General features: G+C 40.3%; 1 protein-coding gene across 2 annotated transcripts; it reads right to left on the bottom strand.

The window, feature by feature from the left end:
* Positions 1-13,178: 13,178 nt before the first annotated feature.
* Positions 13,179-68,296, bottom strand: PLPP4 (phospholipid phosphatase 4; the record flags this gene model as incomplete). 2 transcript variants are annotated; one of them, XM_084265275.1, is made up of 7 exons in its annotated part: positions 13,179-13,378; positions 17,565-17,735; positions 39,279-39,403; positions 40,885-40,948; positions 44,772-44,862; positions 48,652-48,760; positions 68,241-68,296. In XM_084265275.1, the coding sequence occupies 7 exons, from the start codon at positions 68,294-68,296 to the stop codon at positions 13,179-13,181; spliced, it is 816 nt and encodes a 271-aa protein (XP_084121401.1). The 2 variants fall into 2 exon arrangements, with proteins under 2 accessions (XP_084121401.1, XP_084121402.1); XM_084265276.1 differs by lacking the exons at positions 39,279-39,403; positions 40,885-40,948.
* Positions 68,297-72,089: the final 3,793 nt, after the last annotated feature.

Genomic DNA, 72,089 nt, shown 5'->3' with positions numbered 1-72,089 from the left:
GAAAGAGGGGAACAACTGCAGCCCCTGAATAAAAGAATCCACCAAACCAAGCAGGGAGCAACCCCACATCCAAATTCTAATCAGGATTTTCACTTAGCACAAAACCTAGAGGAAAAGCATAATAATGTGTATGATCAATAATTAATCTACCTGATTTTAAGTACCTGAAAGAAAGGTTTATTTGTTACCTGGCACTTAATAAGAGCCTGGATTGTTCTACCTAGGAGTACGCGTTAATACTTAATGAGTTGAAATATTCCAGGCTTACACCCTGTGTAAATACAGAGCTCACTCAAGCTTCCCAAAGCTGCAGCACAATTTTGACTATAGTGGTGGCTTTAGAATACCTTTAAGTATTCTTATTATTCTCATTTGCCCCATTTGAGCCATTATCAGCTTGGCTACCAACACAGACACACTGAGGACATCCTGGGGATGTTCTGGAAGAGGCACTTCAACCTTTCTCCAATACCAGAGGCAAAGCTTGACCACAGACAGCAGCCACCAGCTTGAGGAGTGGGGAAAGCCTTTTAAGGAGTTAATAGCTGTCAGCACCAGCAGGATCAAATTGATGCTGAAGCTTCAGGAAAGAGGTAGAGAAACCACATATTCTTAGAAAACCTGATCATATAGAAAGCATTGTGTTCAGTGTGTGGGAAGGGGTATGCAGGAGACAACACACCGACTTGGGCTGAGCAAGAGACACTGGACATCCAAGCAGTACCTCTTTAGAAGGGAGGCAAGTCTGAGTGGTGCTCCCTGGGGCTCTTCCTGTAGAATAACAGGGAGCTGCTAGGCTCAGTGCAAATATATTCAGTGCCACCTCTTCACATTGATGGTATGGCTGGAACTCTGTATCTTTTTGTTCAAAAGATAGCCACACATCCTGTATGACATGCACACTTCCCTTTGGAACACACCACGTGAAGGAGGACTCATTGGACCATAAAAAAAATAGAGATAAAAAACCTCATCCATTCACTTCCTTCTAGGACATCATTTCTGTGGGGATGAGCAGCCCTAAACATTAGAAATTATTTCTGTCAGGTTTAAACAGGGAACAAACTTTTGCTGATAGAAAGCATGGCCTCTAAAAAGAATTGTTATCTAAAAAGATGAACCCTCTCATACCAAATTGGGTTTACACTTCACTGAACAGAACCTGCAAGTCAATAATTTCAATATTAAGCTCCCCACGAGTGTTCTGACAGCTGTTTGCTGAGCCCCTGGAAAGGGCTGGCTGGTGGGATGCATTTGCTTTTACAATTACACTGCTGCAGACAAAGAGCTGAGGGTCAAGCATTACAGAGCCATGGGGGACCTCACGAGCACCAAGAGAGCAACTTGCTTCTGTAGCATCAAAGACTTCTGGGGTAACAAGCACTGAACAGATGATGAGGGGTGAACCAGCTGCTGCTAGTAGAGTTTACAGGCAGGAGAGCAAATGGATATTACCAGGAATAAAAAAAATCAACCAACCCACCTTTACAGGTGATAAGAAGGGATTCAACCCATGTGTATCCCAGACAGCTGCCCATCCCACTGTCTGCATTTACTGTGTAGCAGGAAAGAGCTAAAGACCCTTATCAGAGCTCAAGTATCAGGGTGAATAACTGATGTTAATATTTGTTGAAATGGAATGGTTTGACTGACCCACTTTTGGATTTCAGGAAGCACCTCTCATGTAAAGAGCTAATTTGAGCTTGTGCCAGCTCACCTTATGACAAACATATAGAAAAAGCAACGGAGTATAACATTAATATTGCCTGACTATATTTGGCCTCCACCCACTTCAGCAGTGGCCAGGGGAAGTTCTAGCATTTAAAGACCAGTAACAACACTAATTTTGGTATAAACTTTTCCCTATGAAGTGCATAGATGCCTGTATTCATCCCAAACAGAGTCAGGGTTTCACTTGCAGCCAGAGATGTAAAACCTTCTCAAGAGCCACCAAAGTACCAGAGTCTGGTGGCTGTGGAGAAAGCCCAGAGCCACTAATCCATGCTTAAGGACCCAGTATTAGGTGTAGCCTGGCTCAGACCCAACTTAAACTAGCCAGTTCCAGCTGCTCTGAATAAAATCTGAACTGCTTGGCTGTCTTTCCAGCACTACTGAAAGCAAAAAGAAACCATCATTTAACTGAAATACTAGGAGCCAGTGCAGGAGGACCTCAGTTATTTAAACAAACACCTTTAGGGATCACTGTTTGATGACAGTGAGCATCCACTGCACACAAAAGATACTGAGAGACCTTTACTTACCTGTAGGATTAGCTTCCCCTTTTGAACCCAACCTTCGTTCCTTTAGCACACTGGGAAGAGTGAATTATACCACTTGCCCTCCTTTGAAACGAAGTGAAAATTCTGTGTGATGGGGAAGTGACAGAAAAGCTTTTAGTCAAGTTCAGCTGACAAGAAGATGTATTTCTATCTGTGTCTCTCCTAGCAAACCCATTGAAATTCAGGTGATGGGAGTGTTTTGGATCACGTTGCACCTGTTAGTTCTGGTGTTTAAACAAGTTCTTCACTGAGGTACATCAAGATTGTGAAGATCAGCAATGCTAGCAGCAGATATTTAGCAGTGAAAATCTTACAGTCCTTAACATACAATCTGCTTCACTGGGTTCTGAGGATGGTGCACCTCACCTCCAGTTCTCAACATTGGTACTAATTACAGCAGTGACTAGTTATTTAGTGGATTATCACAACATAATGAGGCAGTCTTTCTATGATTTGACTTACAAGCACCTTACTTCATAGCTGTGATAACTACATTGTAAAGGCTTCTTACCATGTAGCCATTACCAGTGCGATTAGTCTCAATGAGCCATCCTGTCAGGACTGTAGTTTTACAGGAAGGGAGTAGTAAAAGCAGTGTAACTTTTCCTCTTATTCTTTAAGCTATGACAACATAATAGCAAAATATATACTGAGTTGCCTAAAAGTTCTCAGTACCTCCTTAGAAACTACTATAACCATTAAATAGATAGATGGTCAAAAGAACTAGTTGACTTCTTCAGAATAATCATTCCATAAAAGCAAAGATGGAAGAGATTAAGTGCCTTGATGGGTTATAAACCAACACACCACAAGCTGGACACTAGCCTTTATTTAAAGGCAGACAAGAACACAAACCCTGGTGCCTCTCCATTTATTAAGTCACAAAAAAAAAAAAGAATGAAGTTGAAAGAGTTCACTAGGTGATCAATTCCAATTCTCCCTGCTGCAGGAACCTTCCACAGACTAAGGGCTATCAATAAAACAAGGTCCTTTTTTCCTACCTTCTCCATACACAACACTGTTCTACATTTTCACTGCAGTAAACCATGCAGTGCTTCAACTTTGCAAACTCCTAGCCAAAATGCACTCAACCAATGTACTTCTGTTAACCTTAAGAATTCCCCACTAGAATAGAGGCTGTTTTCATCTACTCCATGGAAAATGGAAAACCACTTACCAGGCACAAGTTCCCATAGCCCCTCTTCTTGCACCACAAACCAACTCATTGCCCTTTCCTCAAATTTACCAGCCCTTACTTCAAATGTTTGATGCAAGAGGGTGTGTTTGTCTGCAATGGTGCTTGAACTGGATACTCAGATCAGCTGTGCTTCTCCCTGTGGGGGCTTAGTAACACAGGAGTTTTCTCTTAGAGTTAAAAAGGAGGGGATTCTAGCTGATGCTAAAAATAAACTGGTCAAAAATCAAGAAGTAAATATTTCCCATCAGAATGATTCACAGAAACAGAAGAGTTGCAAGGAGATTTTGGGGCAGGGGGTGGAGGTTGAGATCTCGGCCCAGGATAGAAGTAGGAAATGAGCAAATCAGGAAGAAATCTCCCACTCGAGAATAACCCTGTTACTGGGGGCATTTGCTTGATGTGAGTGGGTTGGAAGCCTTGAAAGAGCCAGAGTGGAAATCATTCTCTCCACATGCTGGCAGGAGGCTTTGTATACTGAGCTGTAGAGAGAGATCATAAGCTTTTTTTCCCATTAAAATATTCCCAAAATTCTGAGTTTTATTAACACTTGGAATTAAAACTATTTTCAAACCCATGGCAAGTTTGTGAAATGGAATTCCTGTTCCAGACAAGCCTCAGAAATGTGATTTCCAGCCCTTAGTTTCATGAAATGATTTGTTTGAAGAGGCCAGCTCCAGCCTTTTTCACACTCACTGGTACCAAGGATGTTTTAAGTCACTTTATCTTTCTTGGAAGATATGAACTCCAGAACATTCACTCCATAGACAAGCGTACACCTCTTAGATTAGAGTGACACTGTGACATTGCAGTAATGTTCCTTCCCCCCTCCTTTTTCCCTTTGTCATATTGGTTTCAATAAGAACTTGCAGCCGAGTCTTTTATTTTGACTTCAATCCATTGGGCTGGAAATGAAGATGGAATGCAGCTTTGTATACACAAATGCTCTGTAATGCTGATAAGCAATGATGTGCACAGCATACGGATGGAGACAATAGCATCACATACCCTGCCTGTCTGGTAAAGGAGATAGATAGTTATTCAACAGCCTGTTGGGTAACAATGAGTGAATTGTAAACATCGCCCTCAATAAAGTGGGGACTCTTCTCCCCTAATGACCCTGATAGAAGGAATTGAATACAAAGCTCAAGGAGATTTTTAACTCCTTGAGTCACAAAATAGGTAAAGATACATCATAGAGATATGACTCCCTGCAGCCTTCAGGGAGAGTCACCTACTCTGCGTGTCCAGCAAGGGGCAACAGGCAAGGCTGCTGGGACTAACAACTCAAGCATTCCATTGTTTAATCTCTTCCAGCGATTATGTAAAGGGCATATATCCTAATTAACATCTCTTCACTCTTAATCTTCTGACTGGTACCAGAAATTCACTTGAGAGAGAGATGCTAACTAGAAGAGTGACAAAACTGGCCTTAGCTATGGTGCTCGCATAGGGCCAGGAAGATGATTAGAGGGCTGCAGCACCTCCCCTACGAAGAGAGGTTAGGGGAGCTGGACTTGTTCAGCCTGGAGAAGAGAAAGTTGTGGGGGGACCTCATTGCAGCCTGCCAGTCCCTGAAAGGAGCAGAGAAACAGGAGGGGAAATCAACTTTTTAAAAAGGTAAACAATGGCAGGACAAGAGGGATGGATGGAAGCTAAAGGAGGGAAGGTTTAGACGAGATATTAGGAGGAAGTTCTTTACAGAGAGAGTGGTGAGGGGCTGGAACAGGCTGCCCAGGGAGGTGGTGGGTGCCCCATCCCTGGAGGTATTCAAGGCCAGGTTGGATGGGGCCCTGGGCAACCTTGTGTAGCTCCAGGCCTGGAGGTTGGTGGCCCTGCCTGTGGCAGGGGGGTTGGAGCTCTGTGACCCTTGGGTCCCTTCCAACCCATGCCATTCTATGATTCTATGACGGCAGATCAGTGTCCTCTTCATTTCACAGTTTCCATTCTGCTGCTGTGACTGCACATTAAAAATCTGAAGATGATAGAAACAGGCTTGTCACTGCAGTAATGTCACACTGCTGGGAGTGTGCAATGAGGGAAACCAGGAAGAGTTATTTTGCAAAGCTTTTGCACTTCACTGAATAATGCTGACAGTGCAGTTTCATTGGCCAGTGGTCTGAAGAAGAGCAGATGTATTTGGTATGCTCTGTCTCTTCTTGATGTAGCCACAACAGGATTCATGCTGTCTTTAATGGATGATAAACTGATACCTGTGCCAGGCTAAGGATGTTTGATGACAGGACAGACTTACTCTATCTCAGAAGGTACTTAAAAGGGAAGCATTAGCCTGCTGTGAGTGTAACTCTATTGGTAGGCTGCCTTCTGAAGGCATCAGGGAAGAAGTGAGAATTTTCCTGAATGGTCCCCAAACCACACTTGTTAACATGCACTCACCAGTTGCTTGCACTATCTTGCACATCAGAGGTACATTTGCTCAACATCAAAACGTGAAGAACAGAATCTGCTTCTGCTCCAGCTGCAAATTGAGTCCTGGTTGGGTCACCATCCCTGAAGGTGTTTAAAAGAAGAGTAGGTGGTGTACTTGGTGATACGGTCTAGTGTTGGCCATACTAGGACTGGACAGATGGTTGGACTCGATGATCCTGAAGGTCATGGTACCATTCTATGATTCTATGAATAAGGATAAGAATTCCTTTGAACCTGAGAGCAAAAGTGCATTTGGACACTTCTCTACTTATTGCCGTTTCTCACTGCAATGCTAAGTGTGCAAGCCACCTCTTAAAAGTTCCCTGTGGCTCAAGAGTGAGAACTTTTGTGTATCAGACAATGGCATCCTGGGTCCTCCTGTTGGAGCTCGTTTTGATGCAGTTGGGCAATTCTGTAATGACAGCTCGTCCCTTAAGAACTCTGTTCGTATCGTGGCTCAACATTGGTTACATTTTGTAAGTGCATTAACTGTACTTGGAAGCTCATAGCTATTGATGCTTCCCTTAAACTCAAATACAAAAACTCCCACATAAGCATCTGTGTAAGAGGTTAAGCTGTGACAGGTTGCTATACATGTGTATTTAATTCTTAGTATTCCCAGCTATTTTATTTCAGTGCTTTCCCATTATTAGTTTATGTTTAGCCCCAGTATGACTACCGCTACTCAGAGGTCCTGATTTCTCCATGTGCCATTCATAGGAAGTGCAGGTATTCCAGCTTTCTCCATCCCTGAGATTTTTCCAATGTGCAGGTTGAAGTGTGGTGTTTCCTCATGCAGGCTTGCTCAGGGCAGTGGCAACAGGACTGCTGAAGGAGAAAGACTTTGTTTTCCTACTCACAGAGCAGGTCTGGAACAGGTTTTGGGCAGCTGGGGCAGATATTTCCATTCTGCCCACTGAGTTCCTGGGGAACAGCTCAGCTTAACCCAGGAGGGACAGGGAAGCACAGGGCAGGCTCAAGGTGAAGCATTCATGATTCTGCAAGGTCTGTCACTGCCATCCACCTGCATATGTCAGCCTATTTGTCTCATTTACCCCCAAGGAGTGAAAGTTAGCCCAAACAGCTGATCCTGAAGTAACTGCTGGCTGCTCTCCCTGGGTGCAGAAAGGAGTCACAAATGTTAGGCCAGAGCATTCCAGTCTGTGAAGTGAATCAGTGCCCCCAAGGACGGGTGTCTGTGGTGCATCTCAAGCTCACTAAAGCTGTTACATCATCAGGAGGAAGCAGTTTGCAATCAGGAACAAGAGAAAATACAGCAAAACAACAGAGAAGACCGCTTTAACATCCTCTAATTAACGTAAAGAGGATGGAAGAGGGAGACAGACACCATCCAGGAGAAGGTAGGTGTCAGCTAACATTTCCCATTCCCTTTATCAGTACAGCGGCTGCTCTGGAGATTAAAAGAACAAGGGAGCTAAAGGAGCTCAGGGGCTAATTAAAAAGCACAATATATAAATAAAAGCAAACCATACATAAAAATTGGAATAAAAATACCTGAGCATCCTTCAGCACAGCCCCATCTAACCTTGGAAATAACCTTGCTTCAGATCACATGAGTTGAGCCTTCACATCAAGTGTTAAATTCTAGCAGGTCAACAGAGTAACACATGACACCTGTAAAGCTGGCAGTGAAATCAAGTGCTTTTTTTTTAATGAGCTAATAGAGCTTTGACAGGGCTGGTTGAATTGCATTTCATGCTGGACATTCTGCAACACTCATGAAGTGGTGGGAGGCATCACTGTGTTGTTTCTATCAAGTCAAAGACTGAGAGGATTCTCTATTTCATGAGCCATCCATACCCTGCTACCCAGACTGCATAATGTGAGTTATCCCCTAATGTCTCTCAGTTTTCCCTCTGGAAAGTTTTCTCAGAGGCTGGCAGTCAAATAATAACAGGCAGATCTCCTGCAACTTCAGCATAGATGAACTGCAGCTCAGATGTAGCGCAGTTATCTCGGTTCAAACAAGACCCACGTCTGGCCTCAATGCTGATTTCTTGGATATCTCTGCAAGTTAAGGGAAAAATCCTGTAACACTCAGCCAACGTGCCAGGCATCTGTAAAAGGAGGAGGACTTGAATTCAGTGTATTGGGAATAACCTGCCCAGTCTTGTTGTTTTAATTTTATACATGTTGAGCGAGTTTTACCTTAATGGCAAAGTGATGCCCCTTGCTGTCTGTTCAGAGCATGTTCCTGAGCAAGGAATGATTTGTGCACCAGTAGAACAGGAGTTCTCTGCACAATAAACTGCAGGAAACTGGGTGTATCCTACTGGAAACTTCTAATTTAGTTTTATCCTCTTCGGAGAGCAATGCAAAAATTCTGCTTACCAGATGAGTATGGAGTGTGCCCTAAGAGATTACATAGCTTGCAATGATGGAAGTGAGTAATATGGGTAATATGCCTACAGGTTACACTAGGTTAATCCTAACTGTGCAATGATATGGTCCTGCTTAGCAATTTTAAGATACACTTTAAAACGTGGGAATAAAAACCTAGTAGGCTTTTAAATTTTGTATTTAAACTAGAGTAAATTAACTGATTTGGAAGTGTTTTTAACTGCTCTTCACATTGTGTGTAATACACTAGCTATCATGATTTTGCTATATTGATTTGTTCTTTCTGGAGATAAAGCATATCACCATGGCCTTGGTTCTTTTTTAAGCATTACCTGAAGATTAGAAATCCTATTGAATGGATAGTTACAAATAACATTTGATCACTATGATTATTTTTCTGCTTTCTCTGCATAAAACTGAATTTTGCAAAGTTTGTTAATTTTGATTTATAATTTTTGTTACTTCATTTGTGCAGTTCTGATTTTTTTCAAAGCATTCTTAATAAAAGGAGCTGCCTATATACACAATTGCCTTCCTAAGAGAACTGAGAAAAAAAGGTAGAGAAAACCACTGGACCATCTGGAGAGGATGCTTAGACTCTGATCAATGAGAATTCTGGAGAAAAATAACAAGCTTTCAGCATTTTCTCTTGCTGGAAAAGAAATTATCTGAGTGTGTGTAGGATCAAGAAGAGATGTTCATGCACCTTTTAAACCACTCTCTTGTCCATTATACAGATGAACCCTGAAGCGGTGTTTTCAGCATGCTTCATTATTTTCCTGCCCAGTTGAAATGGTAACTGTGTGTCTCTGGATCATCCACCCCAAGACAAATTCTTAGACACACAAACCCCCAAACGTTACTTTGTGTAGAGCACACTCACAAGATGACTACTGCAACATAACACACCTGCCTGGAAAGGAACCACAGGTTCTCCTTTTCACATTTGGGTCGATGAGAGTTTACTGGAAGCAAGATCCAGCCTACAGTGACAGAAGACCAAAATCTCAAACTTTGCTTTGCTATGATGAGTAGCACTGTGAAGGAACTCCACGTGGGACTTCTCCCCTTCTCTTAGGTCAGAGCAGCCAAACAGTTTCATAACTCGGGAGAGATACATGCAGAGTTTGTTTCTTGTGATAGCTGAGTTGCAGTATCATGCAATGAGTTGCAGTATTTTGCTAATTATACTCCTAGCAATGTTCAGAGTGTGAGCAAAATCTGTGTGAAGGTTTTATTCTGCCAACTGGATGGGATGATCTTAGTGATCCAGAGCAATTTCATTGCAGTTAATGGAATTTTAGTACCATAAACCAAAAATTTAAGGTGGCTGATTCCTCCTTCCCCCCTCCCACTCCCCCCCCCCGCCCCCAGCTCCCAGCCATGGCACAGTAATTTCTCTGTCACAGACAAAGGAGGAAAATGAGGTTGTCTTTTCACATTACATAGAAATAAATTACAGCATGCAGGGGAAAGAATAGAGGGCCAAATCAAACTAAATTGTACACAACAAAATCTGAGAATAAATCAGCATAAACACTCCAGCTCTACTCCTAACATGTTGCCTGAGATACACATTCACTATGGGGACATCTTGCTGACTAGTTCCCAAGCTCTTGATTCTTTTGGTTTCAAGACATTTCTGCTGCATCCAATTAGGTTTTGTTACCCTTCTTTAGGCCACCCACTTTTGTTATTAAATACAGCACTCTGAGTATTATTTGAGATACAGAACTTGCAGGTGAAAGGGACGTGCTGCAGTTCAGCTGGGTGAATACTTCGAAATCTCAGCCTTGCAGATTTAGACCTGGATAAAAGTTGGATAACAAACTCCAGTTAAGAAGGAAGGCTGTTGCATTTTAGTGGCAGCAGTGATGACTTTTGGAACTCGTTGCTGTTTATGAAGAGCAGTCACATGAGGGCTTGCTTTTTCCCCCCAGTATTCCATGTAGTTAATTAATGAAATTAACTTGGTAACTTTTATTCTTCTCAGAAAAAAAAAATGATAACACACAGATGTACAAACCCACATTCATGTGTACTTTTATTGGTGAGTTACAACATTGCATTTCCTTCACACTGAGAAAGCATGAGATTAAAATACATCGATCCACAAAAATGCCTTCCCTACACTGCCTTTGCACTGGTAATTACAGAGCCTACAGATCCCTCCGCAAGTTTCACTTCATTAAGTCTTTCATCATTTTAATTACATTTTAATCAAAGCTTTTACATTGTCTATTTTATGACTTTCAATTTAATTATTCCCATTAAAATATGTTATTCTTTACTGCTTTGCAAAGTTCACCAATTACTCTTGCAATGTAAGTATTTATGCTGCATTACACTTCATATTCCAATCCTTTCACAGCCACTTCTCATTTGAGGGCTGTATAAACTTTCCCCATCCCAAAGACGACAGCTTGTCTGTATCAAAAGCCATTAAAATACTGGGAATGTGTACAGCACAGTTAGGAGGCCCCAACTCATTTTTAAGAATAAGCCAGATCTATATAAAAACATGCAAAATGCTCTATGCATCAGTATTAAACTTCTAATTTTGATTTAAGATTTGTTTTTTTTTTAACATTTGCATATAACCTGGAAGACTAGGGTTCCTGCTGAAAGAAAAAGCTAATGGCTAAGCCTTACACAATGTAAAGACATGATACCCTTGCTCCAGGGCTTTCGTTAATCCTCCCATATGAAGTAATAGAAAAATTATATCCCTGTTACAGAATTCTGTAGGATGGTTTAAAAACTTTATAGAAAGATTAAACCTCCACTGTCCTGTGTGGATTTCTAGAGTAAGACCTCAATAACACTAGAGGAGTGTTGCCAAATCCAGTGCAAAAGCAATGCCAGAGTAATTCTGCTTTGCTGACGCTAGTTTTGTGAACCAGCCTATCTACAGCAGCAAACCCCCAGTTATGTTTGGGTAACTGTCCCTGTTCTAGAGCCCAGAATACTGTAACTGTCAGTAAAGAAACAAAAATAAATCTACCCTTGACACACTTAAACCAGTATCAATTTTACAAGTAGATCAGGGCAAATTTCTACAGAACCCACCTGGGTTCATAACTTTTACATTCTATACCTTAATATCATTTCCTCCTTATAGCTATTTCCAAACATCATGTAAGTGCATACATAGTAAGGTGGGATCTTCTCAGACAGGATTATTACACCTGTTTTTAAAGGGATTCTAATTGACTTGCTTTCTATAAAAATTCAAGTGTTGCCAATCAGGAAGTAGCTCTTCTCAAATAAATCCACAAAGCTCACCTTTGAGAAAAATAAATGCCAAGCCTTATGCAAAGACGTTGAGCTGTTTGAATCACAAAATGCCTACAAGGCCAATACATATTCCAACAGGAACTCCTAAATTATAACTATGGCAGCAGTCTCCTCCAGTCTAAAGCACCGTAATAATGTTCGTTGATCAATGCCATCTTGATTGCTTTAACCAGCAGCTCCAGCTAAGAAATGCTCAACTGCCAAGATGTGGTCTGGAAGATTTGCCTGCGCTTTCCCAGGATATCTGAAGAAATAAAAGCTTCTGGAATCTGACATTCTGCCATCCAAAGATACATCATTTCACAGGAATGTGATGTATACTGCATAGTGCATACAGAACAAAACAGGATCCTACTGACAATAAATTAACTATAGTCATACACTTAGTAATCTTCTCCATACCAACAGTGCTTTGATTTGGGTGAGTTTCAATCCAGGTACCAAGCCAACCTTCGCAAGCACCATGCTCAGGAACATGATGAGCTGAAAATGTGGAATGGGTCTAGGGGAAAACTGTCTCCAGCATTCCTTTGGATATGTTACGGCGCTGGAGACCACCACAAGCAAGTCATGGTTGTGTGCCCAAAGTCACAAATGAAAACCTTTGCGTTTCTTTAGATCACCAATGCTGCAGTGAGTCACTACACAAGAATGAACATGGCACACCGAGTTGCACAGAAAATATTGTGTTTCTTTACCCTCACAGTTTTAGGATTCTTGTTTTAAAATTTCTTTTAAAGACTTTAGCTTGTTGGATGTCATAAGTGTTCTTTTCTTTTTTTTTTTTTTTTGTGATGGTAATTACTGCAAGAGCTCTCAAAAATTGCTAATGATATAATACCGAGTTTCTAATCCATCCTATGAACATAGACGCTATTGCAAGCTGATAATTTCAACAGTGTGGAATTTCTTGAATGTCAGCATCATCCCATGGAACTACTAATGCACGATGCTTGGCTCTTACAAACACGTCACCATTCATATCTTTTGATCGTTTGATCATTAGTAGCTCAGAATGACCTTGTCAAAACTTGACAATTAATATGAAGTTCTACCAGCATGTGGAGTTTTTTATGTTAGAAGGCAACAAGATAAACATAAGGATGATGCCCAACTCATCAAATTACATAAAGAAATGGCTGGCTGCAACAGATGCTGAACATCTGATGAAAAGTGCTGTGTGTACTCATCACCCATCAAAATCAATGAGTGCTGAAGACGACCAGAACTTTCTAGGAGACACTCAGTACTTCAGAAAATCTGTTTCCAGATCTACTATATCCTCATCCACATCTTCTTAAAATTACTATCTTTGCCATCCTCCACATCGAATTAATGTTATTACTGTTCTTTCCCCCTTCCATCAAGTAGTCTGTTTGCAGTAGACCTTTGAAAACAGATAATTCAGCAAGTCGATACGAAATGAAGCAAGTCGATACGAAATGAAGATTTAAAAGTATGATGGTATGGCATTAAAAATAAAACATTTCATTTTTATTTATCAAAAGGAAAGAAAGAAAAGGGAAAAAACATGTACAGTAAGAAACACCGTGTTAAGAGACCAGTTTGGAGGAAATGTGAGAAGGCTAAAAGTTCATTCTGCACATTTCTTAAAGTCATACAGGACCTTCGGTTATTCCCTCCAGAGGCAGGCCAGTAGCATTATCTGCTGTAGGTGTCTCTTCTGTCTTCACAGAGTTCTGATCTAGCAGGCTGACATAAGATTTATGACAAGCTGTATTACCCAAAGGAGGGTAGTGTTGTCTGTAGCAAATATAAGCAAAAATGAGGCCAATGACCCCTCCAACGAAAGCATCTAGGTAAGAAAAACAACAAAACAAGAAGTATGTTACCACAGAAAGGACAGCCAGTAGTAACAACTGTAAATATAAGACCTTTGGTTGACCTGGAAGTGTTTAATCCAGAAAATATGATTTCAGAAAGAATTTGGAGCAGAATACTACAAACACACAAAACATATAAAACAAGTATTTTGGGTGTATCTTCAACATTTGGAACACCCTTACGTAGATGGCTGGCTATGTTTCAGGAAAGGAACATGGGAAATGAGAATGGTTTCCATGGAGCATTAACATTAGTGATGTTCCAGTTCACTGTTGACTAGTCTGTAAGGATAGGCAACCCACGTCTTCTTTCAGTTTGCCATGATTTACAACGACACTAGGTTGGACAATACAGTTGGACTATGCTCTTTACAGCATCCACAGCTTTCCCACTGACAGGTACACCTCAGACTAATGCACTGACTACAGTCTGCCCCTTGTCTCTGCCTAAGTAACCCCAGGAAAGATGGCAGTTAAAATGCCAGATTTACTTCTGGCTGTTTCCTTTTCTAGAGGGTATGCTCCAATGCAGACAGGGAGCAGGTAGGATGAAAAATTATCCTCCTTCAGGAAGCCGCCCATCTTAGCTACAATTCATTTCAATTCCAGCTACTAAAAGGCTCCTGAGAAAGACAGCTGTCAAGAACAATTTGAATTCTTCCTAAAAGCACCTGAAGGGTCAAAGGCTAAGCACGCCTGTCAACGGATGTAATACCTTTTGAATATCTTTCTTTTATGACATTTACTATCCCGTGTGCCTACAAGAAAATAAAATAAGATAGAACAGAATAAAATAAGGCCATTGAATGAGATAATTGCAGCTCTCACACACTGGGAATTTTGAGTTTCCCATGGGAACCACATAGCACCTGAAAGTTAAGAGGATTTGTTGTGTTGTCAGGCTCCCCTTGCTTCTTGCTAATATACTCACCTTATCTTGGGTTTCATTTTCAAGCAACCAGCACAGAACTTGACTGAAAATACACACTGCCTCTGAAAGCCTCAGGTTTGACCACGAACAGTAATGAAAGTGAGGCAAAAGGCAGTGGCTAGAACATGACTTGACATCATGTTTTATTTTAACACTGCTTACTAAGTACCATATCTGAGTTTACCTGTGTTTCTGTATATACTTTCAGTTGCAAAGAAACCACAGCGTAATAAAAATAGGGAATCGTTGAGCTTAATGACAAAGAAGGTTTAGTCAATACATGTTTTTTGTGTCTAATATAGATAAATATGGATTAAATGCCCCGGCTTGTCAGTCTAGAATGTATTAGGACAAAGGGCAAATTGTTCAATTTTCAGTGAGTAATAAATGGCTTGTAATCATCAGAAGAGTGAGAATTCTCTGCAGAGCTTTTGACAGGAATAGCAAGGGCAAGAAAACCTGAAAAATTTAAGGTTGAGATGGCTAAATTTAAGAAATGTGATTATAAGTCACAGTTATCTGTGGAGGAAGAGGACTAGACTGAATGACCTGAGAGATAGCTTCTAATCCTATGTTCCCTTCCTGCATGCAAAAGGACAGAACAAATCTATCACAAACAAACATAACAGAGGCTCAAGTAAGATTTTAAAAGGTGATTGTACATACACAGTACTTGCAAACAGACAGAAGCTTATCCTACCCATCCTGGAAGCTGATTTTACGCCATTCAAACTGTCACGGCACCAAAGGTACCAAGGACAAGATACTTCAGTATAGCATACTATTACTTTACAAGAACTTTACAAGTATCAATCAACTTGTAAAATACTTAGTTATTGTGACAAGATTCATTTTCTCAGATTACCTTCCTTTACCTGTGTTTGACTGAATGCTGTTCCAGCTGCTTTTGATTTTGCTTAATGACAAGATCAAGCCTATGATTACTGCTTTTAATGACAGAGAAATACCAGACTTGTGGCAATCCAGTATTTCAAGACTTGTTCAAAACTTACCTAGGTGATTTCTTTCAAAACACTTACATACAAATTATGCAACTCTGGGCCTCAGTTTGGGTACCAGAGTAATAAAAATTCACTATGCGACTTATGCCAAAGATTTCTACCTTACTGACCTTGGGTAGGGGTAACTGAGCAAACACACAGGCAGCTATTTTGACTCCTGTTTTTTGAGACAACAATCCTGTATTTTGTTTGAGGTCATGGTAGCCATAGCTTCCTTTTTCTTTTTTTTTTTTTGTCCCCTCTTCCATTGCCCATAAAGGAAAAATAATATTCTTTCAGTTTCAGTATTTATCTTTTCTTTTCATATAAAATTTCCATTTATTAAATAAGTAAATTAACATTTTCAGAGTTACTAGCCTTTACAGAGACCTAGGGATTTAGTAGTAGTCAATTCATAAAAGAATCATAGTATAATATCATAATAGTCACCAATACCAACACTAAGATCTTGAATATCATATTTTCCAGCTAAAGTGAAAGGAGCTCATAATATTAACATTCTGAGCCCACTCAATGGCTTTTTAATGTAAGGATACTCCACTCTCTCTTTCACCTACAGTATGCTAAGTCTTGGACAGTAAGTTGATGGGCCTTGTTCATTCCCCACAGCATAGTTAAAACTCTATCACAAAGCCACCAGAAGTAATTTAGCACAATCGGTTGACTCTGCTGAGCATAAAAGATGAGGCCTGAGCCTCTGCGCGGTGCATTATAGAGTGAAGCACTCTGTCCCCTGAGAACGCAGCTCTTTCAGGTAAAAGCAGAGGTCGTCACCTGCAGCATAATGTCTGCCAGGAGCATTCTTAACTTGGGAAGAGCTGAGCTTTCAGCTCCATCTCCTTAAACTTCAAAGAGACAAATATGAGAGGCTCTAATGGACACAGTCACAACCCCTCAGGTGTAGTTTTCTTCTATCATATATATAAATACACCATAATAATCTGCCTCATAGCACTTGTTTCAGTACAAAAATAATTCTTCCTCTTGGCAAGAGATAATACAATCTGCAAACACGTGTTCAAAACTTGAGAGTAAACCTGTACACTCCCATTTCCACTCTCTCTCTTTAAAGGGAGTTCAAACCAGCCAAGTGTCACACATTCAGCATGAGACAGGTCTGTCCCACCTGCCAGCCTGGTGAGGCACGCACCTCACACTCAGCAGCTTTGTGCTGGAGGCTCTCTCCGACTCTGAGTGTTGGTGAGCAGAGCAATGAGCCCTGTAACAAGACAAGGTCTCTGCAGGAAACCAGGAGACTCCTTAAAGAACATATCAAGGGTAATGGCTAGTGATTAAGCAGCTATGGGAGAACAGGGTGCTGCACAAACACAAAAAACAGAGCAAGAAAAAGCATGGATGTCTTGCTCTGGTATGCTGACTGCACTGTAAGAAATGCTCAGAGGGACAGAAATGTTCTACTTAATTGAAAGGATGTAGAGGAACCAACAGAATTATACACTTTAGGAAACAGGTAAACAATATATAACTGGTATGAAGCTGGTAATTGAAAGGTGCGCTCATCACCTCGAGGGGAAGCACAGTTTGCAAGGCCAGCAGTACTATAACAGCAATACCACATAAGCCAAGATGACCTACATAAAAAAAATATAGAAATACCAAGTCTGGTATTTCTGACAGGAATATGGGGGTGAATATGGAAAAAGCAATTACAGATTGGTTTACTTAGGAGGAGACATGGAGTGAAGAAAGGAAGGTACAAAGGTGGCATCTTTGTAATGACCGATGCTTCAGTCTGGTCTAAAGCACACACACAAACATGTATTAGCAATCCCTCACGTACCCAATAGGTACCTGGCAGTACCTGGAAAAGCAGTGGGCAATAACTAGGCTACAGGACAGTGCTACTCTGATGGGCCAGATCCAGACTACAGCTGGATACATCCAAGACAGTTATGGCACTGATGTACTTGTGTAAAAGATGATGATGTAAAAAACTCAAGGATCTAGATTTCTCTAAAAGTATGATGATATACTTCATGTATATAAAAATAATAGGTGGGTGGCAATGGGCCTCTTCAGTATTGTCAGACACCAAAATCCTCAGCACCAATCCAGAAGCAAGGAAAATCTATAGCATACTATTGTGTTTTAACTCACCTGACCTAATGAAAAAAACCCCAAAAAACTCAAAGAAATAGAAAACTAATAAAAGAAAAGGAGAAAACAGGTATCTCCGTGGCTCACCTTGCCAGTGATGTTTGTAATCACACATACGTGACAGGGCAATCATCATGGCACAGTAGAGTGGGAGAATTGCCGCACAAAGCCGCCAGCTCTTCCCCCGTCCGTTTTCCGTGAAGCAGTGTAACTTTCCAGCTAAGTAGAAGGTGGTAAAGCCAAGGCCTGAAAATGCAACTGATAAAGAAGAACACATAACTACAGTATTTCATCATTAACACTGTACAGTACTACCCTGTAAGATCTGGCAGCACGATCCTTATACTGCAGAGAAGATTTGGATTGCCTTGGGTGACACTTGGAGCTCAGGTAAGTTAAGAAGCCCCATCTGCAAAAAATTGAGGGAGTTTCATAATTCCAATGGTGATTCCTATGTAATGACATAACTGATGCTGATTTAACTTAGCATTTTAAAGCAGTGTAGCAGATTGCCTAGGTTTTCTTGTTTTGTTTTAATGAAGCAATCACAATCTTACAAACTTTAAAAAAACACTGTAGTCTCCCACCAGACCCAGACCCATGAGGCACACATGTTCTCCACAGCAGTGGTGCGATCTAGGTGGCAATGCAAGCAACCAGGCAAGTAAAAAGTGCAAAGCTAATCAGCTTCTTTCTCACAGATATTTAACATAATCTGATATACCTGCAAATAATGTAGTACCATCAGCTTTCCTGATTTTAGACCTATTTTGAAAAGTTGAAGTTCAAAGCAGAAAAGGATTCTGTTTGTATTGCAATTGAATTACATGTAAATGAGATTTTTAGGTTCCATTAACCTGTTTCTTTACAAAATACCCAACTGGCAGTGATGACAGAATTCAGACACCAAGGTTTTTTTACGGAACTTCCTCCTCTTTCAGCTATTCACCTTCCAGAGAGATAGTAGATGGATTTTATTTTTTAATATATCATTTTTATTTTTAAGAAAATAAACTACTACTTTTCCTGTAGGAAAATCAGTGCTGTGCCTTAACAGGTAGCTTTCTGAAAAACCTCTTCTCTTTTCTCTACCAATATACTCAAGTTTGCTCCTGACTGCAGAGATCAAAACAGAACCTAAGCACATAAACCACAGACAGCAAAACTGTAAATATTTATCCAGGCATTTGAAAAATTTCTAACTACTTTTATACATTTTATCTTTGTGATGTCTCATAAGTGAATTTAATGGTAAAATCACCATCGGGGCTGGGTCAGACAAGCATCTTTTCTCCCACCTCCTGCTAGGGCTTTTCAAATGTCCTCCTCCTCCTCACGTTCCCAGACACTAGATGTGATAAAGTAATTACTTCGTGTTCTGCTGATAAATCTATGGGATGGTCGATGTTAGCTGGCAGTACAATGGAGTGGTTTCATAAGTTTATACTACACAGCTGTTTGAATGCAATTACTGAAGATTTGCATTTCATCATCAAGCACACATGCAGAAAATCACATCTTCAGACTGGCTGTGGCAGAGCAAGGCAGAATACTGATTAGTCACCAAACCACTGGATCAAATATATTGTTTCCTAGAAGCTTTTTCAACCAGTGCTGGTTCCGTAAATGTAAGAAGACAGTGGGAGGCAAAGTTTAAAATACAGTGCCCAGTCCTAAATAAATAAAGTATTCCTTGCCAACTTCTTGTCTGCAGACCTTTGAGAGTCATATAAACACACTTTGTTTTTAAAACTGTCTATCAGACAGGATGAAATAATTTATTCTGACATGTTTACATCATGGTATGCTCAAATTGAAAGTCTTTTCTTATGGATAGAGTGTCTTACACAGAAACAGGCTGTGAGATGTCAGAGCACCAGGCTATTGCCAGCATGGCAAAAATAAACTTCATATCTCAGGCAAGTGGAACACGGTCCCTTCCCTTTTCAAACATCCTCTCCAGTTCTTAGTACCCAGCGAGACTGACACACTTAGACCAACTAAACATTAATCCTTTCAAGCACAGACTTTCTCTTATGCCTCTCACATTTGGTAATTAGCCACTGGAATATGATGAATGAGAGCTCCCTTATGCTCTCCCCATTGCACTAGATAATTTTTGATCTGTTGTCTTTTATATCAAAGATCTGAAATTCTTTATAGATTTTCTGATAGCCAGCAACACACATTTGCATCTGTGTGAGCAGACATAGGGTTGTCCATTCTGGAGACCTTTGATACCAGAAACTCGTATAAATTTACCTGAGACTGCAAGGACAGGACTCATCTGCATCATTCCATCTTCTGGTTGAGCAAAACTAAATCTGTCTTGGACATTCATATCAAGTGCAGTCCTGGAACAAGTGGTTTCAAACACTTCCTTTCAAAAATTAGTTTTATTTCCATATTTCCATTTTCCATCTCAGGTTATTGTTTTCTAGATCTTTAGAAGAAGATGAATTGAAATCTGAAGACAGAATTGTCAGGCAGAAGTAGCAAGTGCTTTGTGGCTTCATTTTCAGGCAATCTACAATGCCTAGCAATTTAGATGGCTTAAAGAAATATCACTCAAACTACAGAGTAGGTGTTCAGCTCCCACAGTGTTGTACTCAGGATTGCTATCTCACCAGGCAGTCTTACTAGCAATCATCACTGTGGTGTACAGCAGCAGCAGATTTGGCTAAATAGGCTTTAGAGCAAACTTTGTGATAATTCTTTAAAATTATTTCCCCAGAATTTGGGTTTATTTTTCAGGATCTGCCACATTTCAAGAAGGAAGTTCAACAGGCTCTATACTTGCACTGGACACAAAAGCAGGTTTTGCTTTAGATGGTTGATGTGTTCCTCTGAACTAAAGGTCAGGAAGAAGAGAGGCTCGCAAACACTCCTCCAGGGGAACCTGTACCTCATGTAAGATGGAAAAGCAATATAGCTTGTGGCTATGAAACTAATATTCTGCAGAGCAGCTGTACGTTGCAATATTGTAAGATTGACTTCCATTACCCTAGAGCATGCACATCCAGAAAGAGCTGCTTGACCCAGCAGCGTCCCAGGGTGTGCAGAGTCGGCAGCAAAGAACATGGGATTAACAGCAAAAGGCTCTGGGATGTGGGAATATCCATTGTAAAAGTAACTATGGATTCCAAGAAACCCAGTGTAGGCAACTTTGCTTGACAGCTGTATTTTGAAGATGTCAGTCAACAACATTAGAAAACCAATTCACTCTTCATGAATTCTGGGTCTATAGGTGATATTTACACTGAAGAACTGGTCAATCAGTAGAATATACTCCATTTTTTTTCTGCACCAGCTAGAGTCAATAACTCACTGTATCACAAAGAAAACTTACACACACACATTGCTTGCCCCACAAAGAACCCACACATAGACACATTGCTTGCCCTAAGATACTACGTACTGCCTAATGCTATAATAAAAATTACCATGCTGCATAAGACAAAAAGTTTCCACAGAATCAGCAAAGCAGTGCTCCTCACCTACACAAACACTTCCACAAAGTTGGGTTTCTTCCCACTTTATAAGAAATTAATACTCTCTCTATATAGAGAAGGCAAGAGCAACATAAGATACCAACCAGCCCACTTTGGAGACGCTGACAGAAATGAAAATAAGAAAATCAGTTTAACAAAATGTTAAGTCAAGCTTGATGTTGATGCAAATTCCAGATACAAATACTGGAAAGAGAGAAAGGAATGAATCAAACACACCGTATAAAAGAACTGAGATATTTTAAACAATTGGTGTAGCTAACTCAAATCAAAGTCCTGGTGCTACAAGTCGCTGAACACAAGAAAACCTCTCCTGAGACAAGCCACATGTTCTGTCAGGGCTTGATAAAACACTGTAAGTTTTGTGAGCACACTGAAAGACAGAAAACAGGAGTATTTGCATTGCAGCAGCTCTGAGAGGTCTCAGCTGAGGCAAGGTTACTGTTATTCCAAGTGCCGTGCAAACATACGGAGAAGATGCTGTCCCACAAAGCTCACCAACCAAAGATGCAAGGCAAAGGAGGCAAGGCGAAGTGCAGAGAGCAGGGGGGATTTGCTCTATCAAGGATGAAATCTGACTCGTGGTGAACCAGGGTCTGTGCCCTCGCCCAAGGCTTGTGCAGTCTCTTTATTATCCCTCTGCCTTCTCAAAGTTGTTATCGAACTGTTCTGTGTAAATAAGGCAGCTATGGGTTTTAAAGAAATTCAAAAAGATGAAGGGAAATCTGGAATGAACAGGGAAAACTTAAGTCTTACAGGAACAGATGCTGTGGGCTAGCTTAAAGGGGATAAAAGACTTGAAATGAGAGGAGAACACCTTAGGCAATAGATGATTTGTCCCCTTACTGCTTGCTCCTATTTCCTGACCTGCTGATCACATCAGATAATTGGTTTAGGGTGAATGGGGCTATTTAAACACTAGTAAAATTACTGGATTTGCAAATCTTTGTACCCTTCTGAACAGATTCTGAAGGCAGTTGAGATTCTTAGTTTAAGTTACTCTTGTTTTCATTTTCTTTAAAGGAATCACTGGAATTCACATGTATTATGTGTTTGCCCTATTGATATCATTTTATTTCAAACTAATATCTATAAAGAATGTTTAATAATGCATATGCACTCTGCAGATAATATTAATGGCACCTAGATAGCCTCTCAGTTATCAGTAACCACATTTGTCAAAAATACATCAGTATTTCCATTCCTTTTTATTCCTGTTCCAGCCATTTCACTTTTTCATAACATAGACCTGCCAGTCAAAGGTGTCTGATTGATTTTATTTGCAACATAGCTAGAAACCACCTAGAGACTATGCTGCAAGTTCTGTCATACGATCCAAGCCAGCGTGGCAATAAAGAGCAAACGTGTTGTCTTTTTCTGCTCATCAAAACAAATCCCCTATTCCCATTCTCAGAGACTTCTGAACAACAGCCACACATGGGATCGATCAACTTGAAGTCACCACTTTAAGTCGGTCCAGTTCACAGAGCATTTTGGGGTTTTTCTCTGCAGCTAGCTGCTTGTTTTGTTTACTGAATAAGGACAGTTCAAAAGTTCAACACAGTTCGCAGCCAGAAGGGACCAGCTGATCTGTCTGACCTTCTGTACATCAGACCATTAAGCATGATCCAGTTAGCACCAGAGGGTGAGTTTGGATAAAATATAATTTTCAGAGAAATAATCTGAAGATACAAGAGGAGAATTCTCTCAGATGTGAGACCACTTGAAGTTCTTACTGACAAAACCACAATCAAACTGTAAACCACCATCATCATGGCCCATCTTCATCTGAGGACCTGATTCAGTAAAACACTTGCAATAGGAAAAGAAAGGTAAACGCTGCCACATAGGCAAAAAAAAATCAGTAAGGCTCTCCAACAGTCTCCTACAAGTGCTGCTCTGCTTCACAATAATCAAGTACACACAGAATTGATGCAAACGCTCTGTTACAAGCATCTATTGAGGTACAAGTGAAAGGAAGTATCTGAGTACGTTTGCTTATTGGAACAGCAATGACACAAGCAAAATACTTAGTAGGAAAAAAAAAGAATGAAATCCTGGCATGCCTTCTGCCCTTCTTACCACCTTAAAAGAGTGCCTTTCACCTTGTTTTGTGTAGCTGGAGTGTCTGGAACTGCTAATGGAAGGCACATTTTAAAGCTATACATTAATCATACTTGAAGCATGTCAAAACCATCTTCATCTTGGGTAATATCATTATTGGAATATACAAAACTATGTGAGTCCATCTTTCAAGTTTGTTTCTATCAACTTCTTTAAAAAAATAATTTAAAAGTTCACAGAAGAAATAAAGACAACGATTGCATCTAGAGACACAGCAGACCCCATCCTGACATCTGCTTCCCTCCAGACAGGACATCTAGCTGGGTTTAAAAACCGATTCGTAGGAACCAAACCGATTACCAAGTTGAAATGCACAAAATGAGAAACTGTGAACAAGAATCCGATCTGAAGCACCCCAAATAAATTATTCATTAAAACTGTAATTGCTTTTGTGGGTGTTTTCTGGAAATTAAAGCACCCCGTGAGGATCTTCAGCTTCTCAAGTTTTAATGGATGCTTTGCTAAGCACACAACCCATGTTTTCCTTACACTAAGCAGTTTCTGAGCTGAAGGAAAAATCCTCAACTTATTTACGTGGCAGCAAATTATGAAACTGCAAAGCAACCATTCAAATGGCCTAGGTAACAATCAGAGAAAATGATCCATCTCTTTGTCTGTAATGCTTTATAGTTGCAGTGATTACTGTATATTTTCCAAGCGCTAACACATACTATTCATCACTGGAATTGCACAGCAGCCTACTGCAATTTTAGCTGGGGCTACTGGTGAATGTTTTCAGTTTCACACTGTTCAAAGACTGAAATATTTATCTTTCCTGAAGGAAAAAAAAAAAAAGTATGATACCAAATGGCTGCATAAATTTTAATGCTGAAATTCAATTTGAAAAGGATTTTATAGAAGTACAATTACCGGAGAACGTTTTGAGCTTATTATCACAGGCAAAACATTTTTTTTTCCAAGTGGGACAGTCAATCACTTTCCCTTTGGCTTTGTGTTATTAATTTTTTTTTCACAGAAAAAGACAGTTCAGCAGAAGCAACAGGAAATGCACATCACGAAATACAAATGAATGTAGAGACGTGGGAAGCAAAAAGGAGACAGAGATATGTTAGAGCAAAAAAGGACCTATATTATATGAAAAGCAAGTAACTAGAGTATTAGTCATTAGGTTGCTTTTGCAGGACTCTCACAGTGAATTCTCGTGAACATGTTTTGGTTTTTCTGACATTTTATTTTCACGTTCCATTCAGGATCCCTCATTACAACTGAAACATGTAAATTGGTCTCAGGGTGCATCTCACTGCCACCAAAAGTGAGAAGTAAGGTCTGATTTGTTCAGTTAATGATGCCATTTACAGCAAGTCCTAAAAGTGAACCTGTTCCATTGGCTGCTTTGCCAATTCTATTGTCAGAAACCTTGAAGAAACCTCTTTTTTTTTTTTTTTCTGAGAACAGAGTAAAGACAGCCCTAAAAGGACTTAGATTCTGGGATTACATTGGAAAGACAGGGTCGGCACTCACATGCTAATCAAAGTGGCCTTAGCAGTAATATAAGCTACAAGACTTGTCAACTCTGCCCTAATCATACTACTGTACCAGACTAGCAAGTGATCTTTCTCTATAAAGTATGCTTTCCACTCCTTACTCAATGCCAACACCTCCATACTTCTCAATTACACTTGATGAAATTAGGTCCAACTAATGAACTTATATCAGGTTTAAACCTAGATCAGAATGACACCAAGATGCAACTGGTCCATGAACACACCAGTGATGGTGCTGCTTTAGTGTTGTCCCTGGCTAACGCACTCTTCTCCTTACAGGGAGCAGGAACACCAGGTGTTAACTGATTTTTTATTGTTAGATCAGATGTGCATCCCTTTATGAAATGAAGTCCTGGTACTATGCCTCTAGCTTGTTGAGAAAAAACACAACCTGAGATAAGAGCTGCCAGGTTAATTCAAACAGAACAGTACCAGTAAAACAACTATCACCACAATTGTTTAAAAGCATGTAAATGTTTGCAAGGTAGGACAAATGCCAATGAGGAACCACTATTTTACACTGATACAATATCATGTATTAAAACCCTACATTTAATTAAAAAAAAAATCAGGAAAAAAAAAAGACAGTCTTTTGGAGGTATGCCTGAGATGTATATATAATCTGAACCTCAATCAGACGAGCAGGAGCTGATTTATTATTAGAGCTGGAAAACTAAGCTTTAAAGAGTTCATCTCACAAGCCCCTCATGAATTCAAACAGCATTTGTTACTGAGTACTGGAAAGTAAATATGTCAGAGAAAAGGTAAAAGCGCTAAACACAACCATTCCTGAGGATACTTACAGTTTGAATTAAGCAGCCAATAAAATCCACAGGAGATATTTTTTTTCTTGCATGTCTAAGAAATCCATTCCTTATTTCCCTGGATTCTTCTTTAAAAGGATGAAATATTTCAGAGAGACACTGCCATACAGCTGTTAATTAAGAGATTTATCTTGAAAATAAGGGAGTAGCAGCAATTACTGCCAAAAACCTGTGGCTTGTAGCTCATCTGTTACTTAAAATGTTCACTTTCAACTGAAGGAAATATGATTATCCTCCATGAAATTGCTAGCTAAAGATAATTAACAGTTCAAATTTAGATACCCAACTATAATTACATGTACTGCAGTAATATTTTATATAAATTATCACAGGATAGCAAACAATTCTATTGAAGTTCAGTAATTTCTTCACTCTGAAGCACATAAATCATTTTAATTTTTCAAACAAATGAATGGCTTTTAAAATGTAAAAATGTTTTCATTTTTACAACTGACTAATTTCAATTTTGTGAAAAAGGGGAGGAGGAGCTACCTGTCCTTTCCCACTAAAGACACAGTATTTTCCAGTCTCCTTTTTTCTTTCCTGTGACACGACTTCACAAATACTACACTCATTTAATTACTGCTTCGTCAAGGAAATCTGGTACAAGCATGAACTGCATCATCAGCTTTGATATCACCAGAGAAGGCAACTCCTTGGGTGTAATGCAACGATAATACCCTATACAGTGACAAACAACCCTGAGAGGAACAGTTCATTGTGGAAATAAAGAGGAAATAAAACCATAACCAGTCAACAGCAAAGGTGCTAATTCTTCTAAGAACTACTGTAGTCATCCTTACCTAAGATAATGATTCATACCAAGGAGACTCCTAGTCTAACTGTCAAGAGACTTTAAAACTGGTTTAGAGAAGGTAAAAACCTTTTAGCTAGGGGGAGAATGGGACAAAGGCCAAATAAATGCAGACACTGGTATGGGAACCAGTTATCGAGATTATAATGACTAGAGATAAATAGGCATTTCCAAGGTACACCACCTAATGTTTTTGGCTAAGGGATCAAGGCCATGAAAAGGCACATCCAAATTATATTCCCAAACCTCATATTTAACTCCTACCCATTACCTACCCTGCCAAGAGGCATTGTCTGGATACAGCAATACCCTTTTTTCAGACTACAGCATCCTCACCATTGACATACTATCCTGTTGCTTGATAACCCAAATATCTTTTAACCCTTGCCTTCAAGCTTTTTTTGTTTGTTACAGCAGCTACTAGTTCCACTCTTCTACACACACTTACTGATTTCAAGGAAGTAATGAAGGCAGAGAGCCGGGAAGATAGAGAATAGAATAATTGAATATTTTCTGTTGCAAGGGGCCTATAGTGATCATCTAGTCCAACTGCCAGGGCACTTCAGAGTTGTCCAAAAGTTAAACCACATTATTAAGAGCAATAGTCAAATGTGTCAAACTCTGACAAGCATGCAGCATCAACCACCCCTCTGGGTATTCTATTGCAGTGCTTGACCACCCTGTCAGTAAACAAATGTTTCCTAATGTCCAGCTTTTAAACCTCCCTTTGCACAGCTTTGTACCAATCCTATCACAGGATAGGAAGGAGGAAAGATCAGCAAAGAAAAATGGATAACACAATGAAGAATGAAGTGGCTAACTATAAGCTAGAGAACTTCGTGCATCACTAAGCATCCCTCACCAGTTCTAATCATATTTAGTCCCAAGTGTCTGTGGAAATGCTAGAATATCAAAAACATCTGGTCAACCATTCTGATTTATATTTTCTGATTATTTCACTCATTAAAATCATCCAAAGGATTTTTTTCCTTTTTTCCCTCCTCCCTTGCAAAAGGATTTTTTTAGAAGACCTCCTACACTATTACCCAATGGCAGTTTCACCCAGAAGTCTAATTTACATTGCCTTCCAACATGATCAGAAACATCCAATGTAACATTTCATGTAGGTAAGGTAAAATACTGACTTTGATACTTGCTCAGTCCTCTGCAGAAGGGAGGAGGTTAAGAAAAGATTTACCTACTTACTTATCTGTAATAGCTGGTGCTTTCTGTGTAGAACTGACAGTAATAGTGAAATTCAAACGAGGCCTTCTGCCAATGTTCTGTACTTTTCTCTTTCTGGCATAAATAATATGCTTGATTTCCTGCATTTATCTCATAGCTTTTATCTCAAGAGACTTTTAATATCCCCTTGTTTTCAAGAGACCTAAATGAATGTTTTCAGACATCTATATGACTGAGGTTTCTGCAATTTGATAAATCAGTCAGCCCCCTCTACAGAAAGGTGCCTAGCATTTTAACTTTATAATTCAATTTGAAGGCTTTTATTGATTTATTTTTCTTTTGCTTACAGCAGAACTGTGGTTGATACTCTTGTTTTTAATGAAATAATTTTGGATTGACTCAGGGTTATTTGTATAACAAGAACACATACTTACACAGCTCAGCTCTAGCGCTCTTGCTGCTCAAAAGGGGTTTGAGTCAACCAGTAGCATTTGGAGACTTATCACAACTAGCTCTTGTAGAGTGGAAAACACACAGTCAAAGTCATGAAGGCGGCCACCCTGTAGACAGATTTAAAGTCCCCATGGAAACAGAATAGTTGTTTTTACTTCCAAGCATGCTCTGCCTAGACCAGAGCCTCTCATACATATTCTGGTTTATTCTTACCCTGAGCTCCAAGACCACACCAGGATGTGAAACACAGTGCTACAAGAGGGGACTGTCATAACACGTTCTTCAACAGCCTACACCTGATCAGAATGAAAATGCAGCCACGGAAGATCTTACTTACCCTTAGTCTCTACAGACAGAGAAAATGATCCTATCAAGTTTAAGAGCAAGGACTGCTTCTAGCAGCCTTTCCTGATCGAAACTGATTTGCAGCTGGTGGGACTGGGGGCAAAATCACAGACGAAGACCAGCTTCCAGTTCTCAGAACAGGAATTCTGACTGGACCTATGATTCTCTATTTTCCTCTTTGCAGAGGATGATGAAGGGATCATCCTGCACTTAGAAGAGAACAAATAAAAATGTTTAGGCAGTGAATGCAATGAAGACCTAAGTCATGGTTTTGCTTGGGTTACTTACCCATTTCTAATGTACAGTGCAGTAGCCAAGCCTCTCTTACCTCCCAAGTTCTGCCTACAAGAGCCTGCTGTTGAGCTTACCTACCTTAAAGAAAATTCCACACTGAAGGATATATTGCTAAGGAAGAGCAAACACCATACCTCTTTCAGAAACATCTCTATATTGGGGCTGTTCTTACACAGTAATGCTACACAAAACCGGACCAAATGGATTTCGGAGCATGTTGCAAAGGCAATTTCAAGGAATCTCAATATTTGTCAGTGGTGTAACGTGACTTCTTTCTAAAGACAGTCAGAAATTGATGTGGCAGCCACCTCTGAGTTGTGCTGATGGCCATCCATTTTCAAAATAGTCTTGAGCTTTCTGACATGCTTTGCTCCAGAGAAGAGCTGTCACTGCAGTTCACAAATGAAAATTGATCTTTAGATCTCCAGTGTAACTGAAAGTCCTTTTAACTGAAAAGGTCAGTCAGAAGAACAATGGTCTTAGCTTCACATACAGCTAAAGTCTGCAATATCACAATGAACTACAGTCTGCTAAACCAAGCATATACTTTAACCTTAGCTTGCTAACTTTGCCTGAAAAGTTGAACTTAGGCAAGAGAAGAGGGACAACTAAACTGAAAGCTAATTAAGCTTCTTTCCTACACAGACCAAAGCAAACTGAACAGCTATAATAACAAAGAAAGAGCAATAGCTGCTGGGAAAACTGGTTTATCACAGCTAAATTCAGAGATTTACTCAAACTTCAGCTCAATTGTTCAGTTCTCCAGCAATTGAGGAAGAACTATGTTGATTCAAGGTGTCATTAATTTGATTCCTCACTAATGATCCAGGATTCAAGACAATTCCTTGGGTTTGCTTACTCTCCTCTGAAGTCTCACTCTACTCTTGATTTTCATGCATGACCTGGTCTGTAAATTAGAGAAAGCAAAAAAGAACAAAAAAGCTTCCCCACACACCTCTTTAGTATCCCATGTGAATCACAAATTACAGTGGATTGCAAGCCAGCAAACCACAGTCCTGAGTAACATATTACCATGAAGAACCACATTACTTTCAGCTTTTCTTCAAGGTGGTCTGCTGAATTTTGCTAGATAGCAGAGACACAGACCACCTCATGCTTCAGCTCTGAGTCATTTGAATGAAAAAGGCTGGGTGTTGGTAAGACATAAAGACCTCTTAGACCTCTCATGTGACTTGGAAGCAAGCCTACTCTTTGCAGAGAAACGGATAGGATGACTAGAACACACCCTTTCACCTTGATACTTGGTATATTCTCAGACAGATAAGCAGGAAGCATGCACAAAGATGAACAGCATAGCTGTGTGGCTGTATCTTTTTGTAAAGAAAACAGTCACCTCGTTTATCTCAACAATATAAATAGATAACTGTCCCATGAGACAGTTTGTACTCAAACTCCTGACAGCTTGAGGAAATTAACTGTCGATTCTTCCAAACAGATCTTCAGCAATCACCTTCTCTATTCTGGATATAGGAACTACATCTTGAGCACTGCTTCTAAAGTTGTGTGGACTCCCATTCCTGGAAAAGATGGGATGCTCTCTAAGGGGCGAGGTTGGGATGCACATGGTCATTTCCCTTCCTGCCATCTTGTGCTGGTTTTGGCTGGGATTGAGTAAATTTTCTGCATAGTGGCTAGTAGGGGGCTGTGCTTCAGATCTGTGCTGAAAATGGTGTTGATAACACAGGGATGTTTTTGTTACTGCTGAGCAGTGCTTACACAGAGCCATGGCCTTTTCTGCTCCTCACCCCACTCTACCAGCAAGTGGGCTGGGGTGCACAAGGAGATGGGAGGGGACACAGCTGAGACAGCTGACCCCGACTGACCAAAGGGATATCCCATATCATATGATGTCATCCTCATCATATAAAGGTGGGGAAAGAAGGAGGAAGGAGAAGATATTCAGAGAGATGCCATTTGTCTTCCCAAGTAACTACTGTGTCTGCTGGAGCCCTGCACTCCTGGAGATGGCTGAACACCTGCCTGTTGATGGGAAGTGGAGAATGAATTTGCTTTGCTTGCAGACACAGCTTTTGTTTCACCTATTAAACTTTCTCTTAATCTTTGAGTTTTCTCACTCACTGTTTCTTGGAAAATATGTCAAAAGCTGGAAGGGAAGGTATTCACATTCCTAATACCCACAGGGGGTGGGGGCTGACCTTGCTCACAAAGGAAGAAATGGTAGTACAGCAACAAAAGTCCAACAAAATCTCTCTCCTTATTCAAGGACAGGGCTGGGGGATCGCTGCAGAATAATTCTTCTTATATATTTTCAAGCCTGTTACAACAGATTGAGCAATTACTGCTGTCATTCATAATGGAATATGGCTACTTAAAGTAGGAAATTGCTACTCAGGACTGGTCTGAAGATGTAATCTGATTTATTGCACCAGCAGAAAAGGATAAATGATTACTTTTTTCCCATTGCTTGTACTTCCTTTCTTAGAGACAGTGCTCTTTCTCCCAACAAATAAGCACAGATGACTTCATATCCAGAACTCTTATTATGTGCATATTCTCCTTTAGATCTACAGAGCATAACTGGTTTTATTAAAGCTATATTAAGTGCACAGTAGCTATCAAGATCCTAATTCCTGGGCTACTGTTCTCATTGTTCCTGTTTGCCAATTACTTCATTGGTGTAGTAATGATGACTATTAATAGATTCTTAATTCACTTCTGGCATTGGGTTTGATCGGGGCAAGATTATGGCCTGTTTTGGAAATGGATGCTTATCTTGATTTGCAATGAATTTATACCTGCAAAGGCTCATCCTGAAAAATGAAACTGAAAAAAATCAATTCATGGTCTTACCACCAGTTACAATCTTGCCAACCTGGCCACTGCTAACATTAGTTACGTCAATATTGACATATTACCTCCTAGGTTTTATTTCTAGAAAAAGTTCAAGTTACTAAAAAAATACAGGGAAAGGAACTATCTCTCTTAAAACCAAATAACTCATAAAACTAAGGGTAACCATACAGAAATGTTGAGTGTTTACATATTATTTGCTATCTTGTCACAAGACTGTGAGGTAGGTGTACACTATAGCTGGAAAGCAGAGAAAGTAATGTTCTTCTTAACTTCTAGAAGGCCATTATTCTCTCAAGAGAGAGGTGTCTTTGTATCAAGACATCTTAATTGATAAAGAAGGTAGTTATAAAAACATAGGAATTAACAGTCACTGTTGTAGTCTGCACAACCAAATACTCCAATTACATACCTCATTTCAGGCTGCTGCTGAAATTCTCTGATTTCTTCAGCAGTGCTAAACAGTAATCACTACAAGTCTATTTCAGCCAATGTAATACAAATAAATAAAAATAAAACCAACCCAAAAACACAGACACACAAGAAATAAGAACTCTTGTACAGCATTATGTTAACATTCACTTTGGAAGCTGTACAAATCAAATTGAGTTGTTACTACAAAATAATTTCTTCAAATCTTGACCTTTTTCTTTGTAATCTGGCATCAATAAATATTTCTATTAAAAAAAATCAATGGCACAATTTAGCCAAAAGTCAACTTTTCAAACTAATTTACGTAACTAAATTTCAGCTACGAAAATAAAATCACATAAGTATTTATTTTGTTGCAAGCACAGTGTTTTTTATACAGAAAATGTTCTTTTTTTATTGATTTTGTTCCCATGAATCTATCCAATCCAACATGAAATTGTAAGTTTAATTTTGTGTGCAGCCACTGTGTTATTCAATTAACTTCAAATTTCATCAAGTTTGTTGTTGGGGGTTTTTCAGTCAGTTGGTGATCACACTGGCAACAATTGGGATCTTTCTATCAGAGATCAACAGCTGACACAAACCTCCTGAAGTTCAACTCAGGGAAGTGCGAAGTCTTGTACCAGGGCAAGTAAAGCCAGACTCTTTGTGGTACCTGGTAAAAGGATACAACCTGAAGTATAGGAAACTGTGTTTAAACATAAGAAAAACTATGAGATTGATCAGACATTGGAATAGGTTTCACTACAAGTAAGGCTGTGGAATCTCCACATTCAGTTAAGTATAAAACTCAACTGGACCCCATCCTGAGGAACCTGCTCTCACTGACCCTGCTTTGAGTAGCAGCTTGGGACAATATCCAGAGGTACCTTCAACCTACCAATTCTGTGAATCAAATTATGAGCTGAAATAAACCAGACTAGCAAGTGATTATTCATTTATTCATTCCATTTTAAGTTGCACATATGGGTTCATAACAATCATGGGTTCAATCTGCCACTGACTACCACTACAAACCAGTACAGGTTAAATTAAACTCTCATCAAGCCATTCCTTTATCCTTCTGCACAAAAGTATCAAAACCAGTTTCATACAAATTTCTCAAATCTATGACAATCATCCCTTAGCTGAACAAACACAGCTTAAATAGCTCTGACCAAAGCAGAAACAACACATTTTAAAAATAGTCACTAAATAAAGCTGAGGCCAGAGCTCTGGGAATTGCAATCTGCTCACAAATGTTTTGAGTAGAATAAGAGCCTAAAGGGAGTTATATCATGATGAATTAATCACTTCCTCTAAGAAAGCAAACAGGGTCAAGAATTTGGTATTTCATTCACACAAGATTTTGGTGTTTCTAAATAAAATGTGTTGTGTTACTATTACTTACCCATAGTTGCTTTTACAAGGACTTTATTAGTACAGTCACATTCAACATATAAAGCAGCTGACTGTCTAGACTTTGGGGTTTTTTGTTAACCTAAACAACATACTTTACTAAACAATATCTGAATCAAGTCTGTATTGTTGAGTTCTACTTTTTTTTAAGAAATCTTCAGGAGCTAATCCATTCAGAAATCATGTATGTGGCTACCAGACCAGAATACAATACGATCAGGTTTGCTGTGTTGCAAAGCAGGATCTACATCAGAATGATCTAATGTTTGTTGAGCTGAGATCTGAAACAGGTCTCTGGACACTCCCTTTCCCTGTACACTATATGACTTTGGACATTCCTTTAGAACTTTAATAATTTAAAAAATGTTTTCTTATGACTGCCCAATAAACCATCAACAAATGTGGCAGAAAGCAGGTAGGGGAGTAAGAGCCCAGCAATCTGAGATTAGATACGTTCACTAAACAAAGATACTTATCTGATTATAGCAACAGCAAACTATTGCTGAAAAGCAAAACAGAAAGCTGACTTTCTCCCTCAGGATCCCACAGTAATCACAAGCATTCCAACTTTATCAAAATGAGCTCAGACCTCTCTGTCCACATAAATACCAGACAACAAAATCCTCACTGCTTGTAGCTTGTATAGAAAATGGCTCACTGTGAAATCTTCCTTGAACTGGCAAATGCATAAAGCTACTTAAAGTAAGAAAAAACTGATACTAGAAAGAACCCATCTGATTTCTTTTATAGTTTTTAATCACTGAATACCTGGAATTGCTCCACTGGATCTCAACCTGGTATTACAAGCACTTATTTCTCATCCACCTTCTCTGCACAGTAACACATTTGGCAATAATTAAGCTTAACAAGAGGCTTCTGCATGATAGTAACTGTTCAAGAACAAATACAGAGTTAGATACTATTGATTTTCAGATAAACAACACTACAGGAATCTAGAATTCATATTTTATTTGTGGAAAGACCTTGTCAGCCTGATGTAAATGTCAAAATGACATCAGTCGTGAGAGGAAAATGAAGAAATCAATTACAAAAAGCTTTCTATCCATCCCATTAGTACAACATATGCCTGCAAATTTAGCAGTTTTCAGCTACCAGCTATGCATGTGTCTTATCCAAATAACTGCTCTGTGTTCATTCACCATATTTTTCATGTGTTCCATTCAGTTAAATACTGTTTATTCAAACATTGCAATTTTCACCAATTGGTATGCTGGGCAATCACTATACTTATTAATTCCAGACAATAAAAGGTTTCTAGTGATTTCTGCATATTTGTTCTGTTTGTTTCATTAAATACATTAAATCATTCTGTCTGTATGTCCATCTGTTGTTCATGTTCATTTTTTATCTGCTGCTTGCTGCTGCTGTCTGAATCTTTCTGCAGAGAGAGAGAAAAATGATGAAGGGTCTTGTATCAGTCCATCAGCAGTTGCATTATGTACTTTCCAGCACCACAAGGAGCTATCTGAGGAAATAAAATATTCTCACTTCTGCTGTACATCAGGAGGCTGAAGTGGGAAAACTCCACAAAAATAAAGCAACCAAACCAATGAAACAAAAAAATCCCAAACAAAATAGCAAAGGGCAGCTCCCATCATACCAGACCTAAGTTTCTTCAGTAGATCACCACAGAGACTGCTGAATTCCTCCACTCCTTGCTATGGTCAGGACTTTCCAATGGAATAACTGGATTTCAGACATTCAGACTCCCACTATTCTTGGGGCCACACTTGAGAGACTTGCTTACTGTTTGGAGTACAAATTTGCAAAGTCCATCTAGAACAAACGCTGGAGACTCTGTGCTTAATCCACGTATCGTGAGAGGTTACGATGCCATGAGGCATCTTCAAAGCAGACTGCCTGAAGGTTCTCTGCAAGATAACCCTATGGAACACATGGGAAGGATGCAGGCAGGAGGAAGAAATGCTGTATTTACAATCTTCACAAACATTCTTTCCATGAAGTATGGACATGAAGCTGCACAGTATTTTCACAGGGAGCAGCTTTAAATAGCATCAAATTGCCAATGGATTATAAACCCAGAGAAACACTAAATACAGAAAAATAGACCATTTTGGAAGCATTTGGTCAGAATAGCTATATTTAAACCTGGGACTCGGGAACATCTCTGAGCTACTGGACCCAGGCAGGAATGTTGGCTCCCTACCCCAAATGTTGATTCCTTCAAACAAGATATACTGGCAGTTCAACTGAAAAAAGAGGAAAAATATGCTCCAAACAATCCAGAAAGTCCAGGGATGTCTTTAATGCAGTAGAACAAGCACAACTAGGTGAATTTCAACAGGGATCACTGAACGTTAGATTGTGCTTATACAGATCCTAAACTCAAGTTGCTGTTGCAAACTGCTATCAAGAAGTCACCTAACTTCAACAGTCTTTCCAGAAAAGGAAAAAGTTAGGAGACAGCAGCCTTGAATGAGGTTTTTCCAGCTTAAACTACATTTTCAGCAGGCACTGCAGGTAGAATGTTCAGAGAAGGTAGTAACACCATTATCATCTTCACATGGATCACTCCCCTGATCTGATTTGGTACAAAATGCTTCAACTGTTTCAGGCAACTATACTTTGCATCTGTCTGCAAATCACTCTCTGGCTTCACAAAACAGTTTGTGCTCCATATATTTTTCTTATTTGTATTCCATGCACTCCTTAGCACAGGGAGATGAAAGATGTGGTAATTTAAGCCAAGAAAATAATCTGTGCTCTAATAAGGAGAATGCACTCTCCTTCAGGGCACAAGTTGACTTTCAAAGTGGAAGACACCAGTTCACAAAATTTTTATTGACTAGACAAGGTCAGGTCAGGCCATCTGGGGGTGTCAGTACTGTCACTCTTGTTATACATCCCTGCACTACATTTTTATAGCGCAATATTCACACCAACACAGACTTTCCTGTTAAAGCTCTCATTTTGCACAGATGATGTTGTAAATCCTGGTTTAACAAAGCCTGTCCAAGGAATGCTCTAAGAAAAAAAAACGTTTTGAAGATGAAAACAGCTCTTGACTGAAGCTTCTAACCTCTCTTTATGATCTGGCTGGCAGCTTTTACTTGTGATTTATTTTTTTCATGATTTCAAAGTGAAGTAGAAAATATCAAACTGTAGCAGGCTACTTGCAGCTATCATTCCAAGAGAGGGGCTATAGTTTATATCAGCTCTCATCCTCCTCACTTATGTTTCCACAGCCATGAAAGTAGGAAAAACCCCACCCCACAAACAGGAACAGAAAAAAACACCCAACCCCTTTTTGGTGCTGCTTCATGTCATCCACAACAGCGAAAGTATGACTGAAACCTGAAGAATGGATCTCCTCCTTTTTACCCAGTAGCAATCTTATGCTAAAGGAAGGGGAAAAGTAGCCCCAAAAAATAATCTTGGACTGACATTATGGAAGGAAAACTTGCAATTGCCTGCACATAAGAAGGCTGGAAGGACAACTTTTTAAAACAGACAAGAGAATAACTGTTCACAGGGACTCTGATGTAGAGGAGGTATTGTTCCTACATTGCAACATCATGTTTTTTGGTTTTCACTGTTCTATCTAGTGGAGTATGAAGTAAATGCAAGAAAATAAATTTATCATCACAACTATAAGCTATTCTTCAAAAACAATACAATACAAGGAGCAGAGGGAGGTTAGTATTGCAAGATTATCAAATTAAAATGGTTTCCTTCTCCATTATGACACTAAAATCTGTATGGATTTTAAGGCTTCAAAACACACAGACTTGTCAGAGACAGAACATCAGGCTTCAAACCGCTAAGTACTTCAAGCAGCTGCAGAACTGCCTCACTCAAGCATACATTTACCAACAGATAAAAATTACTGCCTATGTAATACCTTTTCATTCTTATCACATTGTAATAAAAAGCTTTGCAGTGGGAAATATAGACAGCTCAACCACATGCTAATATTACATTAGTCAGAGATGAAGAAAGCCATTCCCATAATTTTGATCTAAATACCCTGGACCATCATTCTGCTCCAACCAGATTTTGTGTGAGCTGCAGTACTGTATCTTGGTGCTTATAAAACCAATACCAGGGAAACGCGTTCCTTCTATGGCTGCCCCGCTGGCACAGGGACAAAACACTTCACTGGGGGATAAGCAGTCTTGATAAGAGAACCTGTATGCATGCCAGAGCTAAGCAGAGCAAGATACACATGCTGAGTTTCTAGTCTGTGCAAAAACAAATGCACATTGGTGCCTTCTGCAACTCACACCATGTAGCCTCAGAGTAAACTGATGCAGCAGCTGAGGGCTAATCTGTAAATTCTAGTATACGTGCACTTACTTTAAGCCTTCATTGTCATACACTGACAAAATACTTAACAAAGAGGATTGCAATTAAGTGTGACAACTAGATTTGAAGACAGACTACAAATAGCAATCAATACCATTTGTTATAAATGGCTTAGGATACATCCTGCCACTGTCTCTTTAATGTAATTGAATTGTGGATACAAAATGTGACAGCTAAATTGGTTTATTGTTTAGGACTATAAAGCTTATAATATATCCACAAATATCTGCTACCCTCTTATCTGTTTCTGGGACTTAAACAAGAAAAAAGAAGATCAGCTCAGAATTTCATTCATCTCGTTATCCAACCTACTTGCAACATATAATTCTGCACAATTAGACAATTTGAAGTTATTACTGTAGGAAAAATCAGAAGAACAAACTCCAGAGATAGGACTTACTGGTACTCAAATTGCAGTTCTTGGAAACAGAACAGCACAAGGCAACAAACAATACCAGCCAAAAAAGAAGCCAAAAAAGCTCACAGTAATCAAGTTATTTTGCAGACGAAAAGAAGTTTTATTAGACACTTGATATAAAACACTCTAGAAGTCAACTCCTCATGACAGAGAAAGGAACTGTTGGAAATATCTGAAGCAATACAACTAATTAAATAAGACACGAGTTTTCACAAAGCCACCTACATCTGTTAGGGTACAGCTAGGAGTAACTGATCAAACCATCAGACCTAGATTGAGGACCACCTCAAAACCAAATGGAGTGAAACCACAGAAGCTCCAAACTGTGCAAAATTTGCCTGTTTCCTGCCGACATACTCCTCTAGATAAGATACTGTTGTTACATCTGCCCCCCAATCACAGGCTACCTCTGAGCTGTCATGCAGACAGAAAAGTCAGGACCTTCTACCTATTCTCCTCTGGTTGCTTGAGCTGGGAACAGAGCTACCATTTACTCCTGCCCATGCCCAGGCAAAGCACTCCAGGGGTTGCACACATCTGAACACAGAAACATCAGAAGCCTTCAGACAAGGATCCCTTCTTTAGCCACAGCCACCAGTGGATACTACCAAAAGAGTAAGACAACAGGGAACAAAAGAATCATCCTTCTCCTGGCATGTGACAGTAGCTTCTAGTGTTACAGGCACTTCTTGAACCTCACTTTGTACCCACTTCATTAGGATGACCAGCACCAAAATGATGCAGCGTGATCTCTGTGCATTCCTTTTCGCCCCTCCCACCTTCAAGCATATACCCCCTGCCATGAAAAAGCCTTAATGATAAAAGAGTTGAATGGTCTTTGTGACTTGACCTTAGGTTTAATAGATCTAATTCTTGAAAGATATTAAGTAGATCTTGTCATATCTAGGTAGGTCAAAGATGCCTTGTCACATTTCATACTGCAGTGGAATATAACAAAATAAATATTCAATATATAGACAAAGGTTGTGTACAAAGGTCTGCTGTAGGGAACAGACAGCCCCTCAGAAGCACACTTCACTTTAACCTTCAATAGTGCTTCACCCTACTGACAAGCCAGCTACGGCTCTCAGTGATGTCAGGTGGTTCACAAGGGAAGGAAGGGTCACAGGTCACAACTTTATTTCCAGAAGGAAATTTCTGGGATTGGTGACCCAAGACAGAAGTCCAGACCCACTCAGCAAAACTCAGGCACATGATCTAACAAAAACGAACAAACAAATAAAAGAAACCCCAAAAAGCAATTCCAAAACATAGATAGGACAGCTTTTTACAAATCAGGCATTGGATGAAATGAACTTACAGGAAGAGTGGATACTCGGAAAGCTTTTTCGGCCTTCAGACACCAGATCTGGATCACCTGTGCAGTGCATTTCAGAGTTCATTACTCCATCTGGAAAGCAGCGGTAAAAGAAATCGGGACGCGGTCTACAAAAAACACCATGGATATTAAAAATATAAAAGCTGTAGTAACAAACAAACCTCAAAGCGATTATTACATTTACTGCTCATTACAAACAGAGTTCATTCCCTCCTGCAGTATCGCAGCAAGAGAAGTCATAGAAACATTTAGGTTAGAAAGGATTCTTCAGATCACAGAATCCGACAGAGAACCTAACACTGCCAAATCCACCACTAAACTACATCCCTCAGTTCAAGGGACATTTTTGCAGGCAGGTTCTCTCAGGGAAGCTCCAAGTGCAGCATGCAAGTGGGGGCTGTCTCTGAAAACACACAGGGTTGCTCTTGCCTAGAGCAGCCAGTCTTGCACAGCATTTCCAGCAACAGAGCAAACCCACCAAGTTGCACACAACTACTGACACATCTAGCTGAGGACTACGACCCGGGCTACAAGACTGGCACCAAAACCCACCAAATTCTAATGCCAGCCTTGATACTGACTCTGAATGAAACTCAGAGTTTATTTCGATCCTGCTCTCAGCTGAATGAAAGCATGTAGGTTTGACTGATGTCATTCTGATCCTGAGCTAATAAACCAGGTGGAGAAGCAAGTTGAACGACCACAAATTCAGAGACAAGCTGACAGAACAACTAGTTGGCTTGGAGCGCAGGCAAAATGAGCTAATGTCTGCCTGAAAATGAGGGTGCAGACATTCCTAATTATATTTCATTTCAAAAGCCCTCTTAAAATAAAAGTGCCAAGTACCATTATTGCCAGGGCATCACTACTGTAGCAGAGGGTTCCTCAGAAACCAAGCACAAATACTGTTGCAAAACAGGTGAGCAAGAAACATGGCACTGGACTCTACTGAAAAATGTATAAAACTAAGTATCTATTTTCAGCTGAAATGATTGAAAATTTTTATAAAGAGCCAAAATATACTTAAAAAAATATTTTCCAGGTAATTTTGCTTGCTAGCATTTTTATGAGCCCTTCATTCAAATTTATGCTTCCCTAAAAAAAAAAGTGGACCCAGGAGTTCACTTACTGCTTAGCTCCAAGGTTAGTTCTGCCATGGATCTTGATGTTACCTGGAAATACCACATTCACATAGGCACTGCCTTATATAGAAGCTCAAGTGATTCCTATTTAATAAGACCAGCGGCACTGGCATCTAAACTCCCACATGCTGTAGTTCTTCCCTTCTGTGTTGCCAATTTAATGAACTGATTTCAGCTCACACCTTTCCTTTCAAAGTCCTCGTTTGTCTGGAACCACAAACCAGTCAAACAAATAACAAAACACAAGGGCATAGATTCCTACCACAGTTGGATGTCACATAATGAAGTTATACAACACCTGAACCAGGGAAAGGACAGCTTCACAGGGGCCCATTCTAATTCAATGTGCTTTGGAGCAGCAGCTATTTTTTTATTAAGATATATTAATCAATCTGTCTTCATTTCTCTGAACAGTTGAAGCTATCATTTAACATGACAAGACTTACCTTCCCACTATTAATTTAATAGTATTTGTGCAGACGCCATTCAGAGCTAGAGCCAAGGAAACAGCTACAAAACAGAATGAACAAACAGAACAATAATAACCTAAATACCAAGCTATAAATTACAGCATTACAGCATTTGATTTACAGACCAAACCTTTACTGGACTGAAAACTGCATTATCTTTGCAGCCTACTGTTTTTCTTACTACCCAGAGTAAGGACAGACCCCAGAACATCATAATAATCATGACTGGCTTTGTTCTGCTTGTACTCATCCAAAACCTTATTTCTTTATGCAAAGCCAGTTTTCCTATCACGCCATTTGCACAGGAATAAATCATCAGATGGAAAGAATTATTAGAGAATCAAGTACTGTGTTTATTGCTTTTGCAATTTACTAGATGAAAATATTACACCCTTTAGGTTTGTATTTGGGTATATTCCTGTATAGACCCGTATGTGAGATTATATATGTTTATATACACACACGTATATTTATGTATGATGTGATTAAATATTAACCCACTTTCAGGGTAAAGTGGCTGAAACAAGAATTGGATGGGTTTAATTTTTCTTTTAAAAAAGAATACTCATGTTTTCACTAAAAATCCTTCCCCCTTCCATTTGCTCCCAGGATTAACCAATTTTCCAAATAAAATTGGAGCAATAAACAGGAACTGTCATGCTAGGTTTGACTGAATCATCTTTTTCACTTGTACTTGCAGGCCAAGTCCCTAGGCTTTCCAAAGAACCTCATGTAAAGCCCATGGAGAACTCTCCCTTGACTTCAGTGGCATTTGGATCCAGTGAATACTCTCCTTTTAAATTAAAACAGATTTAATGTAGCTGTACACCCCACAGCCCCCTGTTACAACACAAGGGCCATTGGATTTTATTTCCCATCAGGAAACAAAAAGCCCCACCACCCCAAAAAACAACTACCAGGCATCTTTTCATCAGAAGAGTTACAGCAACGTAGCTTTTGATTATGACAGCTACACGAGCTATTTTCTCATTGGACTGCTGCCCCAGATGCTGCACTTGAGCAGCACTTATCCTGTCTCCACAAATGTCTTTGAGGATAATATAGATCTTAAAAACGTGTGTGTTAGAGGATCTATTTTTCTTTAAGTTAAAGGAAAAAGAAAAGAAGCCCTCCATCAAAACAAAAACAGGGTTTTCTCAGACTAAAGCAATAACTGCCAGCAAAAATAGAAGAACAAGTCAATCCTAGAGACACTGATACTGCCCAAAAGCCTTCCACTTTCAGCACCTATGTTTGCAGCGACCACTCAATCCCATGCCTTCTTTTTCCTCTCAATTGTTTTCTCTCAGTTATTGATGATGAACTGAAATTTTCCACAAAGTCAAACACTTACAACAAGCAATGTCACAGAATACTTTTCTGTTTTAAAAAACAGGAGCTGTAGAAATACCTGTTTTCTGAGACATGTGGTACAGTTTGCTCTTTTCAGAGCTTTCTCTTGACCATTCATTGCATATCTGATTGATGCTTTTGCTGTTGCATAATCCTTACACTGGCAATCCAAGTATCAAAAGACAGTGTGAATGTAAAACAGATAAACAAATTGCATTTGCCCTCATTTTGCTCCCTTTAGGAGAGATTCATAGTGTCCACAAAGAGTCATATAATCTAGTTAGTTGAGACACAGGCGCTTTCAGGGGAAGGATTAACAGCACCTACATTAGGAAGCCCACTACTCCTTACCCTAGATGTACTGACCACTTTCTTCATATTAACGGCTGTATGAGTGGCAAAGCATTTTCACATCCTTTTAAGCTTTGATCTCTTCTACATATAATGCCTAAAGAAGGTCACCTTTTGGGGGACTTCCTGATCATTGATTATGAACATTATGTGCCAGATCTCAGCAAATCCACAAAGCTGCACCACAGTTAATCAATCTTCGCATCACCAGACACATTAACATAATGAATCTTATTAATACACTGTACACTTGAACATAATTAAGCCACAAGAAGGTCCACACTTACGGCACCTACTGAACAGGGACACCCTGCGGAACAGAACATGAAGGCTGGGATTTCCTTAAAGTCTGGGTAGCAAGGAGGATATTGCAGAAGCTGGCAAATTTTCTTCTGGACATTATAGAGGGAATTATAAAAGGAGGCAAATACAACAGAAAAAATTACACAGAATCAGAATCACAAGGTTGGAAAAGACCTTTAAGATCATCAAGTCCAACCGTTCCTGTCCTCTACTAAACCATATCTCTAATTAATATCTCTTTAGAGCAGAAAGGTGAGAAAAAGTGATGGAGAAATTAATCCAAAGCTCCAGTGCTTGTTAAACAGAAAAGGAAACCCAAAATGGGGATTCTATGCATTGTATGAATCAGAGTTATTTCTAATGAATGGTCCTGTCAGTAGAATATCACTGTAAGACATTTCAGAACTTTGTACAGGTGACTGGCAGCAGCCAAAACAAAAGTAGGATTTTCTCACACTTGTGTCAGAGCAACTGGAGAAAATAAAAGCTAAGGGAACTCAGCCTTGTCTGAAAATTTTTTCAAAGGCAGATACATAGTGCAATTTATATCCTATCTAGCTAAGGCAAGGCTAAGAATTGGATTGACCTTATGATCTAAGGGCAAATAAATTGCAGCGTAAATAAACCAGTAAAACAGAATTTCCGTGTAAGGCATGTTCCAAACAAACTGCCAACAAAAACATTTGCAGTTCTCAGTGCTTCAAAGTATCTTCTGCCAGTGAAAGTGCTTTAATCAATTTCGATCTCTGACAATATCTATGTTAAAAGGACCTGGACATACATCACTACAAGATTTCAGAAGACAAGAGCAGCCAGAATTAGCTGGAACAGTTTAAGATTTACCATCCCCACTGTCTACCTGCTCCTCTGCCTGCAACTGTGATTAGACCTGCCTCGTAACACAAGCCATGGCAGTTTGCAGTCCAGGATTAAGTGTGCATCTAACTCCACTGACAGTTTAAAATGAAACATCAGCTTGTGATTATAAAAGAAGCTGAGCACAGATTTTGCAGTGGGGAACAGTATACTCCAGGAGAAGGTCAGAGAAAACAATGAGAGGCTGTCCCAGTTCTGGCCAGGTGCCCTCAAGCAGCCAGCCCAGGTGAGCTGAGTTAGCCCAGGCTGTTTCCACACCACCCCACATCACTCCCCCATAAGAGGGACTGGCCAGGGACAGGTGGTCCTGGTGCCTCCAGGGCAATCTGAGTACAGCTGGGCCACCAGGTCAGTCCTTGCATCATGCACTACTCTGTGTTATTATCTGGGCAATAAGGTATTCTGTGTTATCACTGGGTGTAAGTGAAATTTGCTGTGGGCTGTTATTGTTCCCCTTTCACGGTGCTTTTGTCAGCAAACTGTCCTTACCCCAGCCCACAGAGGGTCTGTCTGTTTCTCCTCCAGGAGTGAGCGAGCAGCGTGTGGTGCTCAGCCCCTGCTTGGGGCTGAACCACCACAGAGGTATAATTTCCTGCACTAAGCAGCTGAATCTCACAGGAGTTTTCATTCAGACCCTTAATTTAGAATAGCTGCAAGAATACATAAGAGGTAAGGAGTAGATTGGCTGACAGAAAAATACAGACCTGAACAGTCCCTCAGATGGTCTTGTTTCTGCGAATTGAATAGTGACCTTTGCTAGCTAAGTTGTGGCATTAAGGCACAGAATTTCTACAGTTAGATACATACATAAAAACAAAGGCTTTTGTGAGATGGCTTGCAAATTCAGTGCCCCTGCACTGAAAACTACTGTAACGGGCTGTAACAGAGTCAAGCGTTTTCATGGCTTAGACTACAACTGGAATCAATCCCTTGAGAGCTATCACACATTTTCAGTCTTGAAGTATATGACATACATTTACCTAAGAAAGCTTCTTTAATTTCAGTCTTGTCTGTTCGCCGGATTATTTTCACCACAAAAATGACTGCTAGTGGCGTGAGGAAGGAAATTGCCTGTAAGAGATAACAAATATCATGTTTGAGAGCATCAATTCCTCTTCAGTCCAACTGATTAATAATTAGTTCCAGTTAACTCCATTTAAACTAGAAGGCTGAATGATCTTTATCAAACTCCTGACCTTAAGCAAACTGGGATGATTTGTCTTTGCAACTACAGGGCAACAAATACATTAAAACTGTAATATAACTGTGGGCTATAATTGATTTGTAATTGCCTGGAGCTGCATTTAAAATGCCAGCTTCATAAATGAAAAAGCAACAGACTATGAAGTCCATAAAATTCATTCACTGATCATACAGATCCTATGCATCTTTTCCACTCTAAGCATGGCTCTGGAAGGCAGCTCATCCAGCCTGTGCTCTCAGCAAGACCCCATTCAACATAACAGATTGCAGCACCAACTTCCTGACATTTTAAAATGCTCTTCAGTTTACTTTTTGTTTTCAACTGTATTCTTGAATGCGTTGAGAGGATCTTGTCTCTATGATTCTTCTATTTACAAGTGCTTGAATGTGGAGCCAACTCTTCATTCTGTTCAAAAATTGGAAAAACCTGAACATCTGCAAGTATACTCACTGGTTAAACAGAAACATATTTTAGTCTCAGTGCTCATAAGGGCAGAATTCATACTGCAAGGAACCTGAAACGGCATCTGCACATCAAGGCACACTTGATTTCAACAAACAGCATCTCCATGATCATAGTGCAACCGGACAACAGTTGATGCTTCACTGTATATGAGACAGCTATCCCAAAAGCATCCTAGTTCGTGCAGCATCCATATACTGCTACTGTCCTCCCAGAGCATGTATTTATTGCCTTTCTCCAGAGAGACATATCCTTTTCTCCCAAACACAGTAACAGGGAGTTTTTAATTAGTAGCTTACATTGGAAATTATGATTTTGTTTCCAACTGGTCCTTCCATCATCTGTCTCAGACATTCAATTGCAGAGGCAAAAGGACACTTGTAGGCAAGGTAGTCCATTTATCCTTCTTGTTGGTTCCAGTCTAAGTTAACTGATTCCCTTCTGGAATCTATAAACCTCTTCACAATCACATTTGTATCAAAAACAAATCAAGGTCTTTCAAAAGCATTTATTCTCTAGAAGAAAAGTGAAAGTGACTGGCTTTTCAAACAAGGCAAAAATTAATCTGTATAAGGCACAAGGGAAACCAGGGCTTAAGTGAGATTATGTTACCTTTATTGAGGCTGAACTTAAACAGCCCCACTGAAATATAAAACAGACAGGACAGACGTGTTACAAGAAAAGATGTTTGATTCTCTTTTTTTTTTTTTTATAGTACTGATTAATCCCAGTCCTCATTTTATGATTTTAGAGTATCTGAGTAGTAAACAACATTAAAATGCACTTTATTTGCTATTTTAGTTGTGCAGCTTGGACCAGATCCCCCTCACCTGCATTTGCAAGACATTACCTTAGTGAGCCATGCAGATGAAATGGTCTGCTCCCCTTTTTTTACACTTAGAAGGGTAGGCACCAGGTTTCCATGCCTGAGATTTAAATTAGGATGCCAGTGCCATGTTATTGCACAAGAAAGAGTTCAATTTCTGCTTGCAGAGACAGAGTATGAAATAAAAAAAGATTAAAGCAAAACATAGAGTTATTAGTTTCATTCTAAAAAGTAAGGATCCCCACCAGGAAAGAGAGGAAAGTTATATGCATTCCAGTGTTGAAGAACATGTAGATATATGGCCAGGCTGACTGGCTTATACCGGTGGTTTAATAGAGTTAGAAATCTCTTGAACAAGCAGGAGAAGCAGAAAATATCAACAAAGAATGGAATTCAAGTGGCAGCTTGTTCCAAACCACTTCACAATCAATCTTCAGAAATCTGGTAAAACTGCAGATCTCCTCATATTTCACAAGCATATGGATTTCTGAGGAAGATGAAGAACTAGTCATGTTTGCGGTACATTGCTGTTCCTTGCACAAAGGGAATAGCTGGAAGGTGGTTTTTATTCTGCAGCAAAATGCACATATAAAGAAAGTTTGGCTTGCTAAAGACTCCTTTTTCTTTATTTTGCAAAAAGATTCTGTTTGGCTCATATCCATAACAGATTTGGCAACACTCTAATGAGCAATATTCTCCTCAGACATATCTCAGTAGTGTTTTCTTTTCCAGCACACAAATATTCCAACATTGCCTTGCTTTTATGAAACATGGACAAAATCTCTCTTGTTTATTATTCATCCTGGCAAGCCAGAGATATGCTAAATTTATAGGGACTCCCACACACTTCCACATATTCAAGAGAAGCTGACAGTAGCTTAAACTTTCCAAACCAAGGAATAACCACTGATAGAGACACAGAACAAGACTCGGGTCTTTCCAGTCTTTGTGGCTGGCTTGTTAACCATGCAGAAGTCACCTTTGTCTAACCTGGATGTAGGTTTGGATTATCAGCAATACTTCTCTTAATTTGAATCTCTCCATTAATAAAATAATCCATGCACAAGGTAATGCCCAGCATAAGGAAAAATGGTGGAATTAAAACCAGTCTTTTCTAACACAATAATGTAACATTTTGGTTTGGGTTTTATTTTGTTTTGTTTTTTTTTTTACACATCCATCTTCCATTCCAGGAAAAAGTCTTGTTTTCACCAATCCAGGCTGAAGAAGTACTAAATAGAGCTTCTCCTTAATGCAATAGAAACAATATGTTGGTGAGTTTAAAACCAGGCCTTAAGCTTCTGTCCTAGAAGGTTGGGATATATTACCATTTCATAATTGGGAAGTACCCTCAAGGTTTTCCTTACTCAGTTAAAAGATTTCCCTGGTTGAAGGTCCAAGCCTTTTAAAAAAGACAAAAAAACAAACAACAAAAAACAACTGAGGACAAATTACATAGCTGATTTGCACTTGTTCTGAATCCAAGCTCTTAATCTGAAAAGTAAAACCTGGGCTTCACTGAAGACACAGGCTTTGACATAAGGGCACTAGGATTTGACCTCATCTGCCATGCCTATTCCTGCAAAATCTCTGCTTTGACTGATGAAGTTTTTGCAGAGACTGATCAGATGGTGATAGACTGAACTATACCTGTAATTTCTTAGCATTTCTGCAGTGGTCTGGCCTACTGTACTCTTGCAGTTATATGTATAGACTATTATGATTGTTAATCACTAGGGATGGTTATCAAAACAATGAATTTTGATAATCAGACAAACCATCAAAGTCAGACAGACAGTCTGTGTGACAATACGAGCTGTGCCGGGGAGAGCCAGAAGAATGGTGACAGCACAACAGCTCTGTGATATATTAAGTGCAGTCCCCATGACCTCAGGTTTGCTGGCAGAAACTGGAAAAGATTTTGTCTACATGGCAAAAAAAACAAAACCAAAAACCCCAACAAAAAGTATTTGGAGGCATATATCTCAGTGCTTAACATGCCTAAACCAAATTGGATTTCAAAATTTAAGCACTTAACCAAATAAGAGCATGGTAAGGTTCTTTCAGGTCACCTAACCAGCTAATTCTAAAAGCTTCTGTAATCATTTCTCTAACAGACCTCTAACTTAACACTAGCTTAAATCTTAAACTGTGAATTTAAGATTCCTAAATTCAGTCACCTGGTAATACAGGTTTTTAGACTCCACACAATTTCCTACATTTTGCCATTTTGGACATTGCTGGATTAGAAAACAATTGTTAGAATAAAAGAAACATCCTGTACTTCTAAAAGGTTTCCTACTGCTTATCAAATGAAAGTGTAATTGGTTTACAGCCATCAAAGGACCAACAAACCCTTAGTACTTACAAACATAAGACGTGTAGGTATGTTGTCGGATTGCACCAAAGGATTTTTATACAGCCAGATCTCTTCTGGCTGGATAACTCGCTGGAATGGATCCAAAAACTCTGTAAAACTGAAAATAACAATTAAAGATATTTTTTTTTTCCACAATTTGAAATGATGACCAAACACACCAGAAGAGTCATGCCAGTTTAAAACTTCCCCCCAAGTTAAATATCGAATAGCAAGCATGAAGTACCCATATAATACACCAATAACATACCTCACCACTTTTTAATAATACAATCTTCATAAATATACTCTTTAGGAAAATTATTTTTTCAAGGCTGTATTCTACAACTTTAGAAATGTTCTGTAAACTTTACTGTGGAGAATCAATTGTTATTTTATTTTGTGTGAGAAAAAGAGTGCAAAAAATATTGTGGGCTTAGAAAAATCACACGTAGCAGATGTTATGCACTGAAGAAATTATATACCAGGTAACAAATACAAAATGTATCTTTCAAATGTCAAGATCCAGACTTTCAAGTATGACAGCTGTATTTGGAGGATCACAAAGCAGGGAGAAAGAATCAGCCCAGACAATTCCTACTACTGATAGAAAAAAAAAAAACCGAACCAAATAATTTCAGATAATATCTGCAAAAGAGACTTACTCCTAAAAAGCTCATAGAATTTTTTTTTCTTTTTTCAGATTCCCACTATTTTGATTTGGCTGTCAAGCCTAAAAAGAAGCTAGCTCTACCAGAAACCTCTCATTCTACCAAAACTGTTTTAATTTCATTCTCATGTAATGTAGCTCAAAAGAAACACAAAAAAAACCCCAACCACACACACAAACACACAGTTCTGTAATTATGTTATTTTGAATTGAAGAGCATTAAAATAAATCGTTGAGGTTACATTGGTATATAGAAGGAAAATTGTGTGATATCTTTTTTCCAGCACTGAAAGAAGCAGCAGGAATTGTGATCTTTGACTGTAGGCAGAAGTTTCAAAAGCTTTTCAGGACTATGTAAATTGTCTCTCTTCACTTAAACCGTACTCATTTTTCCACAAAGTCCTTCACTGTCCTTTAACTCTTCTCAGCTTTGAAGTCATATGAGATTTCCTGAGAAGTTTTGCCTTTATGTTACCCCTTTGCAGGTCTACTTTACCCTGACTGAGAGAACGGCCACTGAGAAAAGACACAGAGACCAGTTTTTTGCAGATTGGTCTTACACAATACGCCCATGGAGCCAGAACACAGAGGTGTGGTGGCCCAGAGCTTTTTTAACTGTAAATTTCCCAAAGCCAAGGGCTTTAAAACCCTCCAAAACCAGGTTTTATGCAAGTACCAGTTACGACAACTGACTTTGTAAACAGAAAAAGTTGAAATCCATTTGTGAAGCAGAGTAAAATTAAACCATACACATGCAACTCCCCCTGGAAAGGGAAGTCCCCAAATCTAGCCGTCAGCAACTTCCAAAACAACAGCAAACCTTATCCAGTCTTCTGGGTCTTAGGAAATCCTTCTTTTTATCCCTGCTGAGGACTGATCATCTGTTCTTTGTTTTCTCACCATAGCCTATGGAATCTCTTCATTCACCAGCCTCCCACAACCCCAGCACACAGCCCTACTTGACCCCCTTTACCTAAGCACACTCAGATTTCCACTCCCACTAGGCAGAAGGTACTAAACTCTCTGTCTGCTTCAAAGAGCCCAAGTGATGACTTCTTCCTAAAGGTAAACAACAAAATCTCAGGATCAAACAAGTTAAACACAGCCTTGTCACTTGTACAGATAGCTATGCTTCCCTTACTGACCTACATGGACATGTAGATTCTTCTGGAAACTTAAAGACTCTAGCATTGCAAAGAGAATATTTACTATTATCCTGAGCTCTCCAAAGAAGGTGCAAGATGAATTTCTGGAGTGTCAAAAAACTGTGTTTCTGGGTTTTCAAAATGAAAAATTAATTATTTTTTTTTATTTAAATTTTAAAAAGAGACTTGTGCAAGACACAAAGAGGGAAAGGCTTCTAAGACTACCACCTCATATATGAAAAAATAATTTTACAATTTTTCTCTTCAGCTAGAAAAATGAAGGTTGATTTCTAGATAACGCAAGCAACTTTATTTCCAAGAGAAAGCCCTGAGAGTTCCAACTAAGAGTCCTAAAGTGCGTTATTTTTTACTTTCCGTCTTTAAAGATATTGACAGCAGCCAGAGGCAAGTGACTACTGGCTGAAAGGGTTCTGTCATCAAGAGAAGTCACAGGCCTGGGTATGACATCTAAGATGGGTCACCTGGGAGAGCTGAATAGCAAAGTTCACAGCTACACTGTCCAGGACTTAACATTGTTATGAAGATGTAATATAGGTTCCATGGCCAGAAGGTACTTCACCATTCTCATCCTAACATAAAGAGTAAGCACATGCACATCTGGGCATAAAAGAAAGGTAAAGAAGCCAGCTGAGTTTCAGTTACTACATCCTTCATCCAGCCACATATTTTCTGACATAATCCCTCTGGTATCTGCTGGTCTGACTGTTTTGAGGCAATTCTCAAAGGACTGGGTTTGATGGATATGCCAAGGAACACCCTAAAGCAGAGACATTCTTTGACATACCAAGGCCTTGAAGCATTTCTATTAACTACAAAAAACAAAACATACACAAACATTTATGCTTCAAGGTCATCACAGCCTATCTGTGCACCAGGGCACTTCTAGAAAATTACACCAGAGATTTAATTCATCTGACATTAAGACATTTGACATTATGAGCAAATGCCAACAGAGTTAAAAGTTTGGGGCTCTTGTTCTTTTGTTTCCTGTCTCCTTGCTATGTAAGAAAACTAAGATAGAAGTATAGTCATTTAAATCTCAGAAACTAAACAAAAATCAAATTTGGATTTCTCACAGAGATCATACTATGACATTGCAAATACATGCTAAGAGCTCATTCCTTTAAGAGGAAAATAATGTGTGCTAAAGAGATGAAACTATAACAAATAACATAAGGAGTATCTTATTCTAATTGAGGACTGGTTTTCTAATCAATTTATACTCACCATCTTTCAACTCTTCTATGGGAGAGTTGCATTTCAGCAAATCTATCAGTGACAGCAATAGTAATTACAATTACTTCTTTATTAAGTAACAGCAATTTTGTATCCACCACCTATGAAATCAAATAATGTATCCCTGCCTCTGACTTGTATTCTGAATGTCTTCCAAGAACAGTGTTTAAATATGCTGAAATATAATGAAAAAACCCAAAACCCACTGAAACCAGGTCAAATAATTTCAAAATCAGTCCTGAAGGATGGGGGAAAAAAGTAGATGCAGAAGGTGGCAGATCTTGTCTCTGTGAACAATAGAGAAATATAAAGTAAACAGTTACAGGAAAGACTATATAAAAAGAAATAGCTTTTTTTTTAATCTTCAGAAAAAGCTCAGCTGCTAATTAAATTTTTATGCCAAGACTCATAAGAGAACAATTCCCTCTCTTTTTTGAAGCATCACCGATGGGCGACTGGATACGAGATTTCACTAGCTTGAAGGCAATTCCCTTTGTACTCTATTAAACAATCATGAGGACATACTGGTTTCTAAGCTGCCTGACACTTAGTGATTTATGTTCCTTCATCCTAACGAAAAGTACAGTCTATTACTATTCATAAACCAGCACCAGCTTGTTTAAATGACTAAACATTATTAGATATTAATGTAGTCTTTGGATAAAGAAAACCAGCTTCTAGACATTTTCTATTATGGCTGAAAATCCAAGCTCAATCGTATACCATCCCCTGGTAGCAGGTAAGGCAATTTAGGAAGCTTACTCCATATCAGTATTAGCTGTTTGGTCTCACACTTTCTGCATGTTTACATGTCCATTCAACTTTAATTTTTTAAACAAAGAAGATTTTGAACACTGCAGCCTGAAAACAGGTTTAAGGTGCTAAAGGGCTTCCATTAACTTCAAGAGCCTTTAACTGTGACTTTCAAACCAACCTAAGGGAAAGAGAAGCCCTAATTCCATTCCAAACATCAGCAAAGAACAGGTGCTAAGTGTCTGAGGTTGCTTTGGACATCCCAACACTGCTGTCTACAACACTACGCTAAATAAATCATTGCTCTTTTCTGAGGACAGAAGCATTTCCAAGCACCACAGACCAATCAAGGTAAAAGCACGTACAACTTTTGTGATAATATGGACTAGTAATGTTCTTCCATGAAAGAAGAATACCCTCAGAGTTTTTAACCTGTATACCCACCATTGTCTTCATCTCCCATCATTAACAGTAGGGTATTATTAAGCACCTCACCTTATTGTTTCAAACACTGCTTACAGTAGCTGTCAATCCCTGGCATTCAGCAGCATGAAATCAAGCAGCAGTGGCATTTGGAAGTTTAAGATGAGAGACAGAGCAATAAGCAGTACTGCACTGGCAAAGTTTGCAAAGTAGAAACCATTAAATGTTAGAGCAGACAAGTATGTTCCCCATCTAGTTACAAGAACCAAGCAGGAATAGATAGATAGGCACAAGATAGATGTGCTGTATTGTTGTGTCCTGTTAGTGTAAGATACAAACTTCCAGCAATGAAATCACAACTAGCATTCAGCTTAGAAGCACCTACCAGTGTTAAAAGGGCTGCCACTCGCCAACAGCTCCATTTTCAGAGAGCAACAGTATGAAATCATGCAGATGATGACACAGGGGCTTTTGTCCTGGCCATTTTGGGGACCTAGACACCTGCTTCATAAAAAGTGTTCATAGCACACTACGGGGTTAGAGATCACTTCACAGGTTTGAGCATCAACTAAAGGATGTACAAGAGGTGAGAGCTGCTTGGGTATTTGTGAGGGTTGGGTTTCTTGCCTTCTGCTTTGTCTCTGAAGAATTTATCTTCTTCCTAGATGCAGGTAAGGGTTGTGCCAAGTAACAATGACTAAGAAAAGAGAGGACTGAGAAGTACACATGCCACTACAAAGCATCAGAAGAGAATGAACATGAACTTGTGATTGCAATACTCAAGTCTTTCGTATCAGATACATAATGATCAATAGTCCTCTTTTCTAAGCATCACCTGTTCATAAGCAGATCTGATCCTAAAATGGCTTTGCATGCAATTCCTCACTTGAGCAAATAATGAAGAGAGAGCAGCAAAGCCACAAGCATTCATGAACCTCTTTTCTAAATCACTTCTGAGGGCTTGCAACAAGCAAAAGCTTGGCACTGACTACCATTCCCTGATTGCAGAACTCCACGTGAGCAAACTCAGCACTGCCTCTCCCACAGAAACAGATTAGCTGTGACTGCTGTTGGAACTCCATTCTGCATTTCTTACATGCTATTTCCTTGAGTATTCCCCAAACCAGGTCTCAGATCTAGTATTAAAAGCTTTTATAATGTACCTGCCATGTTAAATTGTGCAATCAGTTGTCCTGCCACTAAACCAGCAGTCGTGAGCAGCATCAGTGAGGCTGAAGTTGGTAGGGCTCTGTATAGCTTGACCTAATTACAGGGTATAAACATAATAATAACTCGATGGGAGATTCTCACCTGACAGATTCAGAGCCCCAACATTTTGAACGAAGAACAGTAAAGTAGAACACACCAGAGGGCACAACAGCTATGGGGAGAAGAAAACTACGTTCTGAAAGACAGAACTTGCTTTGGGGGTTTCCAACAAGTGACCTAGGCTAAACAGAAAGAGCCCAGTGTTTCCAGTTGCTGGGTCCATTGCACTGGGCACTGCTTATTCACCTTACCTTTGCTCACATTTTAGCCCAAGATTTTAACTTCTCTATTCTGAAACATACTAATAGTGACAGAAGTATTCCCGTCATGTTATTTGATATACCTGGAGAGAATACCTTATTCTCATGCCATGAAAAAACCTAGTCTTATTTATTCCCTATGGGTAATATTAAGGAAAAAAAAAATACAAGTTTTTCATGGTTATTTTAGGAACTCCTGCAAAACCAGACAAAATATGAAAAGCCTGACATGGTCTGTGGCTGGAATGCAAAATTATTAACAGTACTGAAGTAGACAGGAGAGTGATGAGCTGAGATAAACCACGAGCATTGGTTCTTATCACCGTCATTCTGTTCACCACATGAATGTTGGAGGAATTTGGTTTCTGAAGTGCAGGTGTCTGTGTGCTATCATGATGAGATAACTTTGTGTTAGCTCAGAGGTTAGCATAAGGGAAGAGATCTGAGCAGTTTAATTCCTACAGTAATTTGGGAAATCTGTGGTTCCCTAGCCAGGAACAAGGGTGTTTTCTATCGAGGTACAAAAATACGACCAAGGCCCAATTATCAATGATGAACTGCTATCCCACCAAGGAAGAAGCTGACATCAATTAAAAATGTAACTTCAATACCATAAACCCTGGTTTTGATATAAAAAGAAACTTCCCCTATCATTAAGGCACTACACTGGTTATCTGATAGAGTTCTAATGTTTTCTGCCAGTTTTACCATGCAAGGTAGGGCAATTCATTCCAGCCAGGAGCATCAATTCAGTATCAAAGCAAGACTCTTAATACAGGATTTGCTCATTAGCTGGATTGGTATTCACACATGCTAAGTATGCACACTGCTGACAAGTATTCCAGCAACAGCTTCAATTTCTCCACGGAACTCAAAAGTAAAGAGTTAAATTCTATATTAGAATTTATATCGCAGTAGATATCGATTGCATAAGTATGTACATGAGAACAGAAATTCACATTTTATTGGGTCTTCATTGGCTTTCATGAAAATGCGTTATTATATCCATCATCTTGTAGCTGCACTAAAACCAATTCATTAATTCACATTCACACTAAGATAGAGAAGCAGCTGAATCAATAAATTACCCCTACCTTTTTAACAGATAAAAGTTTTTATTTCCCAATACACTGCTATGCAGTGTATACACCTACCACTTCTAATTAACCAAGCGTAATCCTAAAACGGAGCTTTACTGGGCTTGAGTGTCCTGCAGGATACAGGGTAGTCAATACTCACCAGGAACACTCTCAAAGATAATTCAGAAGCTGGTTTTATTGCTACAGAAATTTGAAGGTCTGATGCCTTTCCATTTACAGTAACCTTCTGTTTGTAGGTATGTATTTACAAAGACCGAGAGGAGTAGTGGCAGAAAGTAAGTCCCTACACAGTGCCCAGTACAGCTCTGGGAAGTGTGAGCTGATAGCCTTTTTAAAACTTCTGTGTCTTTGAGAAGCTAGAAGCAAAGCCTTCACACCACTTTCTGATAATAGCTGATATTCTAATCTGAATGTATACAGCTTTCCCCACTTTAATTCTGTGGGTGCAGTTTTACGTAGGGAAGAGCCAAAAGTCAATTGAATTAAATCCTGGGACCGATAAGGACAAAGGGCAGGGGCAGCCTTTTTGTTTTTAATTTATTTAACGTCACGGGTTAGTTGAGAATTGGTTCTTAGGGGTAGGTTTGGCTTCAGATATACATCACTTGACGTAAAAGATTTTTAAATGTCTTAAAGCAGCTAGCAATTGCAGAGGTACATTCAACTAGCACTATGCCCACAGCATCCCTTCAGGTATCATTTGATTACCAGTCTAAGGGATTGAAAATAAATTCTGATGCAGTTTTAGGAATAAATATATTACCATGGCTGTCATACCTCAAAGATATGGTGAAAGAAGAGAGTTTTCAATATTTTTCTTTAGTCTTAATAGCAGGTTTCCTAGATTTGCCTCATATAACCACTGATTTAACAAATACACATCTAGGTGTGACTGCTTCCACCGATGAATGGTCACACGCTTTACTCTCCTCCTCACAGGTAGCATCACACCCCAATAACAGTACATCTTATTGCTAGGCCAACAGAGCCATGACACACGACAGGCTCTTCAACCAGAATCTCACTAAATCACAGAATCACAGAACTGTAGGGGTTGGAAGGGACCTCGAGAGATCATCAGGTCCAACCCCCCTGCCAAAGCAGGGTCCCTAGGACAGGTCACACAGGGAGGCATCCAGACGGGTCTGGAATATCTCCAGTGAAGGAGACTCCACATCCCCCTGGGCAGCCTGTCCCAGGGCTCTGTCACCCTCATTGTGTAGAAATTCTTCCACATGTTGGTGTGGAACGTCCTATGCTCTAACTTGCAGCTGTTGGACCTTGTCCTGTTGACAAATGACAGCCTCTGTGCCAGTCAGTGTGTCAGAAGGACCATTGAGCCACTGGACCCATCTCTGATATATCATCTGGGGCTGTATTTATAAAGGTTTCATCAGCTGTGCCTGAGATTAGGCTCTAGACATGAGCCACATCACGTACCATACTGAAAATACAGGCAGAAACAGGTTAAAAACTAGACCCCACCCCTTTGCTCAAATTTTCTCTTCCTTTCTTGGTCCAAATTCAGGAAACAATATGAATTAAATGAATCAGCAAGGAGGCAACAGCTGGGGAGTCTGGGCTCAGTTAAAAGCTCAGATCTTGAACCAACAATATAGAGGCACAACAGGAGTCCTGCAGCTTATGAAATAATATATAAATGATACATAAATGTTCTTAGAATATCTAATATGAAATAGCAAACCAGCAGTCTTTCCACAATGCTGGAAAAAAGAATAACAACCAGAAGTTTTAAATCTAGCGTTAATTTCCTTAACACCTAAATTACACCTCTACAGCTTTCTCAATCCCTGGCATTTAAACTCTCTCTGGGTAAGTGATATTATTTCAGTCATACTAAACCTAAGAGGAAAGGGATTATCTGAGCATGCATGAACAGCACAAGAACAAGCAATTAACACAGCCAGCCAGTTGTTCTTGCGCGCCTGAAAGAGTCCAAGAACTTCCAATCTTCACGTGCGTTCTGAGCACTTTGAATGCAAGTAGCACTACATATTGCTGAATATCATTATTCCTTGTATGAATCGAGAAAACTCCCATTTAATGGGAATAAAAATGGGTATTCAGGCATTAAACTACTTAACAAGCTTAGACACAACCTTTTCGCCATCATTTCTTCCTTAGAGAAGGGCAATATTTGGAAATGAGCAAAGTGAAAGGAAGAAAGAGGGAATATTTGCCATGCTGCATTGCAGCTTTGAATAGAAGAGCAGGAGAGAAGAGCAGCTGTACCAAAACAAGAGGAAAGAATAAACTGCAAAATTGAGTCAAATTGACATAGTTTTGCAGGGGTTTATTTTTTAAAACATGACCTAATAAAGAAATCAATCTTTGCATCTTTTGCTTTCTGATCAGCAGAATATACAATAACCCATTTTGAAACAAAACTGTATTTGTTTTGGCATTTAGCTGGTCCCGGGGTGAAAAAGCAGTTGACTTCTTGTGATCCCTGCTCACAGGGAGCAGTGGTGTAGCACTTCAAACACAAAGCAAGCAGGTCAAAGCTGCTACTCATTATGTCACTCTGTAATAAATACTTAAGGCAATCCAGTACAGCCACACTACTGTGACAGGAAGAATGAACAGCACTAGTCTTACAGAAATAACAGGTACCAACCAAGTGAAAACTGTTGGTTACTGTTTTCATTGCATTAGCATGCATTTTAGTTAATAAAAAGCATAATTTATAGTACTAACCGTTGCCTTTATGCTCTGTTTTTATTAAATATACTCTATGATGTGAGCTATTTCACAAAAGCCATTTGAATGTGTTTGTGTATGGAGTAGAGAGAAAGGAAGCCATCAGTATATGAACATTGATGTGGCCTGTAGAAATTTCAAAGCTGGCAATTGTACATTATGCTAAAGTGAAAAACTTAATTCATATCAGAGGTTCAAATCACCAAAGTACACATCTGAATAATGAACCAAAGCATATTACAGACAGTCAAAATTTTGGGTTTGATGTTTCTTAATGCTTGTTTTTTATGTTTCAAACTGTTTTCAGCCAAAGGACACTCAGCCTCTTGGACAACTATCCTAACTTCAGAGAGATTTGATATAGCTGAGTAGTCTGATAAAGTTTCTTCAATTTTCTTACTTGCATTCCACTACAGGTTTGGACCCACAATGAAAGACAGGGGTTAGAATTTCTCTTAGTGACCAAAGCTTTCCCTCTCAGCTGTTTTTGTGCCTCCATCACTTCTCCAAAATCCCCTTTGTGGCTCACTGTGACTTTTGTGCTTCTCACTCCTGTCCCTCCTGTGATAGCTCTTTAAGATCTTGCTTGGAACGAGGTTTAATCAGTTGGAAGCGACAGCTTGACCCTGGCAGCTTATTCAGGAGCTCTCTCTGAAACACACTAATAAGATCCTCCACGCTGCAGGATCTTGTCTCCATTCAGCCACTGCCCCCCTACCCAATCTCTTCAAAAACCCCCATATCAAAAACCTACCACGACTTCTACACAAGAAATTTTCCCACTCAACCAGCTTTTTACCAGAACCTGAATTTTAATAATAGGAACATGACTTGAAAATTTCCTGATGAGTTATTTTTTATCTAGAATGTTTGTTATATGCATGTTTATGATTTGCATCCCGTTTCCTTTAAATATGTAATGGATGACCTTGAAAGAGGACGTGTATGACAATAAAGTCTATCCTGTACCTGAGGGAAGGAGTGAGGATTAAGTAGTATCAGACAAGTTGTCTACTATGAGAGCCAAGTGCCAAAACACATTTCTCAGACTGTCTCTCCAGACCAAAAACTCAGGAGCTGGTACAGAAGTGAGAGGGGAGAAATACTAAGGACCAATCTAGAAAGCTCAATCACAAGTTTCTTTCTTTGAAATTAAAACATTAATTTTTGATTAAGCTGGAAAATATCATTTTAACCCAAACTCTAATGAAATACTTTGTTTGGGCATCCATTAAACTCGATTTAATAAAACATGCTTTTAAAAATGCAAACGTAAAACACTTCAGTACTAATGGGCACACTTTTTTTTGGTGAAGCTTTTCGGTAAATTTAATATAAATTTACAAGTTATTGTGTTCCAGTTTTTCCTTCCCAGCTGCTGTATGCAATGACTTCACTATTCTTGGGGGAGGATGATGGGACACAGACACCTGCCTAACAATATTCACAATCAAATCCAACCATATTAAAAATCACTCACATAAAAAAACCCCAAACAAACAGCACCCTTGTGTGAATAACTACATGTTCCAGGGCATTAATAAAGATTTAAAGAAGAAAAGAAGATATAAAGATATGGTAACAGGGAATAGGAACATCACTTCCAGCCTTTTGTAGCACTGGCTAAAGACAGCAGGAATTGTCACACTCCTGTAAAGCACCTTGGACACTGGATGAATGAAATTATTAATGGTCTCTCTGCGGGCTATGAGTGTACAGTCAGGCTATTAGATCTGTTCTCCCATTAGGGAAAATTGGCAGCTAATGAAAATATAACACTTTATATCAAATGATACTCTCCTCTGCTGTTTTCAATTTGCAAGGCTTCACAACACTTGGCAGGGGGCCACAAAGCCTTCAAAGCTGAAATATGTCTGAGCTGACATTTACACCTCCGCTATAAATTCTAAAGCAGTAGTAAAACTTCTCACTCAAAACAGAGTAAAATGTTGAACTGCAAGACTGCAGAGTGAAACATTTCACCTCAGCTAGGCAGTCATTTTCCCCACAATCTCATCAATGAAGAGTATTTGTAATACAATACTGGCATGGCACTGCCCGCCAGCCAGAAGGTATCATCAGCTTCTGCTCAGTATGCTAAAGTATTCTCCAAGTAAGTTTGGATTTGTAACATCATTTCCTTTTCTGCCCATCAGCACGAGTCAAAAATTTTGTTTTAATGTCTTTCAACTTTTCCCCCCGTGCACTGGGGTACTCACAGGTAGTATAAAACCTCAGTCCACAAAGTTGAGTCATTCCAGCTTACAAGGCCACCTAGTCTGTCCCCTTGCAGTTACGCAGCAAAGCAAAACTCCATGTGAAATACTCCAAAGATACATTTTAAAAAGCAAGTTACAAGTAAGTATATTGGTGGAGATTCTACACAGGTCTTGAGCAATCTATCACAGCGCACAAAAGTCCTTATAATTAGGTTGTATTTCTCCAATAGGTTGAATTTTCACACAGACTAAGTTTCTTTTACTACAAGTTTAAATGCCTTTCCCTTCTCTACAATTCCCAAAGGGAATGAAAAGCACTTTGCCTTCTTTGTACATCTTTCTGGCAACTGCTTACACGTAAAGGTTATAGCCATGTCTCCTCAGATTTGTAGATTAAACAGCTTAATTATTTCTAGCTTTTCTCAGAAAAGGGTTTACTATTCCCCCTCCCCTTACCATCTTTCTCAATCTTCCTCCATTCTCTAAAATTCACCTGCATAAGTATTCTTAATCAGCCATTTACTATGAAAACACTAGTTGTAAACCCTGTTGCTCTAGCCTATGGTAAAATAATTCACACTTACTGTATGTTATCTATATGCAATTTTAATTAAAATTCAGTGGTATTTTCACAAGGAAAATATTTAGCCATTTGGCTCAACGTAAGAGATAAAAATATTTTGCATTGCAGAGAAATAAACAAATACAACAGGCAGTAACTGTAGCCATCTGATTTCCAACAAACAAACATTCCTAATCTAGTTTTCTGCAGAATCATGTAAATCAGTCACAATGTCTTATGTAGCAATGACAGGTGCTCCAGTGGTCACAATTTTACCATTTGTAAGGAAAGGGAAAAAAATGAGGGGAAAATACCTTAAAATCCATGCAGTTATGGGAAGGGTTTTTTCAAGGGCTACATCTGATGGCAACTTTGTTAGTTCTATGGAGATGATCTAATTGGATCATCTGTAAAGCAGTTATTCTGATTCAGAAACCAGGGAAGCTTTCCTTAATGATTTAAGCACAAATCCCTTGTGGATTATCAGATCACAACGGATACTTCAGGAAGGGACACGAGTACTGGCTTTAGCCTTCTCTCTCTGTCCACCAATCCTTGCCAATACGGATGCAGCACTTAAATGTCCCCTGTTCAGTATCAGTGCAGTGCTCACTACAGAAAAAAAAAGTTACAGAAGACACTAAATGTAATCCTTAATCTCCTTACAGCATCAATAATTCTGCCTACTATTTCCACACACTCACTTTTCAAAGTCACTGACAGACTGTGAGCCGATAAAGATCTTGGTTTACTGTGCCAGGTCTGAGCGTGCTCTCAGCAATAAGACTGGACTTTTTATTAAAGTCTCTGCCATAAGAAACACTGTCGTGCAACAGCTTGGCTGTGCCTAGATCAAAGTATAAAAATCAATTTTATTTTTTTGTAGACAAAAACTTCCCTTACAGAAACCCTGTCAGGCTATGTAATATTCTCACTATAAAATATAAAACATCCTCAACCAGGGCTGGGAGCAAGTTAAGCAGAGTGCCAAAGTCAGTGAGTAAATAGGATTCAACAAGAAGAGACACAAAGTCACCATTTACTCCTCTAAAATCTGGAGCAGATGCTTTGGCATTTACAATAACATCCTTTTTTAGCATGTATTCCATTGCAAGTTTAGCCATGGACATCAGCTGTAAATCCCGCCCTATTAATGGGATAATCAGAAATCCTGCCATTAAATCTCCACTTGTTTTACCCCTTGGGACTCAGGAAAGACAAATGAAATAAACTTGGTTCTAGAGTCTAAACGTATCAATGCAACAGTCTGTAAAACAGTTGATCTTTTGCTCAGACCACAGCCTGCATTAAAAAATAAAATTAAAAGAAAGAAAGGTACACTTTATCCTGAATAGCTGTTAAGTCAGTAAAATCCTACCCTAGTTACAATAAATAAAATAAGAAAACAATGGAAACAAGCTTCAGCTCAGTGGAATGCCAAGTACCAAGTCTCTCTGCCAGGGCAGTGATATTTCACAGATATTAGGACAGGCACACAGTCGTTTTGTTGTGTGCTTCATATTACACCAGGTATAATAGGTATTTATGGTCTTTTGTTTTTACTGTAACCTCTCAAGGACGCAGAACTGAGGGAAGTTAAAATCCAGGTTACTTTGTGATACATCAGTTGCATTCAGCAAGTTACAGAAGCTCCACAGCATTCTAATTCCTCCATCACTTCAAAGGTGTAACAGACTCTGCTGAGCACTGGAACAAGTCTGTTGCTTGCCACTGGAGCTCAATATGCAACCTTTGATATATGTTCTCAGATCCTAAGCACCAGAGAGACCAAGGTCTTTTTTACAGCAGGTCTTTCCCTTAACCATTCATTAACCCTGCTCAGTGAGCTAGACTTCAACTGGGGCCACAAAACAAAACTCCTTCCCTCATTTTTAGTATCATCTAAATTATGATTTACAACGCAGTGCCTATTTTTAAGCAGGTTGGTAATTAAAAACATTAGTGTTCTCACTTCCTGTTATCATTACTATTTATGAAGCCACCACTGAAAAAGCTCCAAGCATACTCAGTGTTCAGGGGGGTTGGCTACTGTCCACATACCTCACAAGAAAAAGTTCATCAACTAAATGAACAAAGAGTGAGAAAAAGAAGCATTAGTCTCCCTTTTCTGATGAGAAATTAGGGGAGAGAGAAACAAAGTCCAAGATTTTTTTAAGACCAAAAGCCAAAAAATCAGGTTCCAAACAAAGCCCAAATTATGGGATACTCAATGAAGAATGTAGGACACAAAAAGACAGAAAGAAGCTCATGAGGCCAAATACCTACTTTGCTTTGACACACTCAGCGACAGAGCCTAGGTTTAAGAGGTGCTTTGAAATGCTGGTCCAACTGTTTTGTGTTATTTGGCAGCGTTTCTGTCAGGATGAGGAAATAAATCTTAATGTCTCAGACTGGTGATTTCTTCTCAGTACCATTTTGCTTACATTACCTACAGATCTCTAAGTGCTCATCATTCTCAAGTCAGTCAATCGTCCAAAACTCCAGTAGATAATGACAGAGAAAAGGCAAGTGCAAACTGTCAGACAAGAGTAAAGCAGAACTTCAGCACTGTGGAGCTGCCTCAGCTAATTGATTTCCCCTCTGTGTTAACAAGACAATACATAGCACCATTTAGGAAGGCACCACATGCAGAATATCCAGATCACCACCCATGACAAAGCAAGCTACTTAAAAGAGCTTTCCAGCCTAAATAATTTCATGCATATTCATAACTTGATTTTAAAAAAAAAAAGTCTTAATTTGTAAGCTTACAAGACACTAAACATGCACAGAATCAGCTGTATTTACATAAACCAGATTCCAAACATGACACAACACACATGCAAACGATGTCAGCATTGGGCAACACGGCACCCTACATGTGTGTAATGCCTACGGCTGTTGGCCTGCAGATAAACATTTATCCCCAAGGGAGGCTGCTAATGAGACCGTGCTGTAGGGAAGATATCCAATTACTCTGAACGACATTTAGATTTTAATCACATCACACACTCCGAAGAGCTGGAGGTTTGATGAAGCAATCCTTGAAAGAGTGTCCTTTTAATCAATTAGACAGCTCTAGAAACATCAGCGACGCGCTGTTGACAAGTCATTGTGCTGAACATACCACCACAGACTATTCTTCTACCTTCTTACCAAGACAGTGCTGTGGTCTTCTATAACTTCTGAAACAGCTGAAAAAACTTTTTCCTTGTAGGAGAGAGCAAGATACGTGCTGTTCTGTTCTAGGTAAGAAACTAAAGCCATCCTTGCTGCCAATTACAGGCTCACTAATTATTTTTAGGACTGACAAGAACATTGTTTTCAGGGCATCACCCACATGTAAAAATACCAGACTTGCTCACAAATCTTTTTTAAATTGCCCTAAGTGACTAAAACCAGGTCAGTCAACACAATTCACTTTTATCAAGCATTCAATAAGTGACAAATGCCATCATCTGCATGGAATAGATGAAAGACTGACCACATTTAACATGATTTAGCATTAACCGGGTATCTCAGAATGCTCCAGGACATAGAAATAAGTACATAACCAAGAAGACAGAGATGCAAGACCCTAACTCAGTCATTTTTTTCTATAAACCATGTACACACTCACAGTTATTACATTGAACGCCTTCTATTTCAGACAATTTCAGACTATTTCTGCTTCTGAGAGCCTACATGAAAAATTTCACTTTAAAAAAAAAAACTCCAGCTCTGTACTCACAGATAATTCTTAATAAATAAAAGACTAAACAAAAAAGTTGCAATAATTGATTAAAATCAAGTTTTAATTAAAAAGTGTCTGAAACTGTGTAACGTAACACTAAGATGACTTATAGCATGAGAATTTTCTTTGCCCAGTAAGCAGCAAGCCATCTATGCTCATTAGCATCATTTCAACCCAGTCAAAAAGCATAAGGCAAAATATTTTGAAAACTAAGAATTCATTTGTTAATGTAAGGAACTAGGAAAAACTGTAGGGCAGAACAGAAGCATCACTGTACTTGGACTTTGCAGGGTGTGACTCCAGAGCTATTTTCCTGAAGGTACTCAAGAACATCTACCTACATTCCCAGTGAAACTTGCATCAAAGATGTTTTCTGACTGCAACCAGTTGTGTTCAGCTGACTTGGGGTTTGGTTTGTGGGTTTTTTTTAAACTCCTGCTTCTGAATTTCAGGCAGCTGTAGTTCTAATAAATCTCTCCTAACTAATCCCTCCTTCAATAGCAGTAAATCCTGAGGGCTAAAATGCCCTTCAGCACAGATCTTTATAAAGGCAGGGAAGCCTGGGTTGCTTAATTTCAATACCTAAGCCCATCTTTAATTGCTAAGTGAATGCCTAGAAATTGCTAAGAACGCATGATCTAGAACTGAAGGAGCTATCGTTGTCCTAGCTGATTGTCTGCTGAATTCATCCAAACCAACACACAACCACCAAAAAATGCCTATCACTTGGAATGGTATACATTTGCATGACAGCAGATAACTTAAATAACAAGAATAGATTTTTGCCTTTGGTGGAATGACTAAAGTTCATAATTATGGGAGGGGGGGGGGGGGGAAGGCTGCCAGTCTTAAGTACAGAAAATAGGGCTGTTGTTGCTGTCAAATGCAGTCAAACTGGCAATACATTCCATTTCAGCAAATCAGCAACATAAGTTTTTACACCTCCATTTTTATGAAATGACATTTATCACCAAGCACAACTACTGCATGGAATATGTACCTTTTTTCTTTTGCATTTTATGGTACAAAATATGCCAGTATATTACTCTGAGTTATATTAATCTGTAGGTTGAAGCTAAAAAAGACATCTGGGAGGCACAGATGGTTCACAATTGGCAAATAACTATGGAACCATTATCTTCAAGGTCAGGTTTCTTACACCACAAAGGCTGGTAGTGACCCAAAGTCATCAGCACCTATTCAGAATGAACTTATACTCTTCAGTCGGGTTCCTGGTGGACAAATACCTATCTCATAGCTTGCATTCACAATGAAGATGATCTGAGACCTAGCCTCAACTCACTGATGCTAACAGCATTCCTTTCCAAGGGAGGTGGGAGCCTTACAAGCCTTTTCATTCCTAGAAATAGTTTCTGCAGTAGAGCTTACATCGCTGCTGCCTCCACTCTAGTCCCAGGGGTTCCAAATTCACCAGTAATTGGTCATACTTGAAGAGATATTTCAATGAAGTCAACTCTCCATAAAAATCTTTACCCTGGCTGTCTACAAAACCCCAGAAAACAGCATTTAAACTTATATAACACTGAAGTTACAAAATATGAGTTGGAAAAACGGAGAAATACTGAATGCTATTTCGATAGCCAAAGATTACTTTGGTGTTAAGATTACCTGGATATAAAAGCCATTCTTCTCTTCTAGCTAGAGATTATTTTTTCGCAGCCATTACAAACAAAACACAGTTCTTCATAAAACTAAACACCAACCTGGGTGTGAATTTAGAATACTACATGCTTGGTACTTTTGGGAGTCAATGAATGCTCCCAATGACCTCTTACAATGCCAGAACTATTCCCCAGAATCCCAAGAAGGAAGATGCTGAGCTGTATGAAAAATGCAAAAAGCACTTCTGTAGTCATTTGCCATTTGACATGATGGTGGCTCTACCAAAAGCATTTCCCTTAGCCACCCCTCAGTTGATTTTGAAGCCATACAAAGAATAGAAGCAGCACAAACAATAGTGAAAAATACAGAATGTTTTAGAGAGGAAATGAGGGCAGAAGACAAGCATAACCTAGAGATCACTACTTACAATGGGGCATGATTTACGTATCATGGTAGAAAGCTATATGAAGAGATCTCTAACTGGATGGTGTGAGCAATACATATGCAATCGTAATGAAGGTTCTGATGTAGCATCAGTTTTGGAGGTCTTTGCTCACCCTGTAATTTCATATATTTGAGAAAAGAGTTCTGCTGGAAGGCACAGGTCTACTTTCTAAGTAAGACACAACTGAAGTGAAAGTCATCAAAGGTACCACACAGGTTTTTGAAGGTATCAGAGTTCATCCTAAAACAAAGAGGATGACACTTGCCAAACGCACTGCAAATCGAAAGATTTGCATCAATATTCAAGAGAAATGAGCACTGATGCAAAACCTCAAATACCAGTAAAATGGTCAAATTACTCATTAACCATGAGAGGTTCAGAAATGAATTGCATCAAAGCCTTCCAGTATCACCAGCTGTAAGGCACAACCAGGGCTTAATAGATGCTCTGTACAGCAGCGCTGCCTGCACCTGTGACCAACAGGATTCCTGGTTAAATAAACAAGTAAACAGTAGCAGAATCTGATCTGATTCCTGCGATGCTTCAGCGATGACAAAGAGACAACTCCACTTTAAACAACTGAAATGCAAACTTATATCAGGATTGCAACTTTTTGCTGTTGAAAGGCATAAAGAACACCAACTGCCAGCAAGAAGAGGTGCAGCCCTGAGAAGAAAGGGGGAAGCCTGCTCCTGCCGCGATAGCACCGCATCTTTCAGCGATAGATCTGGATGACTTTCCTTCCCACACAGCAGCGTGCCGAGGCGCATCTCAAACCAGCTGCAACACACGGCACCTCAGGGGCAGCCCCAGGTCCCTCCTCTGCCCCGGCACCCCCCCGGCTGAGGGTGCCCGCCCCGGAGCTCGCCAGCCGCGGGCTCCCGTCGCTGCCAGCCAGCTGATGGGGTGCACTGACAGCCAGGGACCTCACAGCCATAACTGTAACAGTCTAAAGGAAATCAGGAGCAGGGGTTTTGGTTTGGGTCCGTCCCCCCCCACCCCCCTCCCTGCTTATCTCACAAACGGGAGTTTCTCTGGCAAAAATGTTCCCTCAGGTCTTCGGCAAACCCCCCCTCCCCGGGCAGAGAGGGCTTCCTCCCCCGCTGCTCCTGCAGCGGCTCAACCCGGGGAGAAAAACCCTCCTCCGCATCCCGGACGGGGGAACGGCGGCAGCTCCCCTTCTCTTAGGTCTCCCAAAGGGGCCGGCGGCAGCCCGGGGGTCTCGCCGCCACAGTCCACGGGCGGGTGGCTCCCTGTGAAGGGCTGCGGGACGGCCAACAAGGTACCCCCGCACCGCCGATCCGACACCGCGCTCGGCGTGAGGAAGGACGACGGAGGAAAGTTGAGGCAGCCTCGGAGGTACCCGCTGGCGCTGTGTGCCACCCCCCCCCGCCCCACTCCGCTACCCGGCGGGTACTCACACGAAGACCCCGAAGAGCAGCACCCGTATGCCGATCTCGATCGCCAGCTCCCGCATGGTGGGTCCCGGCGGGCTCCGGCAGCCCCGCGGCGCCGCCTCTCATTCCCCGCGCGGGGCGGGGGCACCCGGGGCGGCTCAGGCGCCTCACGCCGCCCGCCGGCAGCTCGCCCCGCCGCCCCGAGGGAGGGCGGCCGCGGCGCAGAGCCCCGCGAGGTGCAGCCCGGGCCCCTCCATTCCCCCTCAGCCTCCGCAGCTGCCCGCGCCGCACGGAGACGCCGCGTCCCGTCGGCTTGCACAGCCGGGCCGTGAGGGGAGCGAGGAGAGGTGCTACCGCCCGGCTGACACGGCTGCTGCCGCGGCAGAACCGAGCGCCGGCGCAGGGGGAGGGTCCCGATGACTAACGCGGTGTCTCCCTGCGCGGGGGCCGGGAGATCCTGGGGGTTTCCCTTCCCCTCCCCACCCCGCCCCCGCGGCGCTGGCGAGCCGTCCTGGCTGGCCCCGGGGCGCCTCTGCGCCGCCGGTCCCTTCCAGGCGGCCCCGGGTTGCCGCCCCCGCCTGACGCTGGGGAGGGGGCCCCGCCGGCCTCAGGGCCCTTTGGGGGCCAAGGGACGCAGCGAGCGCTCTGCCGTCCTCAGCCAGAACGAAGCGAGCCGGTTGCCCGTCAAGCTGGCGCGGTGTGCCCGGGAGCTCCCCTATGGCACAGCCTGCAGCGTGCCGGGTTTCAGACCTCCTGGTACCGTCCAGCCCGGCTGAGGAGCCGGGCAGGCGGTTCCCTGTTCATCTCCAACTCCTAAGGAAATACTGCGCTCCCGAATAGGGGGAGAAAACAACAGAATAAAAGGGGGCACAGGTAGTAGTGGCTGTATAAAGAGCTTATGCTGCTGCTCGTTTGTGCTACGGATGATTCCATACCACAGCGTCCATGAGGGCCCCGAGAGTGGCATGTTTGCCTCACGGGCATATAAAGGGTTAACAGCGTTTGAATTCTCCCTGCAGAGTGTATAAAACGGGCTTTCCTCTCATTCAGAAAATTTAAATTCTACTTCTTAGTGCTAATGTAAATAACCCAGCACGTCAGTCCTGCTTCAGGTGGTGTGATGCTGCTGTGTAACGCTGGAGCCCAAACGTGTGTTCAGTGCAGTGCCTCTTCCTTCCCAGAGCTGGGTCCAGCTCAACAAACAGGCAGAGAGGGGGTGGTTTTGTGGGACTGCGGATCGCTGGGACGGGAGAAAGGCAGGACACAACCACAGCCTTGGCTTACTCCTGTGATTCCTCCAGTCTGTCCTCCATTCCTCCCACTGGCAAGCTCTGAGCAACCCTCATCCTTATATTGCCTTGGCCTAGTTTTGCACTGAGTTCCTTTAACTGCACGGGGGGATTGAAGCCTGAACATCTTCGTTGTGAGAGGAGTTCAGCCTTAAGCCATGAAATGTAGCAAACTAATTCACATTTAAATGTATTTAATTATCTACTTTCTTGCGGCCTTTGAAGGCATGTCCTTCAGGAGAGCGTTCATAGTTATTAACACTGCACATAGCTACAGAACAACCATCGCTATTGCTAGTAGGGATCCAATTCACTTTACTACATGATTATTGCTAGAGAATTAATGTCAGAGAGGCTTTATTAAACCTATCTGCTTAATATATCCACTATGCATCAAATGGAAGATTTGGACTCTGAATTAACTGCCATTTAGTAAAACTTGTATTGACCATGTTTGTGGAAGAAGAGAGGCTTAAGCTTCCATACTAACCTTATCCACAGATAACTACCCCAGTGCTACATTTGCACAGATAACTACATTAGTGCTACGTTGAGGTCCAGAGAAGAGCAGCAAGACTGGGGAAGGGGCTGGAAGGCAAATCATACGAGGAGCAGCTGAGGGAGCTAGGGGTGTTTAGTCTTGAAGAGGCTGAGGAGAGACCTTATCACTGCCTACACTGACCTGACAGGAGGGTGCAGAGAGGTGGGCAATGGTCTCTTCAGCCAGGTGATAGGAGATAGGACCTGCGCCAGGGCAGGGTCAGATCAGATGCGAGGGAAAAGCTCTTCCCTGAAAGAGTTGTGGGGCTGTGGAACAGGCTGCCCAGGAAGGGGGTTGAGTCAGCGACCCTGGGTGTGTTTAAAAAAGGGTAGATGAGGTACTTAGGGATATGGTTTAGCATAGGACAGGAATGGTTTGGCTCGATGATCTTAAAGGTCTTTTCCAACCTAGTCATGCTGTGATTCTGTGATTTGTTGCAAGGAAGGTGACCGAAGCCCAGAAAACAGATGTGTGACTGGCATCTGGGAGAAGACTTAAAATGTTTGTGTTACGTGAGATCTTTCTCCCCTGTATGCAGCGTTTCACTAATTTTCAAGACAGAGCTCAGTCAACTATTTATATTCAGGATTTTGAAAAATATGATTCTGTTTCAGGAAACAAAGCTAAAATGCATCATCTCCATATTAAGCTGGTGGTGGTGGTGGTAAAGGACATGTCCCTTTCTTTTGAGGATGCTCAGTTGGTTTGTCTTCTAATGTCAAATATTTGTACTTCCTCTAGTTTGTGCCCCCAATGACTGAACGCCTGTGTACAGTGTTGCTTAGCACACACAAGAAGAATCTTTGGTTTCTTGAATAGCCCTTCCTTAACAGGAACAGCCTCACAATTTGTGTGAATCAAGGTGGTCACGAAATGAGGAACTGCAGGGACAATCAGATAATGCTGGCAGTCTGTTCTGCTGTTGCTGTTCCACACAAACCTGGAGGTGACAAAAGTGGGTGAACTCACTTTGTGCTGCTGGAGCATCACCATGTTTAAAGGAGAAGCCGTTACCAGTCACACATCTTTTTCATTTTCCTCCTGGAATTGTATATCTCTTTTTCAACTGCATTGGCTTAGCCTGTGGATCCTTCAGCCCCTTTGACGTTGCTACAGTAGCTTCATTAGTATCCTGCTGCAGAAGAGGGGATTTTGTATTAGTGCTTGAAAGCATGCGCCCGTTATCAGCAGAGCTAATAAGCAATACTAGTTATAAATTAGAATTAAACCAAAATTTGTCCTGCTGCAGCTATCTGTGTTCTGATTCTCCAGTATGGATCAGATGATGGCAATTTATGATGCATGAATGCTTCAAATTGATTTTTTCAAACCTAGACCCAGGTTGCAGCTGAACAAAACTTGCTTTGACTTTTGACCAAATATGAATTGTAGAGATAACTGGCAAGAAACAGATTTCAGGCTACAGCATGGCATTAAGGTACAACCCTGCAGTAGGAGCAGTACAGAGTCACTGCGCTGCAGTATTCTCAGAGCAAACCCCACTGACCCTGGGAGCAACCCGATTTCTTACTCATCCCACCCCTACAACAGGCACAGCAGATGCTCTCAACGCATTTCCTTAGAAGAAAGGACTGATCCCACCCCAATGGAGGTAGTTATCAAACCTCTCAGGTAACTAGCTAGGCTTCTCAGTATTTTTCTCTCATGAGGATTAGCCTCTGTACTAACTGCAGTTGGGAAGCAGAAAGGAGAAAGCTACTTGAATCCTTTCCTCAACTTAAAGGGAAGGCTGAGCCACCTGCAGCCTACTTTCAGTCCACAAAGAGATGTTTGCAGGCAGAAGCAGCTGATACGACTTTCCTGGAGGTTACAGCTCTTTGCCAGTGCAGCAGGATGTGTGTTTGCTTCTTACCTGCCTTGGGGCAAAATCTTGCAGTTCATGGTAAACTAAATTTTAAAAAAAGACTGATTTTTTCCATCAAAGCAGATAAACTTTATCCTGCCGAAAAGCTGTGGAAAATAACAAACTTGCAGCAAAAGGGATATGATAAAAATCTAAGTGGTAGTGACAACTGAAACTGC

This window comes from Gallinula chloropus (assembly GCF_964237585.1).
Source record: "Gallinula chloropus genome assembly, chromosome: 5".
Taxonomy (NCBI): Eukaryota; Metazoa; Chordata; class Aves; order Gruiformes; family Rallidae; genus Gallinula; species Gallinula chloropus.
Note: the sequence above shows the minus strand (reverse complement) of the source record. Positions and strands in the feature narration are given on the sequence as shown.